We start from the raw sequence: 72,089 nt of genomic DNA, 5'->3' as shown, positions 1-72,089 counted from the left end.
TTCCTCTCCTGCCACTCAAGAGCTTTGTGGCCTTGGCCTACCTGCTTAACTCTTCTGAGCAAGTTCCCTCACCTGCGGAGTGGGACAATATCACCTGGCTCCCAGTGTCAGAAGAATGACTTGAGATAATCAATGAAAAGTGTGGGGCACAGAGTAAGAATTCAATAAGGGATTACTATTTTTGTTATGAAATTATTGTGCCCAGCACCAAAACAGAAAGCTGATTACACACACACACACACACACACACACACAGGGAAACAGGGATGACAAAAATCAAAGCTTTAGAGGAAATTTTTTGCCACATCCATGACTTAAAAAGTGATCTTTCCGATTGAATGTGAATGTCTCACTCTTACTGATAATATATCTAAGTTAAATTATTGGGAATCACACTTTGTTACCTCCTTCCACATACATTTCAAGTAGAATGGTAGACAAGATTTTAGGGGTGACCAGCTCATTTGAAAGTACACACTGAAGCCTGGCCCATGGTTGAGACCTCGGTCTGGTGTGTGGCCTTCTCTTACTCCTGGTTTTCTTGTCTGTAAACTGGAACCAGCCTCACCTACTTGCTCAGCGTGGGGTGACCAGATGGAGGCAGGTGGGGTTGCAGTATTAGGGAGGGGGCAGGGTCAGCATTGCATCCGTGTAGCTTTGGGATGGTGACTGTAGGCACTCACTCTGCCCCCAGTGTAAATGCCCTAAATCTCAGAGGAAGCCAGGGCCTAGTTATCCTGACAGAGCCAGTCAAAAGGAGGAGTAATGCATGAAATTAAGGTAGATGAAGCTTTAAAGAGAGGGGAAACTTCTGTTCAGCAGGATCTTTTAGATAATGAAGTGGTCTCTAAGGAAGCCTGAAGAAGCCCTACACGGGAAGAAACACCGAAAAGGCAGTAGCCCTGCCTACTGAAACGTGCGCGAGTTGGAGCATCACCCCCCTCTTAGTCTTCGCAGCTTTTCCCCAGCACGATTCCTGATCTGAACTGCTCCTCTTTTGAGGCTCCGATCCATTCCTGGTGTCGTTTAAATGGGCCCGTGTTTGTACTATCTGGCGATGGAATAGTGGTCCCCCTCCTAGGCCGCCCTCACTGCCTTCCTGCCACCCCATTCCCAGTTCATGGTAGGCCCTCGCAGCAGCCCGGCTGACTCTTCTGCCTCGGTGTCAGCCGCCTCATTAGGCAGGCTCCGTAGCCGGCGGGTGTCAGAGCTGGCCGACGCATCAGAATGCAGGGCACGCCTGGGGCTCCTGGGAAGCTGCACATTCCGCATGAAATATGAAGGCAACAGCCAGCCCAGGGGAGACCCAGGGTGAATTCAGTGGAATAGTAGCAAAGGTGGCTATTGGGGGAGGGGGCCCTGCAGGGTCAGGGAGAAGACGCGGGCTCCCCCAACGTACTGTAAAGGCACCGTTTGGTGGTGGAGAGGGGAGGCGTGCAGGGTGGGGACACCTGGTTTATGTATCGTCTTGGCTATTCCTGACACACGCTCCCCCACTCATTCCTTCTGCATATGCTCACCGCGTACCCGTGATTATGGTGATGTGCCCTTTTGAGATAGGCAGCCGGCTCCCTCTCCCGCCGTGCTCATCACCGATTCTTGAGTTTCTCTTTTGGGACAACCTGAAATCGTAAGAGCAGTCCATGTGGATTTCAGAGGACCTGACAGTAGGAAGCATAATAAAAGTAATGATTGTCCACAGGCCCTGGGGAGCCTTGTCGCACAGCACCTGGGGCCTGCAGAGGTTAAGCGTGCTTAGTGAGCGGTGGCCTCAGATGGCTCCGAGGCCTGACACAGAAGCCCGCCTTCACCTTTCTCCCATACCTCCTGGTTTCCAGTCAAGCCTCCTTGCTGGGGCTTCAGGCAGCCATTCTGAGGTGAGGGGAAAACCATTTGTTTCCACCATAAGCCCTAACACCCACCGTGAGTCTCGGACACACGAGAGAGCGTCATTCGTTTGCTGCTTCCGCTAGACACATTCCCACCGTAGTGTGGTCCTTGTGCTTGTCACTCTATCATGAAGCAGAGATGCTGGATTCTACCTACCAAGGGATCGGCACATAGTAGCTACTCAATAAATACTGAATAACTTATATGAGGGGAGTCCTCCCTCCCACCCTATCACACATCCAAGCCACTAAGGAACACAAATCTACTGGTCTCTCCACATACAAACATTCTGAGAAGCCATTTTTTCTCCCCTAACCTAAACCCACAGTGCCCATTACAGAACAGTCCACCAGGGCACAGGGTTGAGTCCATTTCTGCTGCTGCTGATACAGCATGCCACCTTCTTCTGACCAGAGATCAAATAATCATATATATGCATACATATATGTGTGTATATATAGTCCCCCTTTATATATATATATATACTGCCTTCCCCCTTAAAAAGAATAGCTGGTTTTTAAGGTCTTCATGCGCTCCTCAGGAGAAACTGACAATTCAGCAGAAGCTGCATGACTCTTATCTCTGGAAACCTCCTGCAGCTGGATAAGCAGGGCAGATGCCACGAGCGGCAGGGTCGTCCTGCTTGCCCCCACCAACGATGGAAACCGTCTGCATTCCTTGTCCGAATTTTCTGCAAGAAACCCCAAAGCCGTGACGTCTGCTCAGAACCTAAGCCGTTCTGGCTGGCGGTGCTGGCTGCCACTCCCCTCTACCCTTCACACTGAGGCTGCTCTGCTGGTTGGAGTGTGGAGAGGCCACAGCACACGTGCCTTATGTGTGGGAACCTTTAGCACACAGAATGGTACTTGGTGACTTTCTGTTAGTTTTGCCAAGGAATTGGCTTCTTTGGTGAAGAGAAAGGACCCTCTTTCTGTGCCGTTCCTGACAGAGCATAGCAGGAGGCATCAGGGTTCCACGAAAACGCTGGCCTCACAAGACTGTAAGCTCCCTGGGGGCAGGGAGCTCTCGTGCTCACTGGTGGGTTCCCAGCGGCTAGAACAGTGCTTAGCACAGAGCTGGTGCTCCGCCAACATTTTGGTTGACTTTGGCAAAATATAGTACCTTATCCTCTAGCCAGTGATAAGTTCGGGGCTGGGTCAATTAGTCTTGCCTGGCTTTGACAGACAGAGGTTGAGAGACAGAATTTCTCTCTCTGCCGAACTGCTAAGGTGAGAGTAGGAAGTTAATTACAGAGAGGAGAGGATGAGGCTATCAGACAAAATGAAGAGATGGTGAGTGAGAGAGGGGGAGAGAGAGGGAGAGAGAGGGGGAGAGAGGGGGAGAGAGGGGGAGGGAGGGAGAGAGGGAGAGAGAGAATGAGCGAATGAGTTAGTCCTAACAACATAATATGACTGCTTATTTAGCCCCAGCTGAAGATCTAACCAGAATGTCTCAGTTATATGAATGCCTTAAGTTAGTTATTTGCGTAACGTCATATTAGAAGAGGGTTTCTGTCACTTAAAACCCAAAGTGGTCTGACTGATACACTTGTTTCGTATTATATCTCCTTTCAAAGCTATTCATTTACTCCGTGCTAACAGCTGACTCTCTCTTTACGTCTTATGCATGTGGCTCTTCTAAATGTCCACTTTCACAGAGCGGTCATCTTGCCCATCTCTTTTGCTTTGCCTGAAGCAGAACAGTGTTTCAGCCACGCCTCTCAGGGCAGATGGATCTTTCCCACAGACAGAGGGAATTCTTCAAATTCCCTGGATAACAGATGTAACAGTTCCCACCGGTGACAGACCCTCAAGTCCCTAGTGCACACAGCACCCCCTCGGCAGCACCCACTAACTGTGTTGTGGACCTCGGCAAGGACGCGCTGCTCTGTGCTCACCTCTGCTGGGACAGCACTCAATTATTTGTAGCTTATTCCACAGGAATGGGGTTTGTCTCCTCAGCTAGACTAGAGACGGGCGGTTTTCAAAGAACAAAGGAGCGAACCAGATCGACGGTTCCTTGGACATTTACAACGTGATGAACCCCGTCCCCGGCACTGCACATCCCTGTGAGATAACTTTCCTCGTCCACAGTCGCGGACACAGGCTCAGAGTGGCTCAGCTGCCACTTGCCCGTGGACTGAGGTGCTAAGTGATCTGAGCATCCATGCTTTCTCTCCCTCCACTAAGTTGCCTCTGGGGCCATGTTTTGATAGGTTTTGCAAAATCCAGACCACTCAGTACCATGCCGGACACGTTGTAAGGCCAACGACGACAGCACTGTGTTTATTGCCATCTCATACTAACCTAAGGAGGAGGGAATGTTACAGACCACCCCCTCCATGGTGTGAGAGAATTGCTTGACATGGAGATGCACAGAAACAAGAAGATGTTTGGAGTCCAATTTCCTTCCTCTGTGGCCCACCCAGCCTCTGGGGTTGAGAGTGCGGCCTGGGGAAAGCGTTCTGTTCCCAAACAGGCAGGGATGCCTCTGGCTGGGTGTCAGCCGCGGACCCACCTTATTTTTGTTCTGCAGGTGTTGGAAAGAGGACGCAGCCATCCCCAGCCAACAGGGAAGGGTGGGAAGAGTGCGTACATGTGTGTATGTGTGGTCCCTGGAGCGAGGGCCGGGTAGGGGCCTGTCTGCAAAACAACATTAAGAAACCGAAACATTTTCCACCGAGAAACAGAATTACTGCCCATGGAATTCTTACCCAGCCTGAGAAGCAAGCAGCCCCTCCTTTTCATTAGTTAAACAAAGAGGGTTATTTTCCAAATGAAAACTTTCAGTGTGGAAAACAGTCTAATTCCCGAGGCTTTTTGAGAAGCGAGATTCTCAGTGCTCAAATAAACACGTCTATGTGGATGAGCAGCTACAGAGTGCGGTGCAGTTGCCCCGATCCAGCGAAGGGGCCGGCCTGGCCGGTGGGGGACCCAGGCCTCTGCTTCAGGCCTCTCGAAATAACCCCAGGTAGGAAGGCCAGCAGAAGGCACGAACCATGACTTGGGAAGATTAGACTGTTCTGCTAGGGGAAAAATTAGGTGAAAATAAAAAGTATTTTCTATGTCCATTAAATGATCCTCTTTTTTCCACCAGCTTAATGAACTCCCTCTGGTTAGAAAATACTCTGCAGACTCAAGCCCTGCTTAGTTCAACGGGGCATGCCCAACTTTTTTGAACTTCCAATTTCTCTCAAACACAGCTTCTATTCACAGACCCAAGTGGTGGCATCATGGCTTTCTCCTGCAGTGTTCTCTTCGTGAAAGCTCCTGGATACTGGCATTTGTTTGCACTGGTACCTGCAGACAGGTACCAATATGGAGGCAGATGCCAAGGTTCAAATTCCAGCTCCGTCACTTAAGAGTAGCATGTACGCACTCCTGCAGGGCTTTAGCCTGCGTATCTGCGAAGGGGCACAGCAACGGTACCCACGTCACAGAATTATCAAGAAGGCTAAATGATGTTTGTAACGTGCCTTAGCACAGTTTCTGGACAAAAGAAGACCTCCCTACAATTGTGGCAAAGCTTATAAAATTGGACGTGGCGTATGGTCATAGGCCCAAGCTTTTTAAAGTAATAAATATTGTTCTTTGAGGTTCCTACTTTTCTCATCTCACTTGTGGAAAGTGTGTTGCTCAAAAAAATAAAAGCGAGCACAAAACAGCCTCTCTTCACATCAGAGCTTCCTTCTCCACTCAGTCCATGAACGTTTTGGGGAGAGCTCTATTTAACTTGGCCGGCCCCTGGTTTTGCAGTGAGTAATATATTGGGCTTAATTTCAAACTCCACACAGCCAAGATCACTGGATACCTGAGCTTCCCCAAGCTGAGTTGATACAGCTGCTCTGCCCCTGGTCACTGGTGAGTTGTCCCCGTGGGCTCCAAAGGGTCTTGACACTGACAGGTCGAGGTGCATGGGCCAGCGCCATACTCAGAGACAAGGGCTTCCACAGAGAGGTTCCTGAGGGAGACAAGACCCAAAAGCCTAGAGGACGAGTGACACAAGGCTGAGACAGGAAGAGGATGGCCGGAGATGGCAGAGAGAGGCGGCTCGATGCAGGCGGTGGGGAGGGCAGGGCTCCTTGGAGCATCCTTGCTCCTGTGAAGGGAGCACGAGAGGTGTGAAGAAAACATTCTGAGTATGAAGTTACCATGGTGATAAAAGAAGGGTGTGACCCCCTTCCAAATCAGTATTTCTGAGACCAATTAGTGCAAATGATGGACACTTGCTTTAAAAAGGGTTGAGTGGAGCTTTCTTTTAAACACAGATTTCATTTCAAACTAAATTTCCTTTAGACATTTTTTTCCCTGGGACCTCAGCTCTGGCCTGCTCGTGTGCAGCTACTACAGAACGCGTTCTGTGAGACAACGATGCCCATGGACAGAGCGGAGTGTTAATCTGGAGGCCAGTCTAACCTCAATGACAGGCAGGCTGGTAAACAGACTGAAGAAGCTAATGACTATTTAGTGCTCTCTTTCGAGGTTAGCAAACGCTTCTTTGGCTTCTAAGGTGGCAACACCCTTACATTAAAAGGTTTGGACTGATGGACCTGATAAAAGCCCCTTCCCAAGTCTGTTGGGAAACACAAGCGTTTCAAAAGTGAAAGATAATGTAGATGTTCTAAGTGCAATGTGATTAGGAGTATACATTATAAATGATAATTACAATGAATCATATTCGCTTTCGTAGTCTCCCAACATTATAACTTCACACTGATAGATTGATATACCTCATGTGTTTTTGAAGAAAAATTAGTCTCAAACTATAAAATTTCCCCATTGATCTCTATCTCTTGACGATAGGCATAGGATGGGGAGTTGTGACGTTCTGTAAGTTCTAGACCTTCATAATCTACACGGCCCCTGAATGAGGTTCTCAAGGTCACTTCCATACTGTCACAATCCATTTACGCCCCTGCATGCCATCCATGGTAAACATTCCCTGACCCCTCCCTGCTTTCTAAATCAAGCTCCTTTCATTCTCTCCCATAATCCTTTCTTCTTTTGCCCCGACCACTCATCATGGTTTTTTAAATCATTTCTTTATATTTGTGGGACGTTTAGCTCCTCTTACAGATGTGAGCTCAGTAGGGGAAGAATCATGTCTCTCTCGTTCACCACCATACAATGAGTACCTGGCATGGGGCCTGACAATTGGAAGGAGCCAGTGAAGAATTGCTGAATGTAAGGAAGAGGGAGTTGCACAGGTAGGAAGAGCAGGCCCATTCAAATGAAGCTCTCTCTTCTCTTCCCATTGACACCAAACATTGGCAATCTCCTTAAATACCACGAAGGTCAGCAGTGATTCCCCACACGCCAAGCCCAGTAGCTTCCTCATTCCTCATCACTCAGCCCCTCTGTGGAGGCTGATACAATGAACTCTCCCCAACTGGAAGCCCTGCTCTCTTGGCTTCCAGGGCTCATACTCCCCTTTCTCTCCCAAGCTCCCTGACTCCATTCTCTTTTTACTTCTTAAAGGGAGCTAGAAAAAATAGATAGCTAGTGGGAAGCAGCCGCATGGCACAGGGAGATCAGCTCGGTGCTTTGTGACCACCTAGAGGGGTGTGATAGGGAGGGTGGGAGGGAGGGAGACGCAAGAGGGAAGAGATATGGGAACGTATGTATATGTATAGCGGATTCACTTTGTTCTAAAGCAGAAACTAACACACCATTGTAAAGCAATTGTACTCCAATAAAGATGTTAAAAAACAAAAAACAAGGGAGCTAGTCAGTGACTCTGGACTCAGCCTGATCGTCTCCTTGAGCTACTCCCTCCCTTGATAACTCATTCAGTCTTGCCTCCAGGCTTCTGCTTTATGCTGGTACCCATGAATCTACATTTTTTTTTTTTTTTAGAAATGTCACCAGGCTGGAAAAAAGACGTGGAGTCTTTTCTCAACATCATTCCTCATGTTTACAAATAGTCAAGATAACAAAATATCGAAAATATTGTTTTCTCATTGTCTATGACTCAAGTCTCTTGATAGTCTGGACCTTCCCATCTTTCAGACTTCCCGCTTTCCCCAGTTCTCTGTTACACTTTATCCAAATGACTACTTCCAAGTTTCCCTTTTGCCAACGATGCCCAAATGCTTCTATTTACACTGTCGAAATCCTACCTTTCCTTCAAGGATTATCTCAAATACTTCCCACTTTATAAGTCTCTCTTGAGCTTTCCAGGCCATTATAATTTCTTCTGCTTTAAACTACCAACTCACTATATACATTTCAGTTGGTGTTCTCTTAATTCTTTATTGTATAATGGGTTTCTGTGTATTTGTCTGTATCCTTTAGAGGAAGACTAATAAATAAATCTCTGGAAAGACTGAACTAGATAAAAAGAGAGTTGGCATAAATTACCAAGACACACTGTACAGACATTAAAAAATATTAAGTGGATATGAGAACTAATTTTATATTTGAAAATATAGATAAAATATGGATCATAGACTTTAGTGTAAAAAGTTAAACAATAAAGCTTCTAGAATGTAATGCATGAGGATATCTCCATCATTTTGGTGAAGGTAAATTTGAACAAGACATGAAATTCACTAGCCCTAAAACAAAAGATTACCAAATTGGTCTTATAAAATTGAATGAAAGAAGAAGAAATAAAAAATAAATAAATATTGTAAGCCTCTATGTGACTTTCACAAACAAGCAGGCTAATCTATGATGGATATCTGATGAGAGGTCACACTTGGAGAGCAGGAGTACAGACAGTAGTTTTAGGGGTAACGGTGATGCTCCACGGCCACATCCGAAAGGGGGTGCTCACTCTGAAAATCTTCAAACTGTACACTAATGATAGGTATATCAGTTACACTTCACTTTACCGAAGTTTATCAGAACAACAACAGCAAAAACCCTGGACCAGAGGAACTGTGTAAATGCATTACGTCCTAGTGCGCCTCTTTTGCAGGCTGCTTTATGTCTTTGTAGCTCTGACACTGTCTCCGTTCATGGTTTCCATTGCTTCTGTCTGTTGACATGGTTCTAGCACTTTCCTCTATTCTGCCCTTTGCTTTCAACCGGCATTTGATATACTGGCCCTGGGTCCCCTCTAGGTGTTTTGCCCTTGGAGCTGATTTCTCATTCTCAACTTCTGTTTCAATATTTCACTAATAATTCCCCATTTCAGGTTAGCTCTACTTCTTTTATACATTGTTGTTAAGGCCTTGTTTAAATCTTTACTCCTTTATTTAATGTTTTCCTGTTTCTGCTAACGATTTTTTATGTTCTTGCTATCTATAATTTCCTAATTACTATTAGATTATTTGCTTGGCCATCATTTTCCTCCTCAAATCCACAACTGTGAAAAAAAAGCCTTCATCTCTATTTTTTTTGTCCAATGGGGTGAAGTGGGGAGGGAGGTTTGAATAGGAGAAGCTCTTTCTCATTCTTTACCCTCCAGCTCCAGCACTGAGGAACCAGGCGATCTGACATGTAATAGGAAAAGAGAGGGAGAAAAAAAAAGAAGATTCAAAAATGATAACTAAAACAAGTGCTTCCCAGCCGCCCAAAATGGTGAAACAGATTACTTTCCTTACAGATTTAGCTAAGAAGCTGTCTGACCAGAGTCCATTTATGGAACTATTTGACCTCGCTTTTATTTTTTCTTTTTCAGAATAAATCCTTTAGTCCTCAACTGGAGACACTGCAGAAACAAGGGAGTGTGTATTTTTTTAATCCATATGAAGGTTTGGGTCGGGAATTTTTCAAACACTGGAATAAATTTTTAATTTGGACTTTGATATCCAGACAAGCCCAGCTCATGTTCTCTTGGGTCTCCTTCCCAGAGACCAGACTTCAAACAGACACTGCTCGCCCGCCTTACCAGAGGCAGCAGAAAAGCACCATGCCAGCCACGGCGGCAGCAGTCAGCAGAAGCCCTGCACATTTGGCCTGTCTGGGCTGAACCCTGGTTTGCTACCTCGCCTGGAAACCAGCACAAACTATTCCATGGACCCAAAGCACAGTTCCTCAGAGGAGAATGAATGAGCCTGGCATCCATCAGGGCAGGGGATGCTGGGATGTCAGGCTGCCACCTGGGGACCCTGTCTGGAGCATTCTCAATAACACAGGATTCACCTCTTGAAGGGAAATGGGCAAATAAACGTTATTTCGTTTGGCTTGACTATTTGCTTCTTATTCTTTCGGTTTCCTACTTTGCCTTTTAGAGTTTGGACTGTGAGAGAAATAGATGTGTTTCTTACAGATGAGGCCCCAGAGAACGTTTAATTTAACTCTTAGTTTAACTTCCTGAAAATTGACAAAACAGAGAATGGGAAGGAGAAAAAAAGAAACTGATTTTCTCTGACAACTATAGAAGTAGCTCATTTCCTTTTGGAGACCTAGATCAGAGACTATAAGTAATTGAAACTTAATACGCAGCCTCCCTTGGAAAAGTGACCACCCTGGGGGTGGTTATCATCATTTCCTGTTAATTGTCACCTGAAATAACCAGTTGTGGAAATGGCATGGGGGCCCCAAGCAAAGGAATGTCGTTTGGGGAACGGCTAGCCCATTCATGTCCCATAACGAAATACAAATGATTTAACAGCAATACCGACAGGGTTCTCAGAATAAATCATTTCCATTCCCACCACTGCAAATCACTTACTGTGATGGCCTTGAGAGAGATTTGGGGAGTTGGCTATTGGTCACCCAGGCTCTGGGACAATTCCCCCTAGTTACCTATGGAGATAAATTGCAATTCTGACCTAATTTACTGCTCCTCCCCATGGCTAAGGGGCAAGTATTCTCTGTACTTCAGGAAGTCTAGAAGCTAAAGGTGACCAGAATAACTGTGAAGTCTCTCCAAGAATCCCCCGCCCCCAGGCAGCGGTGTTGATTCCTGAAAGCCTGAGCCCGTGCTTGTGGTACCGTGGCTGCGCCAGCCTGGTTCTTCTACCAAACCAGGCGCCTGGTCTGACCCAACCATGTGCTTCTGTGTATTAACCCCACTTTCTCCCAAGCTTTCTCTCATGCCATTGTAAGGAATCAGGTTTGGAACCTCTCTTTTCCTTTTTTGCAGAGGCCAAGTTCCTGTGTGCACTTGACCAGTCCAGAGGTATGAGCTTCCGTGAGCTGTACCTCTCATTTGAGTTAGTGACATTGTCCCCTTGGCCTCCTCAGCACCTTAGCCATGTCTGTGTATCAGCTGGCCTGTCTGCTGTAGTCTGAGAACAGCAGGCAAGAGGGACCTGGTGCCTTACATCTTTGTGTGCCCACTACCTGCCGGAGCATGCATGGGATGGGTATCTGAGGAAGCAGGAACAAGGGAAGGACGATGGGAAAAAGTCTCGGCTTAGTGATCCGGTTCTCTGGATCTGGTTGCAAAGTGACAACATGAACAGAAATAGAACTTCCAGGAAAGCTGCCTGAAAAGTCTCTCTTCCAACTCAGAAACTCTGATATGAATGCCACCCCAACATGGGAAGGGTCGGGACGGCTGGGCAGCCTCCCCGGAGATCTGCCAATATTGTGTAATTTCCTTGTCTTGACCCCCAGAGCCTTAGCTCTGGCCCTTGTTACTCCACACCAGGGTGGCTGCCCCAGACAGATCACTTGTCCTGACTCCCTGTGGCTCATTCATCACCATTCCATTGTGGCCAAGGAATCATTCCCAAAGGACAGATCCTGCCACTCTCCTACTCATAGAATCCAATGCTCACTCCTGGGCTGCATCTGGCATTCAAGGCTCTCCGACATTGCTAGTGGCCCCATCCAACTCTCCAGACTCCCTGAGGCCCCTCAGGCCAATCCTCTTATCACATCTTGCTTGGTCCCACTTGAGTCTTCTCTGCCAGTGGGTGTTTATCTGTTACTTCATAACCCAGTTAAAGTATTCTTTCAAGAAACCTTCGCAAGGGACCATAATCCAGCTGGACCTCCCTGATACTTTGCATCCCCTCCTTCCTTGCGGCCCCATCGGCACCATATCCTCACCATCTGCCTCTTCCTCATTCATTCCTTCTGTCAGTGCATATTTAGTGAGCCCCAATGGATGCTGGGTCCACACATTTTAAGTGGCAGAACTGAGATTCAAATCTAGGTCTAAACAACTGGAGAGCCCAGCTCTCATTGCAACACCACTTTGCCTTGCCTGAGACAATGGGCCCTGTTCCCCTTGCTCCGGTAGTTACTTCCTGTCTCAGTGAAAAGAGAGGTAGCATTGGCCATAAAGGTAGGAGTCTTACAGTCCCCAGGGCCCCTCTCTTCAATAGTTACCGTGCACCACTTTTGAAATGAAATCGCTATGCAGGCCCAGGGGATGCCCTTCTTGGAGTGCAAGACAGCAGCCCAGCTCTAAAAAGAGATCTAGATGGGGACAGAAAAATAGAAGCATTCATCCCTTCTCACCTAGTGATTTCTCCCTTACACACTAAGTGGAGAAACTCAGACTGGGGTGTCTATCCCATCCTTGGGCAAGGAAAGAAAGGAAACAAGTAAGGAAGTTGAAGGCAGTGGTGATGAGATGAGGCCACGGGCCAAGGCACAGTGGCTGGACCAAGAAAAGAATCTGGATTTGGACACAGAGGCTGTGCCCTCCTTGCCTTCTATAGTGGTGTCAGCCTGATCCATAGTTGGCTGGGCTTGTGGAGAAGGAATCTTTGGACATGGGCCTAAGGTTTTGAGTTCACTCATAGTGGGTGACAAAAACGAGATGGTTATTTGTTTTATGGTAATGATCTCCATGAGGCTCCAAACTCCGGGGCTGCCGTCGGCACGCCACACGGCAGGTCTTCCTCTGGGTGCGAGAGGATTTCCTTGGTTTGGTGGGATTCATTTGTTTTTTAAACGAGGCTGTTTATTTTCTCTTCTTTTAATGTTATGATTTTTTTTTTCAGACTCACAAGGAGGATACATAACATACAGCCGACTCTGCAATCTCCTATTTTGTCAGCTGCTTATGTTGATTAAAACTTCAATAAAGATCCTGTGATAAAACAGAGCTATGTTCAAAGGATCTTGTTATGTTTTTAAAAGGCTGAGCTTGGCAGAAAAGATGTAGAGTATAGGTTTGCTACCTCGCTGTTTTCCCCCTTTTCCAGGTTAGAAAGGGAGCAGACTGGGGAGAAACTCACGGTGGGTTCTCGTACCTGCAGGATAGCTCGAGAGCATGTGTTTAACTGAATCCCAAACCATAAGCAAAGTCCAATTTAAGTGATACGGAAATTGTTTATCAAACTAGTGTTAAAAGTGTGACCCGGTTGCCCTCTCCCCACCCATGGGTCCGACACACATCCTCTCTCTGCAGGAGGCCTCAGCCTTGCGCTGGAGTTGAGGACGTGAGCCACGGGCCAAGTGAGGTCACCGAACTCCAGGAATTCCAGACCTAGCGATTCAGCCACCTCACGCGTGATGACCAGTTCCAGCGAGGTTCCGCAGAACTGCCAGAACCCATCGCTTTAAAGACCTGGGATCACTCAAGAGTCCCAAGGGGTGACTGTCGGCTGTGCCCACCTGCTTCCCACCCCGCCCACCCGCTCCGCTCCAGACAGCCCATTCCTGGCAGCAGCAGAAGTCTCTCAATTCTTCTTCTGAAAGAGGCCAAGAAGTGGCTGTGCGTGAAAATCAGGCTAGCCAAAGTCGCTGACTTTATGCAAAGCAGGCAAGCGCAGTCAAAACACTTAGAGCAATCAATTCAAATTGTTGGGTAAAGTTTTTTCCATGTCCCATACATTATTGAACAGTTAATTTCGTCTTTGTGCCTGTAAGACATTCCAGCTCTCAGATGACAGCTTTATCCATTAAGGAGCACGCGGTGACAGGCATACAGCGAGAGCTTTGCCAGCCCTGCCTGCCGGGAGGCGAGACGGCATCACCGCCGAGAAATCCTGGGACACTTCAACATCTTAATCAATATGCGAGAGTCAATTACCGGGGAAGCGAGGGCTTAAGCAGGAGATGATGATGAGGTTCACGTGCAAATGGGCTGGATCAATATGCAGTTGAATCTCACACGTGGATTCACACGAGTCCTCCGCCCCCAGCACCCGGTTCCCACACTGGCAGGCCGACCACGCCCTCTCCCAGCATCATCTCCAACCTGCCAATTATCTGCTTTACTGGCCTTGCTTTGATTCGTTTCCTTGACGGATGCATTGGGAATGGAGAAAGCAGGGGTGAGGGGAACAACCAAAGCCAGATTTGGTCTTTGGATACACAAGCTGGGCTCTTAGGATTGACTATTCAGGGGCGAGAATTCTTCCACAGGCACATCCAAGGGGACAATTAAATCCAGCATGTCTAGCTGAGAAGGGGGCCCTGCTAGGACCCCTCATTCAGGCCTTGATCCTCTCACCTGGATGGCTACAGTCACTTCTCAGCTGGTCTCTGAGCTCCTCTTCTACTCCTCCTCCAATCTATCCTACACTGGCTGTCCGCTTCTGTTGGATTATGTCACCTGTGTCGTCAAATATCTTCAATGTCTGTCTGGGTAATAACACCCCAGGTCCAGGGAGTGTTTTCAAGACACCCCTGGTGGAGGCCTCCCTTCTCGATATGAGTCTCATGATAGTACTCAACTGTGCCCCAACACCAGCATGCTCCTTTGCACCCCCCATGTGTAAAGCCTTAAGCATCTCCACCTACATCATTTCTTAAGGCTCCTGAAGCCTTCTCTGACTTCCCTGGTCAGAAGTTAATGGCCCTGCCATGATTGGTTTGAGGTCATTGTGTGTGGATTCAAGCTGGGTGTCTGCTTATTTGTTTTCTCCATTAGATCACCTGCTCCATGAGAACAGGCATCGTAAAGTTTTTCATGACTGCCAGGAAGGTAGGTAGTTCTCAGAGCGTGTTGAATTTCTTAATGAGCAGGCTGTAAGGAAACCGCCATGGCTCTGACTCCTGTCCTCATTATTGTAGCTGTGGACACCTTGGAAGCCAGGTATCCTCCAGCTCCTGCCTCTGCTTAAGCTCTACTGTTGTCCTGCACCAACCCTGTGCAGAATTCAGCTCCTATGGGAGTTCCCAAGAAAGAATCCACTGGCACAGTGCTTTGGTGAGCAGTACAGATCTTACTGAAAATTTGGTAAGGGTCCACAGGGACTCTACGACAGACAGTGAAAATCTCCATCCATATTTCTGGTCTCTGTTGTCCCTCCTCAGTGCCACCTCTGGTGTTCCTCTCCCCCCCTGCCCCCGTGCAGCCTCCGCCCACTGAAGACATTCTTCAGCTTCTTGCTCCTGTTCTCAAGCTGTAGCCCTACTGCTTCCACAACATCACACCCCTCCTCCAGAGGCACTGCCATGCACACTTCTAAGAGAACCGAATGTTGTCACCTTACAGTTAGTGTCTGTACCCTCCGAAAGCTCTTCCCAGCTGCTTCTTCAGGACCTTGAGAGTCCCAAGGACGTACAGTAAGAAATGTGGAGGGGCCACTGAAGAAACCAGAAATAAGAGACTGGGGAAGGAAGACAACACTTCTCTCCTCTCCCTTCTCAGTGGGTGAGAAGAACTTGCGCAGGCTCACTGGGCACAGAGAAACAAGAGTGTGGATTCAGAAAGCCTGGAGAACAGGCACCAGCGGGGCTGTTTCCAGTAGGGTTTTCTGGATCTTTAGAGAGGCGCACTGTTGGCTCTGAGAGTCAGAAAGGAGCCTGGTGGCGGGCAGAGAGAACAGGCCGTGCTGGTCCCTTCTGACTGCAGGCTCTAGGAGCTGAGACCACCATGCAGACTTAACAGGAGAAGACAGGAAGTCAGGACTTGGGGGAGGAGGGGTCTGCTTTTGGCCCCTATGCTGATGGTCCAGAAAGCTAAGCAAGTGCTCATAAGAAGAGTCCTTTTACCTCTCATGGGATTCAGAAACTCCATAAGGACGTTTGGATAGTGCGTGGCAATTTTGTACAGGGCGAGAGTGAAATCCCAGCCCCAGGAGGAGGACTGGGGCCTCTCTGCAGGACTGCTTCCTGCCCATAGGGGAAGGGGGTGGTGCGGGGGGGAGAAGGAGTGTTAAGAAGGGCAGGCAGCTAACCGCTATTATGCACCTACTCTGCAGAAGGCCTGTTCATGAATGCTATCTTCTTTAAGTGGATCTTCACCACCTCCCAATGAGATGTGCACTGTTAGCGCCATTTTATAACCACGGAAACAGAAACCAGAAAGGAGAACAGGTAAAGTGGCTTTACTAGGATCACTTGGCTTTGCAACTGCTTTGCAACTGGGGAGGTAGAATTCCAACTGGGGTCTAAAAGGTGCATGGCGAATGGAGTCAGGTCAGTTCTTTTCCATGGTAGACAGTGAACACGACCCTAGAAGGGTCCAAATAAAGTTCAGGTTGGTGGGTTGGTCACCCTTGAGCACGAGGCGAGTGAGGGCCCATCTGATGATGCGTGTGAGTAGGTGTTCCGTGTCTCCCCTCTAGACTGCCAGTCCTTTGAGGCTGGAGACAAGCCACCCACCGCAACTGCAACAGCAACAGTGACATCTACCATTTAATGGATTACTCTGTGCCAGGCTCTATGCCAAGGATTTTACACGCATTATTGTATTAATCCTCCCAGTCACCCTGGAAGGTCAGGATTATAATTCTCATCTTACAGATAAGGAAACTGGAACAGAGAGGTTAAATAAGTCTCCCAAGTTCACACAGCTAATAAATGGAGGAAGATTCAAACCTAGGTCTACGTGACTTCCATCCTTGATCCCTTGAAACTCTTAACCTGGAGTAAAGAACCTAAAGGAAATAAGGTTTTGATGGAATTTACCTTTCAGGAGATGCAAAACTGTAGGCATGATGAAACTTTTAATAAATATTGTAAATGGCATGATCTCTACATTAATTTCATCCAAAAGCATTTCGTTGTTCATTCATGTGTTCTTTGAACAAATGTTTATTGAGAGGCTACTCTGTTCCAGGTACTGTCCAGCCCTGGGATACAGGTGGACAAGGCAGGCCTGGTCATCTTGAAGCTGACCGCCAGCTACACTTAGCACATTGTCAGGCTTTGAGAAGACCTGGAATAAAGAAATGTATTTAGTTTCCTTTAGCCCTATGTACACCTATAAACACCCTATGGATCTTCCTAAAAGGAGCCTGCCTCCCTGACCAGCAGACCTGATGAGATTAGTTCACTTTTCAGGGGTTCCCATAAGCATTCTGTGCTTTTCCTCAAAACATTCATCACCTCTGTAACTTTTATTTAATGTCTACCTTTTTTATTAGACTGACAGCTGTCTTGCCCCCATCCTGGACCAGAGCAGACTCTTGCCCCTCCAACGAGGAGGTATATGTGGAATGTCCCAGAGCACATTCTGGGTAAGGCTGCTCTCATGGAGAACCACTAGAGGTTGGTTCTTGCTCAAAATAGTAAACACATATCTTCATGAGGTGAGCACTGTGTAACGTTTCTGATGGGAAAAGCCTGAATCCAGGGGAATCATGGTTTTGGGAAATCAGTCTAGGAGAAAGTGGGTGAGAAGCTAGGTAGACTGGGACTAGACCAGGACTGATGACTTCAAGAGGCATTTCTTAGGAATTCTGGTCAGACTCTACCTGACCGCCATATAATATAGAGTGTTACGTGTGGGCTCTGGAGAAAGACAGACCAAGATCTGAATGGAAACCCACTACTTGTAGTTTCACTCAGTAGTGTAACCTTGGGCCAATCACGTCCCACCTCTGAGTTTAGTCCTCATTCATAAAGTGAAAACAACAATAATATCTACTTCACAGAATTGTGATAAAGACTCAATGAGACTATGAAGCCAAAAAAGGCAAAGCACATGGCTACTGTTTATACTAAAAAAGACTAAAGACTGGAGAGTCAGAATGGTCTAGTATTTCAGATATGGGTAACTGGGAAAATGGGGACATTGGCTAAAGCAGGGAACACTGGGAGAGAAAGAGTTCATCTGGGGCCATGCTGAGTTTGAGATGCGGCCACCAGGTTTAAATGTCCCACAGGCAGCTGGGCACACAGGACGGATGCCCTAAGGAGAAGTCAGCACGGGGCATAGAGATTAGGAAAGAAATCATAACTGAATTTAGAGTTGATGAGCAACTCCAAAGGGAGAACAGAAAGAAAGGGCGGAGAGCAGGGGGCTGCCGTGGGCAGCTGCTTTACTTTGGGAGCAGGAGAATGAAAAGAAAAAGTCGACCTCATTGCCATTACCAGTTGATGCTGTGGTTCTCAGTTGCCTTAGACAGTTGAGTAGCATCTCACCAGCCCGGGCCAAGGCAAGCCTGCCGTGTGGGCTAAAGCTTAAGTGGTACCCACGGCACATGTGGAAAGTTCCTGTGGCAACTGCTTGCTGAAAATCCTCGCCCCAGTTATTTTCCATTCCTGCAGAGACATCCCTGTGTCCCTCAGGTTAGGATATAAATATTTTACAAAGTACAGAGACTTGAGATATCTTAACACTTTGACTAAAAACTTGTTTTTCTGAAAGTTAAAGGACGTATTTTTCACTTGCAAAAATATGAACCTCTAGATTAGACAAAGTAACGGAAATGGCACATTGCAATATTTTATGCAGTGCTTCTCAGGGTTTCAGGGTACTTAAAGTATTAATACCTTTCCTTTATTCATGAGGTTTATAAGATTTGTCATACAAGTTTAAAATTGAGTAAGGACTAAATGCCTCAAACATAGTAGGTGTTCAATAGAAACATGTCCTCTTCCCTTCTTACATGATGAAGGTTAAAATGTAGTCTACAGACTTGGGGAGGTGAGTCATTTGAGATATTTCCAGCTATTTCTAGACTAAACTTTCATTAGCTGGAGTTAGGGGAGAGGAGAGAGAAGAAACTTGATTAGTACCAGTAGAGTAGAAAACAAATTCTAAAAGGTAACTAGAAGACTCTGTGATGGGGTCAAATTGCAGGAGTCCAGGATAGGAAAGATGACCCCTAGTTCATGAATGGAGTGGAGTAGACATTGATACTAAAAAAGGATCCTTTTGCTAATTGTGCAGAGAGAGTTGCACATCTTTTGCCAAGCCAAATTTCTGGCAAAAACATCTGAGGGACCACAGAGTTCCAACTCTCCCTGTGGATCACAGTCACACTATAAAGAAAAAGGACAAGTGAAGTGACCAGGGAGTAAATGCCACCAGGCTACATCCAACCTGCTCCCCTTCACCATCTCCATGGAGTCCCACCTGTCTTATTCCTTAATTCGATCTGTGGCTTAGGAAATTAGGCAGCTTTGGGGAAACATGGTTTCTGATACTAAAAGAGCATCTCACAACTCAAAGTCTGTGTCCTGGCCTTGGTCTGCCTTCATTTTTATCAGAAAAGGGTGGGTAACATATGTGAAAAAAAAATTGGCCCTGTAAAGAGATCCCGAAAGAATGACATATTTGTCTGTTAAGTATAAATATGAACAGCCATGGAGATATGGTCCTGTGGTGCTAGGTTTTCACTTCAGTAACATTCATCTAGTGCCAGGAAACACTAGATTTAGTACCTGAGGGACTGGAGTTTCAAATACCTTATACTTTTTTTTTTAATACTCTGCCAAGAATTTAAATTGGTAAAAGCTGGGGACTGACAAAACTTGATCCCCAAGAGCTTTTCTGGCACTGGTTTATCAGAGAATATGGTGCCATTATTTTTATTGTAATTATTATTTTTTTTCTTTGGTGGTGTGAGAGCTCATTTATAACCCAGTGACTTCTACTCCCAGATGTATTTTTCTTTAAAAAAAAAAAAAATCCCAATGCTTAAATAAACAGAGGCTTTGCCTTTTGTGGTGGCGGTAGAAGCTGTCATTGGACTTACATGCAAGGGAATTGCAAGCCTTTTCATGTTTTTAGATCGGATCAGAGAGAGTCGAAAGGAGAAAAGCTAATTTTAGGATCTGTGTTGTCACTAGCTTCCTGTGTACACGTCCCCTTCCCAAACTCCCCACTGTGCCCTGACACCCAAATCACTTAGTGGGCTTTGCAAAGAAGGCGTGCTGCCCCAAAACAGGGACATGGCAAAGTCTAGAAATGAGTTAGAAAGTCCAAGTTTGAGCTCCAGCACCATCACTTTTTAGCGATGTAACTTTGCACAACTTTGTCTTTCTTGGCTTTTTTCATCAGTAAAATGATAATTGGGTTTTCCAACGAGGGGTGTCAGGAGGATTACATTAAACAAGTAAATTATGTGAAAAGGCCTGGCACGGTGAGTTTTCTAAACAACAGTCTACAAAAGATGAGAGCCAGAGCCGGGAAGGGGGAAAGAAGGAGAGAACATCGTGGGGCAGCATGTGGATTCTGCTCCAAGGTTAGACTGTTGACATAGACATTCGAGCTGAGAAAACAACTGCCACCATGGAGACACATAAAACAAGAAGATGCTGTTTACCGTCCACCATCTTTACACTCCCTCATTGCTCCCTGCTGCCATATTCCCGACTCCCTTCAGTCCCCCGTCGGATTTTACCCACAAGCAATTTCCAGGGTCAGCTCACCACTCTCCTGCCCCCGGCTGCAAGAGCAGCAGCCGTAGGTTTCTTGAACAGACCCGGCAGGTCCGATCCCGCTTGAAATGATTCGAGTTTTATTACACAATTAGATCAACTCTCTTAGGTGTAGTAGCCCTCCTCATACTTAGAAGAATAGATTAGCCATTAGGACTTTGTATATTTTTCCCAGTAATTGACACCACATCCCATTTTCCTCACCAAAGGGAAAAAGAACCACATAAAACAATCATGATTTGGGGGGTAGGAGGCAGGGGCCGGGGGCACTCAAAATGCAACAATGTCTGGGTCTTCTCCTCCACCTACTTCCCTCCCCAGCTCTGAAAGGCTCCGGAAGGCAGGCAGAGCGAGCCTCGTTCTGTTTTGGTTTTTTTTTTGCGGTACGCGGGCCTCTCCCCGTTGTGGCCTCTCCAGCTGCGGAGCACAGGCTCCGGACGCGCAGGCTCAGCGGCCATGGCTCACGGGCCCAGCCGCTCCGCGACATGTGGGATCTTCCCGGACCGGGGCACGAACCCGTGTCCCTGCATCGGCAGGCAGACTCTCAACCACTGCGCCACCAGGGAGGCCCCCTCATTCTGTTTTGTTTGGTGGTTGCTCTTCCATTCCTGAGCCCCCGGGCTCACGCTCCCCGAGCACTTTACTAAGAATAAACCAGGCATCATTCTGCCACCGGTCCACGGCAGCCACCACTGGCTGGCAGCCTGGGCGTTCTTAAAAAGTCCATGGAAGCATGACCAGGATGGCACCGCTCCTTCTCTTTTTTTCCTTTTTCTTTTTTTTCAGTGCTTCCTCCCAGGACAGCTCCTTTACACACCCTCTCCCTCAGCATCACCTTTCCTGTCCTGGCCAGGGAAGAAGCGGGGTTTGTGGGGCAGCCCAAGCAGCAGTGACTTGAAGCCCATTAGCATCCCTAGTTGGGAAAAGGAGAGAAAAAAGGCATTCCAAGCCCAGAGAACAGCTGGTGCCCAAGACACCCAGGTCCGTTTGTGTCTTCTCCCTTCAAACACCGAATGTTTACATTTGGAATAAATCAGGAAGAAACTTATCTTATTGAGGGATTTAAACAGGGGAAAATGCAGTCACCTGTGTTGACTTTGCCCATACTTGGCACTGCTCATGTTCGCAAACGGGTGTCCATTTTGCATCTCGGCCAGAAGCAGACACCTCAGGCCAAGCAGGCTGCATCCGCACAAGCAAAACCAAACAGATGTTCTCAGCTGTCTGGTCAAATATTTGTTTCCTTTGGTCATGTCCTAGCAGCCCGAGTGCCGATCCCAACTACAAGGCCTGGTGGCACCAGCAGACACTTCGCACGTTCTACCCTCCTGCAGAACATCTGTGAGCCGAAGGCCCTTCCCGACTGCAAGGATCTTTGTGCCGAGGCTCAGTGGGTCCCTGAACTGCCCCGAGGCCTGCTGTGAGGCGCCGGTGCTAGAGCAGTCTGCAGAGAGAGGCGATGCCAGCCTCCTCCCCAACACCCACCCCAGGTTTCCTCCCGCGTAGCACATCAGACGATTCAGCCAGTAGCACCAGCACCAGAATACATGAAATGTTTTAAGCACATTTTTCAGTTTGGGTCGATGTGTCCAAAGGGACTCTTTGCTGACACGTCCCGGCTGATTCCCTGGAAAGAAGCTGAAGTGCCCATTTTCCAGTAAGATCAATAAACCCACTCATCCCTGATTATAGAACTTTCTTCAAAGTACATCTTCAGGTACCTTCTGACCGAGTCAGGCTGTGCTGAACTCTTACAACGCTAAGGTGACCCAATGTGTCACCCAAGACTTATACTTCACCCAGGGTGTGCTTTCCTGAAGAAAAAAGTCCTAAAGCCTTCCATTTGGTCCCCAAGGACCGTGGAAAATCATAAGATGGAAAGTGACTTTTCTTTGGACACAACTGGTGATGACTTGTGAACATGTCTCTTTTGCCCAACTTGGCTTTAGCTAAAACCTACTGTTTTGAATAAAACTTGGGCCACTCTCCACCCCTTTAATATGCTACCTCTAGGCACCCCCTGCCAAGTCCTAACTCCCATCCCCACACACACTTCTTGTAACTAGGAATCCAAAGTGAAACTGTAGTCATACCCTCTCTTGCTGGTTCTGACAACAGGCCGATTTAACTCCTTTTCTTTTTTTTAAACTTCTCAACATACACATGTCCCTTCATTATTTTCTTAAGTTTCCCTTACGCTTCCCCCAGCCCCTGCTTTCACTGCCATACACCCGGGGCCGCCGAGCCGAGCGCACCTCTGCACCCAGCGAGCACCTGAGGGTGACAGGCTGCCGTGTGCCTTCCCCCTGGGCCCATCTCCCATTGCCAGAAAAAACCCCAGCTGGATGCCTCAACCGACACAGGTCTCTAATTTAAGTTTAACAGTACAGCATTTTTACTGCTTTCGGCCAGGGCGTTCTGAGAAAGGTTAAAATATGCGAAAAATAAACGCTAAAAAAAAAAAAAATCTGTTTAGAAAACAACTCCAGTGTAAGTGCTGCATGCTCCCAGCTTCTGGCCCCCTTTCCAGGAAAGGAACTCCAGCAACCACACAATTTAGCTCCATTTGGGGGGTGGGGGGGTTTCCATTTCCTTCCTATGGGATTTTTTTATTAGCTTTTTTTTTTTAACCGTTTTTCTTTCCCTATGCTGGTTTACTGCCTTGTATCTATCTACCCCCAAGGCGTTTAAAAACCTCAAGTCAGTATTATTGGATTTTTCTTAGTGTATTTTCTGATTCTCCTGGTGTCACAGCATGTGGCCCAGATCTGTGCATTCGTGCGCTGGTGAGGATGGAGGGCTGGGTGCCAAAGAGATGATGTCCATAAAGGCCTGGGGAAGTGTTAGCTGAGCCTTCGAAGTGTGCACCGAACAATGAATTGCCTTGTTCTTTTCACTGTTGTGCAAACCTACTGGTTAAAGATCAATGCACACAGTAGGCACTGAACAAGTATCCATTGTCTGGATAAGGGAATAACTGAATACTAGGTACTGTTGCTTGAACTTTTACTCTGCTTATCATAATTGACGCTTTACATAGCTTATCTCATCCAACCCTTGCGATAGCACCATAAGGATGGTGATCTCAACTCTGTGGAGGAGTAAACTTCAAAGGTCACTTCCTATGGGAGGGGGATGCAAGGGAGGGGATAGGGGAATATGTGTATACGTATAGCTGATTCACTTTGTTATACAGCAGAAACTAACACACCATTGTGAAGCAACTATACTCCAGTAAAGATGTTAAAAAAAAAAAATAAAAGGTCACGTCTTCTAATCACATGTGGAATAGGGCAGGACTCGATTCCAGTCCTGTCTGTCCACTGGAAATAACTTAACTGGGAGAAATTATGCAAATATCATGACCCCCGTCCCTTCCCCAAAGACGAAAGATATTGATGAGCAAATGTCTGGACCTGTTAGAAAAAAGCTGCTCGTGGTAGAATCACGGACTTAAAATATTTGAATGGTTCAGTTAATTTCTCTGGGCTTCATCTTCCTTTGGGAAAGGAGCAGGTTGGCTTGATCAAAGAGACCTCATAAGTCACTCTTAGTTTCCCCCAAGCCTGCCTGGTGCCCCAAGGCAGGCATCACTAATAGATAACACATGAGGCTTCAGAATCCTTCTCAACACAAAATTCGAGGCAGCTAGTAACAATCTCCCTGCTTTCCTGCTCTGTGAGGCCGTGTGGCTGACAGCAGTGTTCGCCAACCTCCAGTCATTAGGTTGGCCTCCTTTGTGATGTTTGCCATGTCTGCACTCTCCACCATCTCAATATAGTTTACTTAATTGCTTTACATTGCTTCCCTTTCTTTTTAATCAAAAAATAGCCCTTCTCTAAGAATAATATTCATGAAATAGGGGATTTAATGTGCTAGCAGTATAATTTTTAATATTGGTTAAAAAGAAGCATGTAAGGGCTTCCCTGGTGGCGCAGTGGTTGAGAGTCCGCCTGCCGATGCAGGGGACAAGGGTTCGTGCCCTGGTCTGGGAGGACCCCACATGCCACGGAGCGGCTGGGCCTGGGCTGCTGGGCCTGCGCGTCCGGAGCCTGTGCAACCTTGGGCAAATATTTAACTTGTTGAGTCTCAATTTCCTTTTTCATAAAATGGGAATAATGACTTTCTTTGCCACACTGTCCAGAGGATTAGAATGAATTTAACGCAATAACGCACAGAAAGCAAGTCTTTGGTACATAGTGAGATGTTCAATAAATGGCAGCCACTGGGACTCTCACAGCCTAACGTGCTGTGATGCCAGCATCACCACGCCCAGTACTGTTTGAATATCCCCTCCCTTCCCTGACTACAGGCTAGACCACCTCTGCCTGGAGGCCTGGAAGTCCTGGAGTACAGCACCACTGATAGCACTTCAGTGGCAAATATTTACCCAAAGAAGGAAGAGCTCTGAAGAACCTTGCTCTCGCTGTCCTCTCAGAGGAGTATGGCATCCCTGTCACGGAAACATGGCTTCAGTGATCAGACTCCCTCGTAATTAGGGAACCATTTTATTTTTGTGGCCACCATCAGCCCCGGGGCTCGGCACACCTGATCACATAAGTAGGTCTTCTCTCCTGCCTTGTCTCTGTTATTACTTCTAATGTTTTTTCTTCTTCAGAGGGACGGGAAAAAGGAAGCACATCATGAACAAGGCGTCGAAGGCTCAGGACCAGAACAGAAATGACTAAACAATCCTCGCCTGTCCCTGGGACCAGAGGCCTGTGAGGCTCCACCTTTATTCTCCAAACCCAGCTGAACACACCGGTTTTCTCAGTTGACTTCCTGTGGATCCAAAGCAGCAAGTGACGTTGAAAAAGCCGTATTTAGAGGCCCCTGTCATCCCGATTTGGACCCTCCCCCATGCTTCAGTGTGAAAGAAAGACGGCTGCGTTTATTTACTTAGAGAAAGGGAGGGGAAGCAAAGGCGGGCATGTCACACGCCCTGTGAAGGTTGTCAAACTTTTCCTGAGCTGCGCTTCTGTGAACTGTAAAGGTTGGGCTGAGACTCAGAGACACGAGACGGGAAGGTGTGTTTCCTAAGGAAAGGGTGAGTCTGTTTTCAGGTTGCCGTGGGCTCTCTCTCCTTCTGATGGCCCTGGGACCAGATAGAGGTCCGAGGGGGATCATTTCTGCCAGGCAGAGGGGAGGGAAATTCCTGATAAAAACAATATGACTCAAAGTGAAAGGCAAGAACCAAAATCACGCCCGGAATGTAGGGAATTCACGGGGATGGGAAAGAAGATGTATGAAAAGAAAATGTATGAAAAGGATGCTGGTGGACCAGCAAGCAAGACGTCTCTGACTCTGAAAACCAGACAGCAGTAGACCCTTGGGCAGCACTCTCCACCTTGTTTTCTGACCGTGAACTCACACCCTCGCTTTGTGTGAGTATGTGTGCTTGTGTAGACAGAGCAATTAAAAAGGAAGCCCAAAGACCGAACAAATCAATGTTTACAGATTCATAATAAGTTCCTTTCCATATATTTATTTATTTTCTCTTCAGCCGCTGAAGAAACAACAGCAAACTTGCAGGGAGCAGTTGTTGCCAGAGGGTGAATCATGGCTATATTGATTTGATTATGTAAAAGCTCAGAGGAACCTAAAGCCAGATACAGAAATATCTCATAGCCCTGAACCCTATGGGATACACACTAGTAAAAAAGCAATCTTTATATTGTTCCTGATAAAAGCATCATTAGCTTCCTCATAGTGAAACCATTTCTCTGCTGATACAGTATATGGTTTTCTTTTTCTCTAGAATCCACTCAGACATAATTAACACTCAGTTACTAGACCTGAGGTTCCCTGGGGTGAACTGCTCAACTTGGGGAGGGGGCGGGGGCGGGGGCTGGAGGTGGGAAGAAAGAAAGACTGAGAGAGGAGAGGGAAGGAGGAAACACAGGAGAGGGCAGCGAGAAGAGAAGAGACGGGAGGGGGAGGGAGACAGAGGAGAGGGTACGGTATTGAACCGATCCATCTTTGGCCTTCCCGAGCATCCCCCTCGCCATTCGCCTGTACCGCGCAGTGAGATGAGAGTCAGCGCGGTGGCGCCCTCTGCTGGTCATGCTTATCATCCCAGCTGCCTAGAGATCTGGTCGCCCCTTCCTGGGGAAGATCTCCCTTCCAGGGAGAGAAGCCTGGACTGACACTTCTGCAGACAGACAAATGCCCACAGTGTGTGCTAAAAGGCAGCAGCAACAGCGTTCTCTGTTTCCTTTCCCCTGTCTGCTTGTCTGCTTGTAGGCAGCAGCAACTTGAAAAGCCTCGTACCCATAGTGTTTCTGGGGACAGCAGGGCTGGTCTGGAACGGGATCTTCACGTTTTAAGGGTTTGGGGAAATAGGACCTGGAGGGCTCTCTGAAGTTCCTAGTTCCTGGCCAGATGGTTGGTCCCCATGAGCCAAAGGGGTAAAGTCCTGGCTGCCCACAGGATGGGCTGTGGGTTTGAGGGGCCAGCACGGACTCTGTGGTCCTCTGCAACTGGGCCTCAGCTTCTTTAAAGAGGTGCAAAAATAGCCAACTGTACTGCTCATGCTATGGACTTCTGAGCAAACAATGGCCCTTTCAGGAAAAAAAAAAGTTTTAATTTAAAAATTCTCCCTTTACTTCTCCTCTCAGCTTCACTTTCCTTTGGCTCAAGGAGAAGGGTGATCAGAGTCATGACAGGGAGAACCAGGCACTCCTGAGGCAGAATGAACCCAGATGTGGATACGAACTAAGCAGGCAGAAACCAAGTCCCTTTAGGAGTTTATTCTAGCACCTTCCGTGTGCATTAGCAAGCCCACGGGTGCATACACACGTACACATGCACACAGTGGGCATAAAAACATGAATGCGTAAACACTTTCACACACAACCAGAACCCTGTATGCAGACTTCCAAACACATATATACACATGTCTTCATGTAATCCCATATGGACTGCGTCTTAACATCCTCAGCCTCGCCCTCACCCACATTCCTCCCTCTGATCCCAAAAAAACCTGACGTTTCTGTGGGAAAAAATCTCATCTGGGTGTCTTACGTTGCTCTATTGTTCTATCCTGCGGACCCTTCAGGGACCCCTTCCCAGCCAGTGAAGGCTCTATGCTCTCACCAGCACCATATCACCCCGTTTTCATTACTTTAGGTGGATCACAGGGGATTACAGTAAAGGCTCCTGGAAAAACTAGGGGCAGAGCTCTGTAGTCAGGCTGATTTAGTGGTTACCAGCACAGAGTCTGAGCCAGACTGTCTGGGTGCACCCCAGCTCTGTCATGTTGCTAAGCTGCGTGTCTCAGTTTCCTCAGTTGCAAAATGGAGATACCAATAGTACCTGCCCCAGGGGGCTGCTACCATCATGAAATGGGTTCATACTCAGAATCTGCCTGGAACAGTGCCTTTCATGTAGTAACTGCTATATAAATGTTTGTCAGACAAAGGTGCATAATCCAGGCTGGTTGTGTTATTCTCAAGAGTAATCCTGGGTGATCACAAGTAATCATGAGTAATTCCTCTTCCCTATTTATTACCAGGTAAAACAAGAGAAAGAACACAAACAAAGGTGATGACCAGATGGACACATCCTTCAGACTCTTTCTATCTTGGGGATCCTTTTCCTGGATCTCATTGATTATCTCTTAATTATTGGGTTGGCCAAAAATTTCATTCGGGTTTTTCTATAACATCTTTTTGGCCAACCCGACATATGTTGTAATGGCATTGTAACCTGCGGCAAGTCACTTTGGACAGCAGTCTCCTCATCTGCGAAGGCTCTTAGATCATTTTTAAGATCCTTTTTAGTACAGATTTATTTTAAAACCAGATACAGGCATTTTCAAAGCTCATTTTAAACACCAGTTGCAACCTCTTCTGTTCATTTTCCCCCTTCTTAAAAAAGTTAGAGCTTTTAAAAAGTAGAATACTTGACTGCTTTTGATCCCTTTTCTTCTTTTTTTAAATCATTCCCACTTTCTGATGAAAGCATAATCAACAGTGAAACAGCAGAAAGTGGGGTGACTGGGGTCACGGGATAAGTAACCCAGTGAGCTTTAAACAATCAATGCACTAGGAGCGAAGCCAGACAGAGACATGACAACCTTACTGGGAAGCCTCATAATTCAGTGTTCCTCCAAAATAATTTCTTTAAATATCTGTTCAATATTAGGTGGAGGGGCGGGAGGAGAGGCAGAGGATAACTGACAGCAGCCTTAGGCACCTCCTGTGTTCTCGGAGCAATTCTGTTCGGTCCCAAATTTTCAGACCCCACTCAGATAAAGAAAAGCTCGGCAGCAAACCAGACCTGCCCTCTTTTGAAGACATTATCATGCGACTATTATGAAACCTCAACCCCTTCAAACAATATTTCTTTCAAATATTTCAACTGCACAAATACTTCTGATAAATATAACTTTCTCCATCTTGTTATATTTCCAGCAAGATCTAGCACCCCAGCAATGCTCTAGTGCTCTTAGGAAGCAACACCTCTAGAAACTGCACTCTCACCCACCTTCAAAGCTGGCTTTGATTAGCACGGAAGTTTTCAACAGTTTTCTAATTATGGGTCAGGAAGCTCCAAGACTCTATCTGCGGTGGCATCTTTCCTCTAGCGTGGCCCTGCGTTCCTCTTTGAAGGTCTGCTCATTCCAGGAACAGCCTGGAAGATGCATGATTTCCTAAGTTGACCTCCACACTCAAAGGCCAGAGCAAGCTTGGTGGCTTCCACAGGAAAATATTCTTTGCCCTCTTTTTCCTTTCCAACATCATCTACCTAACCTTACCCTCATAATGTGGACTTTAAGAACCCACAACATCTGTAGTGCCTTTGAGTCTTCATAGAAATATTAAATCATGCACAGACTTATTTTAGAAAAAAGTGGTACCTTACTGGATTCTAATTCTTTGAAAATTGGTAAGGTATGGATGATTTCTGTAGTAATCCTTTGTTAACCAAAATATTCAACTAACCACCACAACCGTACTTAGTTGGGCCAGACAGTAGTTTGCTGTGGCAATAATGTGCTTCACCATGAGCTTCCTTCACGCAGAAGGATGGTTCCTGTCATTAAGATGTGTGTTAAGATGTGCTCCGCATTCACCCCTAATAAAGTGCATGAGGTTTAACCCCTGAGTGTGACCAGCCAGTCATACCAGTGGGATGGCTGGTCAAGTCAGAGCTGGCCGTGGTCACTGTCTGTGGCATGGATCAAAGAAGAGCAAACTAGACCACGTAGGAAATGAACTTAAGAGGGCAACCTCATTCCCTGCCTGCTCTGAGCAACATGCTAACTAGACACAGGTAAGACGTAGACATTTTTCTCTTTCTTACACACCCACAACTGTCCCCTTAAAGATCTATTTGGTACAGGAGTTTCTGTTTGGGGATGGACCAAAACCAGACCGTGGGCGCGAGCTGTGTAAAACTCAGATGTGAATTCTACAAAAAGTTTGCTCACAGCCACCAGAACATATGAGAGGACTGTGGGAAAATTCCAGCAGCTCTCTACACCCTAGACTCAGCATTCACAATTCACTATCCAGACTGTATTCTTATATCTCTTTTACCTTGTCTTCTTAAAGAGCTCCTACTCTTTACAGCCCAACTCAAATATTTCCTCTTTCAGGATGACTTTTACGACTCTTACCACCCACCACCCAGGCAAAAGGAGGCTCCTCCTCTCTGGGATCCCTGGGCTCATGTACCTGTCATCTCAGCTCCACCAGTTACTAATTGAGCTCATAAGTCAATGGGGGTCAAATCAGTACCTACCTCAGGGGGCTGTTGCGAGCGTTAGGTGACTTAATATACATAGAGCCCTTCTGATAATGGTGGGGTTACAGTAAGTGCTCAGCAAATCTTAGTCATGGTTGTTAGCACACTGGATGCAATGTATTGTAATTATCTGCCTGCTGTATTTGTGACTGTGTGCTTATTAGAAGAATGACCGCATCTTTTTCAGCACTCCGTCAGAATAATCCTATAACCCACCCCTGACTAGGTGCATTGCTAAAAGAAATCCTCATCCTTCTGCTTGCATTACCTGAGTGTTGTTAAGACTCAGGCATTTCTTGAATGCCATTAAGATTCCTCGGTACTCTAGTGGGCCTGTGCGGTGGGTGTAAAATACAACCACAGATACCTTGATACTCCCTCCTTAGGGCAGTAGACCCTGATTCCCTCCCTTAAATGTGAGCTGTACTCAGCAACTCAGGCGTAACAAATGGAGCATGACAGAAGTGATGGTGTGACTTCCAAGACTAGGACATGAAGGGCCTTGGGGCTATCTCCTTGTGCTTTCTCCTGGGTCCCCTGCTCTGGAGGGAGCCAGTGGCCATGTTGTGAGGATGCTCAAGCAGCCCCATGGAGGGTGCAGGTGGTGAGGCAGTGGGGCCTCCTGCCAACAGCTGTGTGAATGAACCATCTCAGAAGTGAATCCTCTAGCCCCAGGCAAAGCTCAGATGCTGAAGCCTCTAAGAAACCCTGAGCCAGAAGAACCAAGATGAGCTGCTCTAAACTTCTGATCCACAGAAAGGAAGATAATCAATGTTTACTGCTTTAAACTGCTAAGTTTTGGATTTAATTTATTATGCACTAATAGGTAACAAATACAGATGGTGACTAAATCAGTAATACACTTTGGGTGAGATTTCTGTTTCAAAGTGACATACCTTCGAGTAGAAAATGAGAAGGAAGAGAAGAGGGTAATTTCCTGTAAAGGCAGAGAAGAGTGGTAATTTCCTGTAAAGCTTTCTGTCTTGGGGACAGAGACAGCTCACGTTACCCACTAGGGGTGGCCAAGCTGCCACTCACCTGGGGGCACCATGGGCTCCTGGAGGCCATCCTCAGGGAGTGGAGCTGGCCTGTCCATGGGGATGGGAGGGCCCACTGCCTGCTACTGCCCTGAACCCTCCTGGCTGCTGGTCACTGGCTAAAAAGCTGACCTAGAACAGTTTGTATCTTCAGTTCCTTGGAGAGTCTGCCTAGAGTAGAAAAAATAAAAGCACTCAACCCAAGGACGTGAGTCATACCTAGACTCCGCTTCTTATATACAGACTTCAAAAAAGTCATAGAATCTCCCAAAGCCTCAATGTTCTCATCTGAGAATTGGGAATAATAAGAACATCTATCTTATCTATCTTTTGAGTTGTTGGGGAGATGAAATGAGATGATATATGAAGCATTTAGCCAACCACAGATTTAAGGTACTACAGAAATATTAGAGTTGTGTTTTGTTTTTCTCCACAGCTCACACAGATGCCCAGTAAACTCAAATTCACCAGTAACTCTCCACTTCTCTAGAGAAAAAGTTATTTGATATGTTTATATAAAGATCAAAAGAGGATGCTTGGAGATGTGTAACCCAAAGAAATGACTTTCAATCTACAAAATTTTAGGCCACAGTGGATGAGAGAGTCAAAAGAAGGGCAAATACCTGGTAACCTGGTAACCCATTACATAGATACCATGTAAGATCAACTCTTCTTAGCTTAAGTGGCTTTTGGTGACTTGAGATGGATGAGGAAAAATGAGTGGAGATATATATATATGTATATATTCACTGCAAATTTGAAACAAAAGGCACATCTACCTCGGTTTCGAGGCAGCCCTGCCAGCAAACAGAGACTGTAGCCTCTGACCCCTTGAAATTCTTCCTGTTTCATGGTTTTGTCTTCACTACATCCTTTCCTTTCCTCCCCTCCCCACGTCTATCTCCATGCATTTCTACTTTGTCAGACAAAACCCAGAAATATTGAAATGTGGTTTGAGTATCAAAGCAGCCAGGAAGTTGAGAGAACAAGTTAAAACTATTTTCTTAACTCACGGCTTCTTTCCAGGAAATATAGCACTTACAATAGATAGATAAATAGCCTGGGCCATTTAGATAATTTCACTTGTCCTTTCCCACTTGTCAAAGCATTTGGCTACAAGCATGACGGGCCCTATTTAAGTGAACAGATACCTCCCTCAGCTACAAACAGTGGCTGGTCTCCAGGGTTTTGTTCATAGAATTAGGTCACAGGCAATTCAGAAGATGATTCCCAACCAAGCAAACTTTGAGTTTCTCCTTAAAGACCTGAAAACCCAAAGACTGCTTTTCTGAATTAGACTCTTCATTTAAGGTCATGGGATGTACCCCTTCTCAGGACAGTTTGTTCTTAGTAATAACAGTTTTCAGACCACAGCCAAGGTCACGCCAAGTGAGGCCAACTTCAATTTCCAGGCTTCTGAGACACATTGCAGAGAGAGACTTTCAAGGTCTCTGCCTCTGAATATGTCCTCATAGGGTGAAACATCTGGCATCCCAGACCCTACCAGGGCTGAGATTCTAGGGTTTGGCAGCTTCTAGGGCAAGAGTGGGTCAGAGAGCCTTGGACAGTAGAGGAAAGGACACGAAGACAGGTCCCGGAGTTTGTGTTTACCCGGATTCATCATCACGATGCATCTAGACTTACCAGCCTCCCCTCCTCATTTGTCTGTCGTGTGATTCAGACCCCTTGGATTGCAGGGAGGAGACCAACTCTTGGGAAAATGAGGGTTTAATGTGAAGATACACAGGATCATATACAGGAATTGGAAAACTGTTAGCCTTAGACAGTTTTAGGGACTAGCCTTTCTCTCTCCCTCCCTCCCTCCCTCCTTCTCTATTTCTCCCCAGGCATCTTTCTCTTCTCTCCTTTCAATGACCAGTTTTCACCCTGGACACCATACCTTTTCTCTGCCTCACAGCTCCTGCTTCCTTGTCAGAATTTGTTTCCCCAGCATCTTGTCTAGGCCTACTCTACTGCATAATATCCTTTCTGCTTTGCCTCCATCAATGACACTTCATTCTCTCCTCTCAGCTGAAACAGAGATCTTGGTTGACTCAGCTCATCTTTTGGGGGGCTGGCTATGTCTTGCGTCTTTGGCAAGCTTTAGCTTGGCTTCCTTGGGTCAGTGCCTACCCTTGTTCCACTCTGCTGTTCCTGGGATAAGTCACATGATATAAAATACGGCTGCCCAGGGCTGTCTTCCATCAGGAGCTACAGGCACAGAAGCACTGCTAAGAAGAGGGATGGGGGCGTGGAGGTGGTCTTAGTGCTGTACCAAGGTACTCATGGTGAGGCAGGTGACTAAGGCAGAGGGACTGGCCTTAAGCCAGAGCCATTCAAGTTTCCTTCATTATCCCAGTGTTAGAAAGTAAAGGCCTTTAAGCTATATCCCAAACTTGGCTTTTCATCAGGTACCACTTGCGGGTTTAGAGTGTTCTAGTTAAAAGTATATTGGGGACTGCACACGGGAGAATAGGATTCTGGGCTGGTTAACCCCAGGCCTTAGGAGTGCTGAGTCTATTCACCATTCACAACTGGGCACCTGAGTACCTTGGCACTCACAGAAGATCCACAAGCTCCCTGAGAATGCAGCTATAGATCTGAGGCTCTGTGAGGCCTGATTTACTTATTTGCTAAACCCGATTATCATATATGTGGGATCAGGTTCCCTGTGTGTCATATAATGAACCCATGGTTTAATTTGGAAAATCCTTGAAGCGTAAGCGTATACCAATGATGTCCCAAAGAAAAACAATTTTGTAACCGTCAGGCACATGATGGAATGGTCACAGGGACATGAAATCAGCTATGCAAATTGTGAGACGTAAGTCACACTTCTATTTGTACCATGACAGTGTGAAAATTGGAATTATTTTTTGTCAATATAGAAAAAACGTTGGAGACTATATGCACTGTCTTATGAAGAAAACGACTCTACGATGTCCAAATTATCTGTGACATACCCCACAACACATTTGATTTTTTTTCTCACTTAACCTATGGCTCAAGGACCATCAGCATTGTGTTTAATTTGATATTTTAAGAATCTAATACAACGAAAGTATGCATGTGACTATTTAATAAACACCCCACTGGTTGATAATGAAGAAATAAGCCATGCCATTCTGTTGATAACTGATTAGTTTAATTTTGCCAATTCAATTTCAAAGAAGTAGAAAGTAATTTTTAAAAAGGTGTAAAATGTTCAAATATGTCACCATCAACAGGTACACTGGTTAAAAGACACAGAGCACTGTGTTAAAATATAAGTTTGATAGGTAGGAGTGGCATTAAATTGCCTTTTGGAAGAGGGCAAAGTTTTGCATTAAGAATTGGGCTCAGCAGATGAAAATCTTCTGCCAATTATGTAACTCTTCTAACTCCTGCTTTCCCTATGTGTGAATTGCTCCGGAATTCTTGCAAGGACTTAATGAAATTTTATTTTAAAAATTCACATGAGTGTTGAATTCCACTTTATAATGTATTTGTTTCAGTTTTAAAACAAAATAATATTTATTTTCTGTCTTTGCATAATCCCAACACATTAACCAAATGTCAGTGTATCAGTGAACTGTGCTTTCAATTACAAATAACAGAATATTCAAATAAAGTGGACTAAGCCATAAGTACCTATATGATTACTTCACATGCCTAGAGATGCACTTCTATTATCAAGGACCTGATTCATTCCAACACAGGTTAATCCACCCTCTTAAATGTGCTGGCTTCTTATGACTGCCCTGTTTTTGTTTTTATTTTCTTATCACAAAATGACTGCCAAGCTCCAGGCACCACTTCTCGCACTATCATCCCAAGAATGAAAGGGAGGAAAAGGAGTCCTCTAAAACACATATCTTAAAGTGTCTTTGGCCAGAACTCATCATGACCCCTCCTTAGCTACAAGGAAGGCAGGAGAGCAAGTTCTGGCAAAGGGGAATGGAGTTTCCATGACTGGCTCAGTCTAATACTAACTCCTCCTCCCAGTATGGCTAACTGGGAATAAGGAGGTGGCAATGTCCACTGAATAGGCAAATAATAGCATCTGCCACATTCAGTTTAAAAAACACAGAGGTAGGAAGTTTTGCTTTTCCTGCCTCCTCTGAGTCCTCTCTCTTCAGGTATCCAAGAAGAAAGAAATTGCCTAGCTTTGCCTTATAAATCTATACATCTCAATCTATCTCTCTCTCTGATTCAGAAAGAGATGATGTCTTCCTTTTTCTTTAAAAAGAAAAAAGAAAAACATTTTCCTTCCCAGTAGGATTTTCTAGCACTAATGGTGTCTTAGGAGTTCATTTCAAATACAATTCCAGGAGAAGACTCTCTGCTTTAGGATGCATCCTTCAGCTTAAGGGAGGTCTATTGCTGAGCCTGGAGGGAATCTGCAGGGTTTGGTTGGGAAGTGAAGGGTTCTTGAGAAGAGGGGCAGTTGAGGGGCTAAGAGGGGTGAGCCATGTTTTCAGCCCTAGGGGGTTGGTGGGAAAGGGAACTGCAGGTGTGAGCTGCCTCTGAAGGGCTCTGGGGCAAAGACTACCTCTCCCAGGGCTACCTGAGTTGGGCCAGGCACCTGAGCCATGGATGCACTTAGCACAGACAATGGAACCGCATCATCTGCTGGGTGTACAGCCCTGGGAAGGCCTCTCATCCCACTTACCTTGGCTGCCTTCAAGGGCAGCACCAATCCTGGAATGAACAGCTTTCCTTCTATAGCTTGGGGACAGCACATCCTTGTCACTAATGGAGACTCATAAGATCCTAGAGGGCTGCCCCCATAGCCCAGGCAACAGAACTCAGTTCGCTATTCTGTTGGTAACTGGTGGGGAAAATATTTTGCTTCTCCTTTGGTTACCTGCCAATCTTCCACCATACGTGTATGGCCAGGAGACACTGGTAGCCTTACCTACAAAGGGGCCAAAATAACTCACATATGCTAACGTAAGTAAGCAAAGAAAGATTGCAAATGAAATCAGTAGCCTCCAAAATAGAGGACACCAAGGTGAAACCAGAGAGGTGGCACATATTAAGGATGATTTAATGATAGAAACAAGATACAATGTGATACAAAAACAAAGTAGAAAACTAAAATGAAAACTCTTAAAGGGATATAAAATGATGTTGCAATAAAACAACCCAAGAGCATAAAAGTTTCTGAAAAAAATAATAACCTCTAAATGTTAAAACAGAGCAAGGAAATTGAACAATAGACTGGACTATGATGAATATTCAACTAGTAATTTAGAAGATTAAATGGACAAACTGTCTCACAACACGGAGCAAAAACACAAAGAAACAGTAATAATGAGTGAAAAGATAGTGATACAGAGGACATATCCAGGAAACCTAATGTGAAATAATAGGAGTCCAGAAAGAGAGAAAGGAACAGGTTGAAGAGAATAATCAAATACATTACAGAAGAAAATTTTCCTGATCTAAAAAATGACTTGCATTTTCATATGAAAAACAGGGCTTACTAAAAGCCAGGCAGAATTAAAAAGAGAAAAACAGACCAAAAAGTCTAGCTATATGTAGGTAAAGTTTCTGAAATCAGAGGATAAAGAGAGAACCATCTACTTACACAGAGAACAGAATGAGACTGGCATTGATTTTCCTGTCTGGTAAGTAAAGGACGATAATTTCAAAACTATCCACCTGACCAAGACATTGGGAAGCCAAAAAAGGCATTTCCACACATGCAAAGACTTTTGTACTTTTTCTAAAGGAATTACTTAATGAAATGTGCAAGTCAAATAAAATTAGAATACAGACCTCAAGGTAGCAGATAATGGAGTACAAGAATTGGGGGAGACCCAATGCCATAATGCAGTAATTTCCAGTTCAATCTAATTGAATGAAAATAATATTGTCTTACAGTTTTTGCCTGCTTACTGTGTCTCAGGTATTTTTCTAAGTATATTTTATGTATTACTTACTATTACTTTCCTCACATTATAGGAAAAAAACATCACATTTTACTATTACTTTTTTGGGGGGCTGGGGGTTAACTTACCCAAGGTCATGGAGTCAGGATTTATACGCAGACAGATTGATTCTAGAGACGGCACACTTAACCCTCTACACTGTAAGACCTCCATAAATAGCCTCACAATAGTGCAGGCATAAATTATAATGCCAGTGTTAATAAAGAGTATTTGAAAAGAATGAGATAACTGGAAAAAAAATTTAATAATTGGTTGGAAATAAAATGTCATATTAATTAAACAATACCCAGAAGTGGGGTAGAGACATAGGAGTAAAGAGTGGGGAAGTAAAAACCTGCTAAAAATCTTGTGCTTTTGGGGCGGGGGCAGGAGTAGAATTATGTTTAAATATGACTGCTAGAAATATGAAGTTACTTAGGAACAAAGTAAGATACATAACTAACTTCATATTAAAGAACAGAAAAAGGATGTAAAAAATATGAAACCAGAAAAAAAAGAAACAATAAGAAATAAATAAGTAAATAAAAGAAAATCTAAAATAAGATAGATGATGGCATCTGAGCAAAAATGTCAGATATCACAATTAATGCAAATGGCTTTACTTTTCTTATTGGCAGACAAAGACTCGCAGATTAGGTTAAAAAAAAAAAAAAAACCAAACCAACCAGCAAAAAAACAAAATTGAGCTAGGTTTGTAAGGTATGTACCTTAAATAAAATGAAAAACAAAGTTTAGAAATAAAGAATAACTGCAGCTATATTATACAAATACAAACCAAATGAAAGAAAGAATGGCAAATTAATGTCAGATAAAGTGAAACTTAAGGCCAAAACATGAAATTAGGTAAAGAGGAAAAGTCTGAATTGTTGAAATCAGTAAAATGTATTATACAAAAACTTTTAACCATATAAGAATAATTTGATAAAACCATAATCATAGTGAGGGACTTTGGCTTTCTCAGATTCTAATGGATAAGTTTTGGGGTAAGAAAAAGGATATAAATGTTTAGAATAACAATCAATAGAGTCTATCCAGTACATGTGTGTCTTGTGTCTATCTAGTATATGTGTGCATAAGTGTTTTTGTGCATGTGTGTTCACATGTACATATATATGCACAGATATAATACATGTTACAAAGAATTACTTTTTCCTCTTATGTCTAATACACACTCAAAAAAATTGACAGTGTTCTTGGCCAGAAATAAAACTGTAAAATTCCAAAATGTTGGTCATATTCTCTTATCATGATGAAAGAAAGCTAGAAACCAGAATTAACAACACTGAATCTCACTCATTGCTAATTAAAAGAACTCTAAACAATTTCTGAATCAAAGAAGAAATCAAATTGAATGATAAATTACCCAGAAATTAGCAGAAAAATGACACTCTATACAAAAAATTTATGAGCTGTGGCTAAATTTGTATTCAAAAGAAAACATATAGCTTTATTAATCAAGAAGATAAGTAAACTAAACATGCAACTTAATGGAATAGGAAAAAAACAGCAAGAAATAAACTAAAAGGATGCTGGAAGAGGAACTGTAGGGGAAAAAAAGCTGGAATTGATTAATTTTAGAAGTTTAAATACAAAATATAAATGACTAGTAAAATCAAAGTGGATTCTTTGAAAAGACAAATAAAATTTACCAACGCCTAGCAAGCCTAAGAAAGATAGGAAACAAAAATATACAACATGAGGAATGAGAACGAAAAGGCACAATTACAGACACCAAAAGGACTAAATTCATTTCAAGAGACAAAAGCAATCATATCTCTGAGCTGCTGAGGTTGCCTTGGAAAATTTCAACTTAATAACTGCCTTGGATAAAGACTTCTTTGTCTCCAGCTCCTCAGAAGCGGTCTATAAATGGATTTGTATTTCTACCAGAACGAACCATTTAAAAACTGCACTAAAACAAACCATAACTAGAGTTTAAATAGAGTGTTGTGGGGATTTTATTGCATATGCTCATACAACTCTGTTCTAAGTGACATCTGTCTTCTCTGGAGTTCCAAGTGTAATCAAATGCCCTAGGCCTTGCTTTAGAAAGAATATCAACCTGTTATTTTTATACTCAAATTCCATCTAGTTAATTGCCAGAAACAGAGCCCCCTTGAAGTGTTTCTCAGTTATCTCTTGGTGTCCCTAAAGGGATGCCTTGCATGTCCCAACCTGTGACAGCAGCAGGGCCTGGTGTTGGCCCTGCTCTGTCTCTCTGTTACCTGCTTCTTAGAGAACACCATGCTTTCTGCTGGTCCTGCCATCTGGTTTTTCAACCATCTTTTTTTCCTCTGGGGAACCACCTGATCCTCCTCCCTCAATTCATGTACTTGGGTGGATTTTGTTTCTCCTGGTTCCAAGGGTGGGCCTATGACTCAGGCCTGACCAATCAGAGCATTCATTCCCTAGACTTGGCGATGGGTTCAAGAATGGTCAGGTGGCCCAACCAGAGGCAACGAGATACAATGGCGGGGCTCCCCTGGTGACACAGTGGTTGAGAATCCACCTGCCAGCGCAGGGGTGCCGGGTTCCAGCCCTGGTCTGGGAAGATCCCACATGCCGCGGAGCAACTAAGCCCGTGTGCCACAACTACTGAGCCTGCGCTCTAGAGCCCGCGAACCACAACTACTGAGCCCACATGCCACAAGTACTGAAGCCCGCGCACCTAGAGCCCGTGCTCCGCAACAAGAGAAGCCACTGCAATGAGAAGCCCACGCACCGCAACAAAGAGTAGCCCCTGCTCACCGCAACTAGAGAAAGTCCACACAGAGCAACAAAGACCCAACACAGCTAAAAATAAATAAATAAATAAATAAGTTTATTAAAAAAAAAAAAGAATACTTAAAAAAAAATAGATACAATGGCATTTTTGCTGGGCATCCTGGGAGATGGGCTAACATTCTTTCCACTGGACTCCAATTGCTGGCAGCCATGTTGCCACGTCATGGAGTCTCATCATGAAACTACCTGGGAAAGAACAGAGCCAAGAGAAGGAGGATGGTGACATCATTTGGGCTCCTATAGCTGAAACCAGACTATTCCTGAACTTTTCAGTCACATGAACAAATATGTTCTTTTTCTCTATTCCATAAAGCCAGTTGAGTGAGTTGAGTTGAGTTGTCATTGGAGCCAAGAATCCTAACCGAATAATTTGTCTGGCAGAGTAATACTAAGTATTATCTATGGCCCAAAGCGGCTATGCTTGGGTCTAGCAATTCGCCAAGTCTCTTTTGAGCTGTTCTGATGATTCTGATTTTTCACCTGTCTTTCCAGAGAAACTTACAACCAGCCCAAGGAAATGGCTGCAATTCTATCCCCTCTCTTCATATAGCCCCTTGGTTTGCACTTCCAACCAAAATGCTTCCCTTTTCTTCCCATGTACACTAGCTCCTATCAGAGAATCCATATAGATGTGGGGAGCAGGGGAGGAGCAGAGTTGGGGGGTTGTTTACAAAGGTAGCATCTAGGCTCTCTCAAAGCCAGCCAAGGTGTCCTAATTCACCACATTCTCAACCTGCATGACAAGAAATCTGTCTCTTAAGCAAAAAAAGCAAGGGCATAGAAAATGACCTTAAAAAGAAGAATGAAATAGAGACGAGGATATCTCTCCAAGTTAACATCAAATATTTTGGTTTAAGCTTCATATATACGTCTTTAAGATCTTTTAAAAGTCTTCCTAACATTTAAACATTTTCAACTCACTGACTCAGATTTTTAAAGATTAACAAACCTTCACAAATCTCTTCTTGTCAACCATTTTAATAGATTTGTCCTGCAGTGGTCTTATCCCCACCCCCTCAAAATAAAACAAACCAAACAATAAATCAAGACCACTGAAATGAAATCCAGTCTCACATCACAGAGCAACGGGTTTTATGGTTGAAACGTGTGCTTGCTAATTTCAAGAACAAATTATTGTGCTTTATTTAGTGCAGTTCAATTTATACACTTTTAGCTACAGGAAATTAAAAAATAAAGCCCACAGGCTAGTTATAATTCGGTCAGTTTTTTCTTTCACAAGCATCCCATGGTAGAAGAAACTGGCTGACATCAAATTGGAAAACCCCTCTCTGCTCTCTTGCCTGAGAGTATAAGCTTAGCCACTCAGACTGAGAAGTTGTCTCACTTGGAGTATCAGTGATGCTTGGTAGACTTGCATTATTAACAGAATAACGTTTCTGCCTGGAAGAACTGGAGTCAATATTTAATAGATTTAGGTCCTATTTAGCCACTGGATTTTGGGGCAACCTGACAAAATGAAACTCAGTATGAAAGCTAATAGATTCAAAGATACAGAATGAGCATTTCCATAAGTATGCATTCCTCATAAATAATTGAGGCAATGAATGGATGGCGATCCAATATCCTTTAATCATTTCCTAATGAATATTCTGTAGATAGGGCAATCCTCAGTAAATATTAGGCCTCCTTTAAAGAGTTCTGTTAAAAAACAAAATATCCAACCAAATGTTTTGGGAGTTTATTCATTGTTGTTAAGGAGGTATTAGCAAGATTTTTCTACATAAAACAACTTGTTTAGCTTCAGTGAGAAGAAATTCCTTCCTATAATCGAATCACCGTTAAAGAAAAATGGAAGGAGCATTTGTTCTAATGGCCAAGAGAGGTGACTCTCCAATTTGTAGGCTCGGATCAGCCGCCAGAAGGACCTTCAGGTATCGCCGGGCTGAGAGCTACACTCCGCAGAGCCTCAGAGCTAAGCGGTCTAGACCTACCAAAAAAGAACAGGTTCCAGACTCCACTCTGCCCCAGTCAAATATCCTTGGACATCTCTTAAATTCTGAGAGTCAGTTTTCTTGTTTGCAAAATGGGAACGATCATTCTTATCCTGCTTCCTTCCTGAAGCTATATTAAGGAATGAGTGAAATAGCTTTGCAAACTCTCTAAGGTCTCCAAACAAAAGTCGTGCTGCCTGGGCCCCAAGTCCAGCCATACTAATTGACCTGCTGAGTAACTATAGATGAGTCATTTAAACACCTTGGGCCTCAGTTTCCTCAACTGTGAAATGGGGATAATAATAATAATATCTGCATGGCAGGGTTCTTGAGAGATTTGACCCACACAAAACACTTAGGGGGTAATAATCCCGGACACATAAGAAGAACAGCATAAATGTTAGCACTTCTTCTTATGATTAGTATTGCTGTTATTGTTGTCTAACACGAGGAAACTCAGTTCCAGGGGACTTCAGAGGCTTAGTCAATGTCACAATTCCAGAGAGAAAGTATGATGAGCTGTTGCATTAAAGCCCCTTTCTGAAACGTGATGGGGTGCTTCATCCTGGCACATTCTGGCAGGGCATCACCCAAGGTGGCATTGACGGTGCCCTCAAGGGAGAAAGACCTGACTGGAAACTGTAATTGGTTGAACTAAAACCAGCCACAAGAGCCCCCAGGATGGGTCGCCGCCTTCACAGCGAGGACTGGACATCAATAATCAGCAGCTAAGAGTAGACAGGAAAAATCCTCCATGAGGCGTGGTGGGAAAGAGTGCAGCGGGGTCACTGAACATTCTCAGAATGAGGGAAAACAAGAGAAGCCCAACTGCCCTCTGGCTGCCCTTGGGCTGGGAAGACAGCCATAAAAAATGTCATTCTGATGGATGAAGAGGTGATAAGGTGTGGAGTGATGGACCCACTTCATTTCAGGGTTGGTGTGTGTTCTTAGGCACTTCCTTCCTAAGGGCCGGGCTTGTAAATCTCAGGCAGAGTTGGTCATTATAAATATGGGGCTGGTCTGGAGCATGACAGCTGCTTTATCTTCTAATGTGAGTACTCCATGTGCAGGGACCCTCTGCAGGGGCCGGAGAACTTTCTGAAGAGAGCATAGGAGTGTCCAGGCCTCCTTCCCAGCCCACCCACTTGGCCACAGTCTTCGACCTCTCACCTTTCCAAGCTCCATATACTGCTCTGCTCAGCCCCCTACAAGCAGACTCCCACCGGCTCTCCTTTCATAACAACTGGGGGTCTATCGCTTTTGCTTCCTGAGGGAGAACAGTCAGGCATCACCCAGAGATGCCGAGGAGATGCAGAGGGAAACGTCAGCATTTCTTTGCCTGTGGGCTGAGGGCTTTCACAGTGGTTCATGGGAACCATTCCTGGTGGCCAGGACAAAGCACTGGGCTATTGGGGAGGCAGGTGTTGTGAGGACTAAGATACTGGTGTGGGAGCTTCCTTGTTATTCTCGTCACTCTCTTCTCTCTCTCTCATCACCCCGTCCTCTTCTTCTTCTCTCCCAATCCTCTCTCTGACTTTTCCTCCCTTTCCTTCATGTATCATTTTCTCCAAAATGTGAGTATTCCAGAAAGGAGTTTCACAGAGATCAAGTTATTTTACTTTGTTTTCTACTGTCACTCAAATTACATTGTATAATTATGTACATCATTACATAAGCAAACATGAAAATTCTTTTAAGTAGCTTGATATACAGCCCATGTTTTTAGGCTGCTCTGTAAGCTGAAACTCCTCCTTGTCAATAAAGAGGGGGACTCATGAATAGCTGAAAGGTACATTTCTACCTCGACATGTCTTTTCTGTCTGAGAAATACACACATTTTATCCAATTTGATATAAATAAAACACTCAAAAATGCAAATAAAATAAAATAAAATAAAAAAATAAAGAGGGGGACTGACGATATGATTTCTCAAGTTCCTTCCAGCACTGATTTCCCAGGAAATTTTCAGAATCCACTCACGCCTCTTCCTTAATGTGGGTCTCTCTGGACATGAGACCCACATGAGTCACTTTCCAAAAGGAAATGTACCCCAAACAATGTGGAAGCAAGGAAAGGCACCAAGAAATACAGAAAGGGATGGCAAGTCCTTTGGGGACAAACCCTTTTCGTGTTTATCAGGGCCTGCTTCTTAGGAAGGTGCGTCAGAAAAATACTGCACAGGGTATCGAACAGAAGCTGTGCCGCACGGCAGCAAGACACCCCCTCCCTGACCCTTAAACTCTCTCACGCTGACCCCAAGACCTTTTCAACCCTTCAGTGACAAGGGTGTGTTTCCACAGTTCAGTTGGGCTTTATTTGAGGCCAAGGTAATGGCTCAGAGATCCCACAACCAGAATCGATTGAGTTTATCTACTAAGTCACCTGCCTTTGAATCAACAACCTATGGGAAATAGCATGTTCCCCGGCTGGTGTCCCATGTGTTCAATGTAGGCCAAACCCACACCAGTCATCCCTTGATGTCCTAGGAAGTAGGCAGAAATGCCAATCTTCTTATTATGATGCTGAAAAACATACCAATGACTTTGCGTCCGTTGGAATGAATACACACACAGCAGGTACTATTATTGCTATTAATAATACACTAAGTGGATCCAGAAGTGCCTGCATACAGAAACAACAATCACAACCCCAAATCAGTGAGAATTAACTTTGAAGTAGAGTATATCAAACTCACACAACCAATTAAAAAGGCATGTCATCTTGTTTGGAAAGTATCTATTGATTTCCCAGTTCAATCAGATCAGGTTGATGTTCTTTCAATGGCCTCGATGATATCATCAATATTTTTCTATTTAGAATAATGACTTATTTTCTATGCCAACAGCTATAAAAAACAACCCACCTATATATATTTCTACCGACACCAGCTTAAGAGCCATCTGGTTTTCTCTCCTTAACATACGATATTGGTAATCTGGGGCAAAAGAAATGTTTTGGCCTTGTCATAAGACTCATTTAGAGACCACAGTAAACTTGTTTAGTTTAAAAACCAACCACTAAATCATATTTTCTCTATTAGAGGCCGATGCTCTCCACTGCATTTGGTGTCCAAATTACATTCATTTTAGAGTGAATTACATTCATTTCAGAAGCAGCCCCCAACTCCCTTCTCCCTCCTGTCCAAGAAGGCAATATACTGACCAGCTGTGTGATCTTTGGCAAGTGACTTAATCTCTCGGAAACTCATTCTTCTCATTTATTAAATGGGAAAAAAAGTGCTAGGGTTCTCAGGCATCTTACCTCTTTTAACCCTCACGGTTGCCCCAAGAGATTGACACTGTTATCAGCCCCATTTTACAGGTGGGAAACCGAGGCACAGAAAGGCTAGGTAACTTGCCCTAAAACAACACAGCTGGTATGTGATGAAGCCAGAATATCTGACCGCAATGTTCATAACCAATTGCACCTGCCTCAAAGGACTGTGTGGGGATTCAATAACACAGTCAAAACACCACACCACCAATTTGGGCACTTGGTGGGTGTTAAGGAGGTATTATGACAGGGGGTAGGGAGTCATACCACCAGAGTTCAAATCCCAACCTTACTGTTCAGTGCCTATATGACCTTGGGCCAACCACTAACCCCTATGGGCTTTAGTTGCCTCATAAAATGGCAGGGATAGCAATGACGCCTGCCTTCTATGGTGTTGTTTAGGATAAAATAGCCTGTGGCATACAGAGTGCCTGACACAGAGTTAGTGCTCAATAATGGTAGTTATCATTACTATTCGTTGGCACTCCATAAATGCTAGGCTTCCCTCCCCTTACATCCTTAGCGTTGCCCAACTGTTCTCAACATACAGTCAATCTCAACCTATGACTTGTGGTTGAAACATTAAGTGCCATCATGACTTTGCAGGAACCTCCCTGCTGGAAGAATTTATCTTTCTCTGTTTGGCTAATCTCTCCACCCCGTTTTTGTCTTCCCTTTTCCAAGTCCAAGCCTCAAGGATTCAGCATTTGCCTCTATAAAAATGAGCCCAGCAGCCCTTTCTCTTCGATTAAGCAATGGAGGAGAAGGAGGCTGAGGGCATGAGGTCTTGGGAAAGACTCCCTGGGGGAAGAAACTGAAAGCAGAAGGCTGGGGGTCTCAGTCTTAAATCTGTCTCTAATCATCCAGTTCACCCTGGGCCAGTCCCCTCACCTTTCAGGGCCTCAGTTCCCTCCTCTCTAAAGATGGGAGATTGGAGAAGTAACATGGTCTTCACGCTGTGTCCCGTGGAGCCTGGTGTCCCGTGGCAGTGCCCTCGGAGCTGCCGTAGGGGCCTGAGGCAGAAGTCAAAATCAAGGAGCTCATGGTCAGCTTACAGATGAGTTTTTCTTGACCTGTACAGTGGTTTTGTTTTCCTTACCTATTGAGTTAGTGGCTTTCAAAATCAGGAGTTTTTAAATTAATAGACATTTTTAGGTTTACAGAAAAATTGATCCAGAAATCAGAGTTCCTAGATACTAACTCTCCCCTCTCACCTCTCTCTGGCCCCCAGTTTCCTTTATTATTAGCATCTTGCATTAGCACAATATACTTATTGCAATTGATGAATCAGAATCGATACATGATTATTAACTAAAGTCCATGGTTTACATTAGGGTTCACTCTGTGTTGTACATTTTATGGATTTTGCAAATGCACCATGCCATGTATCCAGCATTACAGTATCACACTGAATAGTTTCTCTGCCCTAAAAGTCCCCTGTGCTCTGCCTGTTCATCCCTCCACCCTCCCAACCCTTGGCAACCACTGATCTTTTTACTGTCTCTATAGTTTTGCCTTTTCCAGAATGTTATATGGTTGGAATCAGACAGTATGTAGTGTTTTCAGACTGGCTTCTTTCACCGAGCAGTATGCACTTACGACTCCTCCACGTCTTTTCATGGCTTGATAACTCATTTCTTTTTAGCACTATGGATATATCAGTTTATTTACCCATTCACCTACTGAAGGACATCTTGGTTGCTTGTAAGTTTGGGCAATTATGAATAAAGCTGCTGTAAACATTCACGTGCAGGGTTTTGTGTGGACACAAAGGATTTCAAATCATTTGGGTAAATAACAAGGAACATCACTGCTGGAGCATACGGTAAGACTATGTGTCGTTTTGGAAGAAACTGCCAGACTGTCTTCCAAAGCGGCTGTACCATTTTGCATTCCCACCAGCCATGAATGAGAACTCCTGTTGCTCCACATCTTTATCAGCATTTGGTGTTATCAGTGTTTGGGATTTTGGCCATTCTAAGAGGTGTGTAATGGCATCTCACTGTTTTTACTGGCAATTCCCACGGGTCATAGTATATGATGTCAAGCATATTTTTATTTGCTTATTTGTCATCTGTATATCTTCTTGAGTGATGTGTCTGTTCAGATCTTTTTTTTTTTTTTTTTTTGTGGTACGCGGGCCTCCCACCGCTGTGGCCTCTCCCGTTGTGGAGCACAGGCTCCGGACGCGCAGGCTCAGTGGCCATGGCTCATGGGCCCAGCCGCTCCGCGGCATGTGGGATCTTCCCGGACCCGGGCACGAACCCGTGTCCCCTGCATTGGCAGGCGGACTCTCAACCACTGCGCCAGCAGGGAAGCCCCTGTTCAGATCTTTTGCCCATTTAAATTGGGTTGTTTGTTTTCTTACTGTCGACTTCTTTGTATATTTTGGATAAAGTCCTTTATTGGATATGTGTTTTACAAATATTTTCTCCCAGTCTATGGCTTGTCTTTTCATTCTTTTAACAGTGTCTTTCACAGAGCAGAAGTTTTAGAAATCAGGAGTTCTCACATATTCTAGCCTCCTGGCTTCCCTTGGAAGTAGAAGATCTGGTAACGCTGGGACCCATTCCTGCAGGACTGAAGCCACCTAGTGGCTGCCTCTTTAGACCAGGGACGTTCTCTCCAGTTCAACAGAGATGCACCCAGCCCAATTCTCTCGGCTACATGACCTACCTTGAGATATTTGACTGGTGTGACTCTGGCCTAAGGAAGTTCCACCTTTATCTGATTTCTACATTGGGTTCCACATAGGTTTGCTACGTATAAAAGAGATGTTTAAAAAGAAAATTAAACTTAGATGATCTTCCCACTCTTTCACACAAGAACTACCCACTCATTGTTGCATTTGACTTGCATGAGAAAAGAAATGATTTCATAAACACTCTCTGCATGGCATCTTCTAATTGGCCTGTTGAGCCTGTTCTAATCCACGCCATGGAGCACAGCACTTACGTGGGGGTCAGCCCACATGCCACTGTGCCCACTGGAAGTGCCCCATGCCAGCATTTTTGTGGGGTCACCGCCTATGTAGGGATGGGTGTTAGAGTCATCTTATAAGGCAAGGTAATTTAAACCTCAAATACTGAAAACTAGGCATCTTTCTACAGAGGAATCACCCAGGCCTGGGAAGGTGCTGTCACGTGAAGGCAGGCCAGATTCGAGAGCAGGTGGAAACAGCAGGTTGGAGCAGCAACTCCTGCCTCTTAGCTCCTACTCATTCTGAAGCATAAACCTATTGAGTGGGATGGTGGGCAAACTTGCCAGCGTCGTTTAAACTGCTCTCTTTCTCTTTCTCCCCTGCACTGGTGTAGTCAAGTTTTTTTAAGGTACATGTGTATGCCATGAATCTCTTGGACTAGGGCCATTGGTGCAGCTGGGAAAATGATTCTCAGATTCTAAAAAGCATCAGTAAAGACAAATTCTTGGGGGCTTAGCACAGGACTTCACAACAAATTAGAGGGGAGGAAATAGTTTTTGCATAAATACCTTGTCCTCAGGCTAAGCCTGGTATCCTGTTGTGTATACCTGTTGAAGTGATGTATGTGGAGGCCTGTAAAAGTTTGCTAGGGCTGCTGTAACAAAGTACTACAAACTGGGTGGCTTAAATAACAGAAATTTATTGTCTCTTAATTCTGGAGGCTAGAAGTCTTAAATCAAGGTGTTGGCATACAACTCAACAACAAAAAACAGCCCAATCGAAAAATGGGCAGAAGACCTAAATAGACATATCTCCAAAGAAGACATACAGATGGCCAACAGGCACATGAAAAGATGCTCAACATCACTAATTATTAGAGAAATGCAAATCAAAACTACAATGAGGTACGACCTAAAGCCAGTCAGAGTGGCCATCATTAAAAAGTCTACAAATAACAAATGCTGGAGACGGTATGGAGAAAAGGGAACCCTCCTACACTGCTGGTGGGAATGTAAGTTGGTGCAGCCACTATTGAAAACTGTATGGAGATTCCTCAGAAAAGTAAAAATAGAATTACCACATAATTCAGCAATCCCACTCCTGGGCATATATCCAGACAAAACTATAATTCAAAAAGATACATTCACCCCAATGTTCACAGCAGCACTATTTATAACAGCCAAGACATGGAAACAACCTAAATCTCCACTGACAGAAGAATGGATAAAGATGTGGTACATATATACAATGGAATACTACTTGACCAAAGAAAAGAATGAAATAATGCCATTTGTAGCAACATGGATGCCACTAGAGATTATCATACTAAGTAAACAACAAGGTCCTACTGCATAACACAGGGAACTATATTCAATGTCCTGGGATAAACCATAATGGAAAAGAATTTTAAAAAAAGAATATATATATATATATATATATGTATAACTGAGTCACTTTGCTATACAGCAGAAATTAACACAACATTGTAATCAACGAGATTTCAATTAAAAAAAAAAGGTGTTGGCAGGGTTGCTTCCTTCTGAGGGATGTGAGAGAAGGATCTGTTCTAAGCCTCTCTCTGTGGCTTATGGACGACTGTCTTCTCCTTCTGTCTTACATCATCTTCCCTCTATGCATGTCTCTGTGTCCAAATTTCCCCTTTCAATAAGGACATTAGTGCTATTGGATTAGGGTCCACTTTAATGACCTCATCTTAATCTAACTAATTACAAGTACGATGACCCGATTTCCAAATAAGGTCACATTCTGAGGTACTGGGAGTTAGGTCTTCAACACTGAAACTGGCAGGGGTGGGGAAGGGGGACACAGTTCAACCTATAATGAGGCCTCTGGTGTAGGAGGACAAAAAAAATCCCTTGTCACCATGAGCCAGCTGAAAGCAGTTCATTGGGAAAGTGAATTAATGAAGAAAGACCACAGAAGCAAAGCTTAATGATGGCACTCGCAACTTTCTCCATTGTTCTAGCGTCTTGCTCGTCTTTTTCAGCTAATATAGACAAGGTGGAAACAAAGAGATGCTAAAAATTAAAGGAAATTTATTGTAAGTCCCCAAATCCTGTTCCAGTGTTTCCCCAACCCCCATGATATCTTTATAAAAGCTGTTCTTAACAGCTGCACGATGAACGGCCCCTTCCAGCAGTGGCCCTGACCAGGTAAACAGGACTCTGGAATAAAGGACAGTCCCACCCCTTGCACAGCATTCAAAGTCCCAGAAGATGGTCATCTGACTTCCTGAGCTCTGCATTATTCCTCATTCTATTGTCCTGACAAGGTCCACCACCTACCCCAGCCACCACCTCACCCTGCTATTCTATCTATGCCTTGTGCCTCTAGAGACTCACGATGCCCTATCCCAGGCAATCACATTCCACCAGCTTCTCATTTCAGTTCTGTTTTCGTCTCAAGCCATTTTATTTACTTGTGGGGGCTTCTGGCCTTTAGGACATCCCTTTCTGTGCAGTCTCTCTCCTCTACTGGGACATATTTTGTTTCCTTTCTCTAGTGAAATAGTGAAGGCACAAATTAAACAGGGTGGGGGTGGGCAGAAAAGGGGGAGGATCGATTCACAATGGGTCTGAAAAGACAGATCAGCAGTTCCTAGGAGATGGAGTATTGGATCACTAGTGTTGCCTAGTGGGGAAAGCATAGGTTTTGTCATAAACAGACTCGTGTTTGGGGATGTTAACGACACCAGTAACTGGAATAAGGTCACTATATCTCTGAGTGTGGCCTTAAACATCATCTAAACACTGACAACTCCTCAATTTGTGTCTCCATCCTTAATCTTCCTCCCAAATTGGAGGTCAAAATTCCAACTTCCTTCTAGACATTTCTATTTGGTGTCTGATAGTCATCTCAAGCTCAATATGTCTAAAACCAAACTCTTAATTTCACACCAAAACCTACCCGTTACCCAGTCTTTCCTGTCTTGGTAAATGGTAAGTCCCTCCTTTTAGTGCTTACATCAAAATTTTTCAGAGTCATCTTTGACTCCTCTTTCTTTCTCTGACACCTTGCATTTTTATCCACCAAGAAATCTTTCTAGGGGGGGTACAAACTACTATGTATAAAATAAGCTACAAGATTACATTGTACAACACTGGGAACATAGCCAATATTTTATAATAACTATAAATGGAGTGTAACCTTTAAAAATTGTGAATCACTATGCTGTACACCTGTAACTTATATACTATTACTATATATCAACTATACTTCAATAAAATATTTTTAATTAAAAAATAAATCTTTTTAGCTTTACTTTTAAATATACCCAGGATCTGTATGCTTTTCACCATCTTCATTTCTGTCACCCTAGCCTGTGCCATCATTATTCTTTACCTGGATTATTAAAGTCGCTTCCTGACTAGTCTCTTTACTTCCATCCCTGCCCCTCCAGATGATTTTTCAAGACAATGCTTAGAGCAGTCTTTTAAAAACATAAGTCAGATCATGTTACTTGTCCACTCAAAACCTTCTGTGACAGACTCCTAGCTGTCCCCCAACATCCATTCTCCCTTTCTTCCTTTGATAACAGACCCACCAAAATGTACCTGAATAATGACTGAAGACTCTATTTTCCACCTGCATTGCAGTTGGTGTGCCCTTGCGACTAGGTTGGAGTCATGTGACTAGGTTGGACCCTACGTGCCATGAGCAGATGCAGCAAGTACAACGTCCAGACGAAGCACTGAAAGAAGGGGATGCACCTCTGCTTCCTTCCCCCTTCCGGCTGGTGCACTGATGTCCACCCTCACACGGCCACCCTAACAACTCTGGGTTTCCTACCTCTGGATATCACACGAGAGAGAACTAGACTTCCGTCTCATCACATTATTACAGCAGCTGAACGTGTGCCCTAGCTACACACCCGCCAGTGCCTTGCTTTTGCAATTAGAATAAAATCTAAAACCTTCCCAAAACCCACAAAGCCCTGTGTAATCTTGCCCTTGACTAGCTCTCTACCTTCATTTCTTATCCCTCTCACCCTTGTTCTCTGTGCTCCAGCCACCAAGGATACTCGCCCTCAGGGCTCTGCTTACATGTCATCAGGGAGCCTTGGCACCTCACACCCTGCTTTACTGTTCTTTTGCTCTTATCACTACTGGACATGTAATTGTCATCACTCTCTGCCCTGCCCATGAGAATGAGACCTTTGTGGTTTTGTTTGCTGCTTTAACTATGCTATACTCTCCAAAATATTTATTGGCTAAATAAACGAACAATGTTTCCTCATCTGTAAAATGGGGACAGTAATTTCTGCCATATAGGCTTGTGGTGAGAATAAGGGGACATAATGCCAACGGCTTCAAGTGGTTTCTGACACTTGGTGCATCCTCAGGAGACATTAGCTACCCAATTTGAGAGACTAGCTCTGGTGCACAAATGGGTGTGTTCTCACAGGATGTTTTCCTATTTAAACTAGAAGTTTTATTTTCTGTCAGAGACGTCCCTTTCAATTAATATTTTCTGTGTTATAATATCTCTCTGTTCATCCATTACTGTCTCCCAATTTCTCTCACATTTGCCCCTGTTCCCTGGCAATATCCATTTGTTGGCTCTGTCATTGATCCAGACATCTCTGAAAATTGGGGATGCTGTTTCTTGTCATCACTGTGGTCATACCCAAGCCTGGAACTTTCAGAAACAAGAGACATCCCTGAGACGGCAACCTCAGGGGATGCTTCCTGCTGATCGTCTCATTCAAGCTGGCGGAGGGAAAGTGTATCACGTCTTGTATTTCTCCAATTTGAACAGAGTTATGCTGATTTAGCACAAATTTCCCATTAAAAAGCTGACCCCCAGGGAGCAGAGATAGAACTTGGAAAGTTTTATCCCAAAAGGAGAATCTGTCATAAAGTTATGAGTGGCTGAAATGTGAGGGGCTGGGGCTGCTGGAGTGGGGTTGCATGGCCGTGGTTTTACAGCTCCTGCGACTGCATTTCTTCCCATGTACACTTGACTATTCCCCCACGTGCCACACTTCCCCATGACCCTCGGCCAGAAGCATCATTTCCCTACTCACCTGCTGAAAACGATTAGGACTGTTACCAACAAAGCTACTTCCCATGGTAAAAAGAGGACCTTGGATCAAGTTTTCCCTCTATGGTCACTAATAGCAACAATTCATTTCTTCCCCACCAGCCAAACGCTGTCTCCTGATGCACACATGTGCATCCCACCGAAGTCAGAGGGCCCCAAACACGTTTGAAGTCTCCTCTTGGTGACAAGAAAGTGGAGCTGTAAAGACAATCTCTAGAACGGAGTGTGTGTGTGTGTGTGTATGTGTGTACGTGCATGCATGGGTGGAGGGTTCTTACCAAGGTCTGAAACCCATTTTTGAATCTTTATAGTTTACTTATTTATTTTTTTTGGCTGCACCAGCCTGTGGGATCCTAGTTCTCTGACCAGGGATTGAAACCGTGCCATCTGCATTGGAAGCACAAAGTGTTAACCGCTGGACAGCCAGGGAAGTCCCTGAATCTTTATAGTTTAAAAACAACCAAACTGATTGTCCTGGGAATCATCTAACATTTATGCTCCAGTGTAACAGCAAAGATGATGGAAAAGTTCTTTTGAGAGCAACTGCCAAATTTACAAAGCCATGAGATCTGCAGGTCAGGAAGCAGACACAGAGTAGCTGACAGCAACATACACAGATTTTGAGGCCACAGACCTGTGTTCAAGTCCCAGTCCCATCACCTACTACCTCTGTGGTCCTGGGCAGGTTCCTTAATTTTTTCTAAGCTCTAAGTCTCATGCATTCCTGCCTTTTGGTCTGTAAAATGGAGATATATATGTAAATGACTCACGTGTAATAAGTGCTCAAATGGAGGCCATTATCATTCCATAACGGGAGCTAGAAGACTTCATGAACACGGCCCCCTCCAACACCATCTCAAACACACACAAACATGCACACACACACACACACACACACACTTAATTGACGAACCAAGCCTCCCAAGTGTGCTACACTCTTGTAAGAGCTGATTTCTGGTCTCCAAGTCTTTCTCATTCACAAAACTGGTACCTCTTCCCTCTACCTCAATGGAGAAGTTTCTGGAGGGTGCCCTAGTAGCTTACGCAGTTCAGCCTCCGGCCATTCTCAGTGCCTACTCCCACTTGGAAGTACAACTGGATTCTGGTCTTGCTTCCACTCTTGCTAGCCATTGTAAACCCTGTCCGTTCTGGCTTTAACATGACACATGCCGATGGATACTTGTCTGCAATCTTCACAAAAGTGTAAAACTCAAGTAAAATAAGATGTAATGATACCGTCCTAATATTCTGTTCCTTTTATGCATAACACTATTTGTGGTTAAAATCATCTGTGCAGGGCTTCCCTGGTGGCACAGTGGTTAAGAATCCACCTGCCAATGCAGGGGACACGGGTTCGAGCCCTGGTCTGGGAAGATCCCACATGCCGTGGAGCAGCTAAGTCCGTGTGCCACAACTACTGAGCCCGCGTGCCATAACTACTGAGCCTGTGCACCACAACTACTGAAGCCCACGTACCTAGAGCCTGTGCTCCACAACAAGAGAAGCCACTGCAATGAGAAGCCCATGCACCGCAACGAAGAGTAGCCCCTGCTTGCCACAACTAGAGAAAGCCTGAGCGCAACAACGAAGACCCAACGCAGGCAAAAATAAAATAAATTGAAAAAATAAATCATCTGTGCAATGATTCATTTAAAATCTGCTTCCTCCACTAGACTGTAAGCACCCTGAGGCCTAGTTTGCTCCGTGTAGTACACTGTAGCAGAGCGATTAGAACAAAGCAGGCTTCAGTAAGTATTTGCTGAATAAACACAAGAACAAGAATGTTAAAGTACTTTGAAAACTGCAAAGCACATGCTAATGTCAGATACAATTACTATTGTGAGACATCATGCAAATACTGAGTGAGTGGTTACAGGGTTGCCCTGTTCAACCAAGTTATATATGTATTTTAAAAGCTTTCCACTGTACAGTTCTTAGGCATATCATTTCTACATAAATGAGTATGATGTTTTCAGTCATTTCTAAAGAAATTCAGCCAAGGGCCCTGATTCAGGAGTATAAAATCATGTATTTTAATCTGGTGTCTTTGGAAAAATAGATTTTCTTTTTGACTGGGCAGGTATATGTGGGCTACCCATATTTTATCTTTATTTACCCACTCATCAATTCATTCATAAACGGAAGAACTATTTATTAAATTTATGTTTTGTGCTGGGTATTGTATCAAATATTGAGGAGACAATGATAAATATGGCCAATGGCCCTTGTATTCAGCTCACTGTCTACTGGGGGAGCCCAATCTGTATACACGGTTATGACAATGTGGTATGAGCTACGCTGGAGAGGTACAAGGAGTGGTGGGTGCACAGGGGGATACTGTTGATTTTGGAATGGGGGAAGGATTGTAAGGACTCTTTCAGAGGAGACATCTGAACCCAGCCTTGAAGGATGAGTATGGGTTTCCCAGGTAAACTAGGTAAAGAAGCAGTATTTCAGGCAGTGGGTAGTGCATATGATTTGATGAATTAAAAAAAAGATGAATAAATGGAGGGATAGCTGAGGTCACAAGGGAAATAAGCCCAAATGATCTGCCACTTTGTATTCCAATTGCATGGCTCTTTGTGGATGGAGGTGGGTGTAATGAGCTCCTTTTTACTCCGTATGCTGTCCAAGTAGCCAAAAAGGGCACCTGGAGCCATAAAAATAGGGGGGATATCAAGGAAGGAGTTTTAGGCAGATACTAGCCACTTGCCCACTTCCAGGAGGAAGAAAAGAAATAATCCTCAATGTGGTTTCAACCAATCTGAAGATGTCAAAACGCTACAGAGGACTTAATCTTCAAATGTCACACAGATGCTCCAAAGAATGCATGGGGGGATGGCCATTTTCCTCCTCTCCAGGATTCACAAATGCACTTTGGTTCAAAGCAGGGGACATTGTTAGAGACGACATTATTCTTCCAGAAAGCCAAACCAAGTGCTTTTGGAAGCCTCCGACTCCATTCTGAACATAATCTATGCATTTAAAATCATTTTCTGAGCTGGGACAATGACACAAACATCCACACAACACAAGCTGCCTCGGATAAAGTTGGGCTGCCTGGTCTCATTGAGCTGAAAAGTGCTGTGCAGGGAGTTTTCATTTAAAAATTCTCCTTCTTATTTTTTAAAGGAATCTTGTTATAAATAAAAAAAATTATTATTATTCAAGTGCATGTTGAAACTGAATCACGCCATTCTTACATAATTTTTCATTGGATTGTTGCAACCCATAAAGAAATCCAATTAAATTTCCCTTGCAGGCACAGGCCTTCATTCAGAGGGCCTTGAAAAAGCTGGTTTGTTGTATTGTATGGCAGGTCGATGAATCAAGAAGCAGAGAGGGCCTGTCCCGTTTCTTGTCTTGTGTGACACGATGTGAAGAAAGTCTGCCAGCAGTGTTTCAAAGAGCTGCATTATCAGACAACATAAAGGCCCTCCGTCCAGCCTTTCTGCTCTGTACCACAGGATATGCACACGCCGGTGTCTCCGTTCGATGAGCAGTTCTGAGCACTGTATGGTTAATATACTGCTTTCTGGATCTTGGGAGCATCCTCATCCTTCTCCCAGACATCGGACCAAGGTTAAGTGGGGAGTGAGCCAGATAAGATAATGTTTTTGAAGATACTTTAAAGGGAATGTCCTGGAAACCAGACTACACAAACATGTGTTTTCATGACCTACGAAGAAGGCAGAAGCCAACGTGTCACCGAATTATATTATTTTATGTTATGTTAATCTGTTTCTCAGTTGCTATCAAGATGGTTTATGCGTTTTCCCTCATTGATTTGTATATTATGTGGGGTCTCAATTATTTCCAGACACACAGGATTTTTGTTTTTAAATACAAATTCTGCCTGAGTAGATGCACAGACACAGACACTTTTTTCCCCTTATCTTCCCTCTAGGATAGAAAAAAAGTTCTTCTAAACTTCTACCATGGAACTGAAACTTCCTGTAAGACATCAACCACAGTGAAGAATTCAGCCTTCTTGCCATCTATCACACTAGATGTGGAGAACTGAGGTCAGAGTCAAAACAGAGAGAGAAACATGGATGGGCACGAGGGAGAAAGATGCTGCCCTTCGTATTCCTTATCCAACTACTACCTGGCAACGATTTTACATTCCCTTCCCCTACTGGCTTTTTTTTTTTTTTTTGGTTTGGTTTTTGTGTTACTTTTCACGGTCTTTCAAAAAAGTAGCAATTGCCTAATTCTTGTCGACCATTATTTATCAGCACATATGAGAAGCTTAGTTCAGTAAGCTGGGGTTTACAGGGCATGGATGGATATTCAACTCTTTCTTTCACATTCTCTCTCTCTCTCTCCAGGCATATCTCACAATCAAATTTTCAAAATAACTCACCTATGCTTTTTCCTCATGTAAGGAATACATTTGTCTTGCTTTAACACCAACCAGTGATTTGACTGGTGACAAGACACACAGGCAGGTATAATCGTTTTCTGTAAAAAGAACCTTGGGAGCAAAGCAGGCATGAGTGTTGGTCTGTGCTCGATAATTGGGAAGCCACACCAATCCGGTGTTTGCAAATTATTTACGTGTCAGAAATGTTTCCTTAAAGTTGGAGTTCCGAAGTTAGCACTAGTGATTAGCACTCTTCCTCCCGGAGGGGTCTAGTTAGAGGAGGAAAACAGGGGCTGCCGTAGCCCATGGCGGGGTGCAGCACACTCTCTCCTTTGTTTCCAGTTTCTGAATTTCTTACCACAGAAAATGTCCCCTTTTATTTTTCAGTACAGTTCTTTAAGCCTGAAAATATCTAAGTGAAATGTAGTTGGAACAGCCCCTCACACGCAAATCTTATAAAACCCAGGTACAGTGTTTGTCTGTCTGTGTGTGTGCAGGCCTGTGTGGCTTCCCTTGAGAGGAACCCTAAATTGTTCTTCAGATCACAAGTAAACCCTCCTCGCCCATCAAGTCATAATTGGACACAGACTCTCTCCCACAAACTGACCCGGGGTCCCCCAGAAACCAATCCTGATGAACTATCAAATTTGCCCAGTCCTCAAGGGTCACAACCGCAAATCAGGCTTTTGCTGAATTTGGCCCATGCTTTGGGTTTTCAGTGAAACTTGAGCTCCGGGAAGAGCTCTTAACTTCAAATTCGGTTACAAACATTCCCTCCAAGATGCCTGGAGCTGTGCTCTTCTCACCAGAACCCCGCAACACACACATGCATACAGCACAAACATATCACACGTACACACAAACACACACAGCACAAGCACGTCACATGTACACACGTATCACATTTACATACATAGCACAAACACAGCATATATACATACATACACACGTCATACACATATACATGCAGCACAAACACATCACACATATACAATATCACACACACACCCTCCACAGCACAAACACATCGCAATACACACACACATCACACACACAGACACCTTATAAGCACAAACACATCACCCCCCCCCACACACACACACACCAGCTCCAGAGTTACAATTTCACTAAAAAGGATAACTTCAAAAGGAATTGGGTTTCAATGAAACTATCTTACCCTTGAGAAGAACCGTAACAGACTGTTAACTAAATTGTGTCCCTCAGAAAAACAAGTCACATTCTGAGAGCTTATTAGAAGTTTAAAAATTAGATAAAGGCTCAAATGTTGTTGCTCTTTGAAATGTGAGGTTTTCATTTTCATCAGATAGCATTTATAAAATGTCCACCAACTGGTAGGGGAAATGGAGCAGAACAGAGACTTAAAAAAATGGCTCCTCTCTTCTGCACACACAGTGGGATCGAAAAGAAACCCGGAGCTTTAGGGAATGCGGCCAAATGACTCATGCACTGGAAGATTAACTGCACGTCTAATCAAGTCACTCATTTGTTCTGAGGAATCTATCTGCATCTCATTTTGCCATTTGTAAACCAAATCTCCTCATCACTGTGCAAGAAAATTAAATTACCCCAAGTACCTGGAGCCACAGGAGCCAGGGAGCGACATTAGGTAAAGACAACATCTGACAGTGAGGACTCAGGCACAGTGAAAACCCCAGGACGCTGGGAAGTCACAAACCCTGAGGGGCAGGTATTGGGCAAGCAGGAAAATTAAGGGATTTTCATTATGCAAAAGCTGAGGCAGCTGGAAGGATGAAAAGATGAAAAGACGCGTGTGCACTGTGTGTTGAGGTAAATCACCAGCATCCCTCCAATGGGCAGAATGGTCACTGGGAAGGAAGTGGGGTTTCAGAAAACCTTTGATAAGTAAAAGCAGAAGCTGGGCACACGGTAAGGAATAAAACGGCATTTCCGTCACAGGACCAGAAAGAGAAAGTGGTGGTGCCCTTTTCGTAGGAGAAAAAGAAGGGGAAAGAGAATAGGGCTATGGAGTCCTTAAGGACTTTGAAGTTGATAACAGGGGACTTGGTCTCTCTCTAAGACTAAAGGAGGAAGAATTTAAGGGTTGAGTTTGGGGATGAAGTTGTGTTGAGAAGAACATGTTTCCAATGCCTGTAAGAAATTTGAAAGACAAAATCCTAAAGAAACAGAAAAATGTCTAGGGGTAACAGGCATTGAAGTAAAACATCAAATAAAGGAGGGAGTGATGGGCTCATCCTTGTTCAGCCATTTCTTAGGAAATTTCATGATGAACCAAAAATGCATTAGGAACACAGACACACACACAAAACTCAGGAGAAAAATCCTGAAGTCCTGATGGCAGCAAACATTTGGGGACTTCATTTTCTTTGCTGCCGGAGATCTAGGATGACTTTAGAAACCTGAGACTTCCCTGGGAGAGTGATATATTGGATTAAAGGGTCTATTCTGAAGGGATTCGCAAGGCAGCTTAGAGCTCGCAGCCATTCTCCTTCACCCCAAACGAGAGACTCTTCGGTTAGGAAGGAGCAGAAACTTTGACAGACTGACTGAGATTCACCTTCAAACCAGGCTTTGCCAGATGTTCTAGGGCCAGAAGACCTGATCTAGACAAGGGAGTGGGGCAAAGGGAAAGACAGGCATTCTGAGATGGGTGCCATTAGAAGATGCCATCAAGCCATTCAAGACACTATTCCGAGCCAGGCCGGTTCTCCGAATGAGCCCAATACCACCCAAGAGACAGCAGGCCTGCCAAGCGATGACCAAACATTATAAGCAAAATTAGCCAATTAATGGGCTCTCCTGTCTCGTGGCTGGATTGCTGTGTTTGCTGCTGCTGACCAGCCTGGCCTTGGAGCTGTAAACCTGCCCACCCCCCATCCCTGGGCAGGCGCTCCACCAGGTGAGCGATAGAAGGGTGGTGGGGAGTAGGGCGGCCAGATGGCTGAGCTGAGAGGAGCTGTGCTAAGCTTTTTCTCTGCTGCAAGTTACTCTTAACGCACGCACTCCATAACCTTCCAGAAGTGATTCTTGATCTGTCCATAAGTGGCCAAGTGTTACCTGAATGAGTGATTTTAACATGATGTCTCTCTTTTTTTCCCACACACAAAAACTAGTTTTTGAGAGATTTTCCAACAATGAACTGAAACCTCGACTAATGCTTTGGGTTGCTATGGCAACTTTTTTTTTTTTAGGAATTGAAAGTGTTTGAAGGATTTTCTTTTATTCATCTTTACAACGCAGCTGACAAATGACCATCAGGAAAATGAACACTGTCCCCAACTTCCAGATGGAGAAAACCCGGTGAAGAAGTGTTAAGGAACTAGTCTCTACAAGTCCAGAAAGCTAATAATGGACTCTTGATTTCAATTACAAACTGAACAAGGTATTCCAGCCACACTTTGGGCTCTGTTAAAGAATGCTTTTGAGCAAAAAGAGGCAAAAACACTTCACCCCTAAATTAAGACAAGTAGAGCTGTTTGTTTTCTATGTCACAGACAGAATAAAAAGCCTGCTTTTTTGGGCTTCCCTGGTGGCGCAGTGGTTGACAGTCTGCCTGCTAATGCAGGGGACATGGGTTCGAGCCCTGGTCTGGGAGGATCCCACATGGCGCGGAGCAACTGGGCCCGTGAGCCACTACTGAGCCTGCGTGTCTGGAGCCTGTGCTCCGCAACAAGAGAGGCTGCCATAGTAAGAGGCCCGTGCACCACGATGACGAGTGGGCCCTGCTTGCCACAACTAGAGAAAGCCCTCGCACAGAAACGAAGATGCAGCACAGCAAAAATAAATTAATTAATTAATAAACTCCTACCTGCAACATCTTCTTAAAACAAAAAAAAAATCCTGCTTTTTGTGACACCTGTAATGTGACTGATGTAGGAGCCTGAATCAATGCTGCTCCCAAATAGGAAGTCATTATCATAATAATATAATTTGTAATATTAATCAAAATAGTCCAATAAAAGGCAAGAAGTACATATCACGTGCTGACTTTTTGCCAGATATTGGACTAGGCTTTTTAGAGATTGTATTTTATCCTTAAGGGGAGGTATTATTCCCAGATTTTATACATGGGGAAGTTAAGAAAGTAAAGGCTTATGAAGGTGTAGTTGACAGAACACCTTACTTCCTGCTCCATTTCCCACCTCCCACCCGGTGCTAGTGAGGAAAAGACCTGGTCCAAGAACCTAGTTTGGCCATGACCAGCTTTGCATAGGAGACTCTGAAGAGAAGGGCATGACCTCCCATGAAAGAATCCAGGAGTTTAGAGGCATTTGTGAGTGTGGGCTCATTGCAGAGCAAAAAGCCACGGGGGCAGGAAGGAGAGCAGAGGTTGTTGGGAAGAGGGTGACACCACCCCTTATTCCTCTCCCTCCACCATCACCTCCAAAAAAAACCCACCATCACTCTCTGCAAATACATTTGAGGGAGACAATCCCCGAGGAGGAGGGGACAATGGACCCAAGTTCCTCAGGTGCAGCAACCATGGCTCATTTTCTCCATGGAGTTGTGTAGAGATACCTCAGTCAGTGGGAAAGGCATGGAATCCCACCTTTGGAAACTCCGGAGCAAACAGAAGCTCCAGGACTCCAAAGGACATGTAGGGCATGAATGATGGAAAACACACCACAATCCTGAAAGGGCAGGATCCATCCGCCATGGAAATATGAAAGCTACACAGGTAACTCAGTTCAGGGAATGAGCCACTCAACTAAGTCTGAACTTTCCTGAGGCTTTTTAAAGCCAGACAAACAAGGAGCCAGAAGCTTCTCATCCAAGTCTCGTGCATTGTTTCCTTTGAAAGAGTGCTTCCCTTAAACACAGGCCTCTTTCCTGACTAAATATGTCATTTCAGCCCCGCTCATTCTGCTTGTTACCACGATGGTGCTAATTCGAGCATGGTTCACTTCAAAGTTGACACTGATCCTCCTCATAAGCAATTGTTTTGCAGCCAGACTCATCAGTGGCTCCCGTCAGCCCCTTGCAAGCATGGCGCCAGCTTTTCAAAATGCTGACAAGAGTGCCCCTCTGTTGCCTAGGACAAGGCATGGTTTTCCTATTCAGAGCATGTAATTGTCTCCTGCAGAGAGCAGACCCCCCTACCCCACAGACGCAGCCACCTGTCTTTCCCATCGCAGCAACTGGGAGCTCAGACTCCAACAAACGCTGGGGAAAGTTGAAATCGTTTTAGAGGTTGAAGCCAGAATATAGTTATGAACCAGAAAACAGGACTAATTAGTGAAATCCATTGGAATCTTTAAACTGCTGCTCTGGAATATACCACCAATGGACTAGAGAGGTTTCCTTTTCTGTTTCTAGGGAGGACCAACGTGTGCCACTCCAATGGCAATTTGATTTCTTTTTTAAAGCAATGGTTTTCCAACTTTAATTTGCATCGGGGAACTTTTCAAAAACACAACTTTCTGGGCTCCAACCCCAGAAGTTGTGATTCACTGAGTCTGGGGAGAAGCCCAGGGAACCGCGTGTTTGATAAGCTCCCCTGTGATTCAGATGCAGGTGGCCTTGAACTACATACTGCAAAATATTGCTGTAGAGTCTTAAGCAAACAAAAGCCTTCTCCCTCCCTTCAGAACTCATTTGGGAATTTCAAAACCTTCAAAAAAGTCTTCCTTGTACCTATTCCCATGGGTGTTAGAACTCAGAATGACAGTCCTTGAAAATAAAATAAAGGCATTTCCTGAGCACCCCACAGGACCTGGAAGAGGCTACATGAGTCATTAATGTTATTCACCAATTGTTTCCAGTTTTCAGCCCTCAACCTACCCAATCAGCAGGATTGTACTTTCCCCTGTGTAGGTGCTGTGAAACTAGTTCTGGTCAGTGAGCTATAAGCAGAATGTCTGTGGGTCACTTCTGTGATAGAGCATTTCATTACCAATGCAAGACCCCCCAGAGCCCTCTTTTCTCTCCGGCAGGGGGACTGGCAACATTTGAGATGGTGAATGCTCCACCAGCCCTGGCCCCTGAATGACTATGACCAGCTAAGTCTCTTGCTGATGTGAAATAACACTAACAGTATGAGCAAGAAACAACCCTTCACGGTCTTAAGTCACTGAGCTTAGGGATTATTTGTTCCCACGACGTAACTCAGCTTGCCCTGGCTATGAAAGGTCTTTGTGGGTTTTCAGCTCTTGCTCATCCCTTTCCTGGGCACCTGAGTCCTTTCCTTTTATCCCCAACTATCAGCTGAGACATTTCCATGAATCAACAGATGGATTGACCAGAATAAGAGTGCAGCCCTGCTTGCCACTGGGGTCATGATTCTCTCTACCGTTCACTAACTCCGCTGCCTGACTCAGTATCACCTGTACCTTTATACCCTTGGGATACTGATGACTCTCCAACCAGGTACATTTCCCCCTTTCACACAGCACGCCGGTAGATGGACTCTTCTTTCTTTCCTCCTGTCCAGAGTTGCTGCTGATCAAAGCTTTCTTGGAGCCTGTTTTCACAATGACAAGGAAAGGAGCTAACATCATGCTTTCTAGAGATATCTTCATCACTAAAAGTTTTTGCCTAGAGTTGGGAAATTATTACAAGTAGATCCAAACTTGCTGCCTCTATTTTTCATGACAATGATAATATAACTGCTAGAAATAATTCATTCCCAGCAGTTGCCCTGTCTACCTTGTGTTCTAATTCCTAAGGACAGTTGGCAAGTGAACTTCCTCTGCTGCAGGCTTTGGCAGTTCACGTGACTCTCTGGTTTTGCAATGATGACAAATGAAATTACTGCAGGTCCTGGAGCCTCTGTCCCTGGAAACCATCAACAGGATGACAGCTCCTTCTATTTGGCTTGTAACAAGCTCTTCCAGGCAAACTAATCACCAGACAGGGCCTTCCATCCAGAATGCAGAGTTTCTTAATCTTATTTTGAAGAATTAATTGTGTGACCTCAGCACTGGGATTATTCCTCATAAAGAATTCTAAAATTGCAACTCAGTGTAAAAGAGTAATTATAATCCCAAAGACAGGATGATATAAAAAGGAAAAATATAAAGGAGTGACAAGCTTAAGAACCAAGTGAAATTTCAGAACAATTATTTGAGTGTAAACAAATTTCTCATGTAAATTTTGTGTCATAATTGCAATAAGTAAAACAGATTTAGTTGAGTCAATGGAAAGGGGTTTTGCTGGAGAGAGAAGACCATTTTTGTTCCTTTTTCTAGGACGTTCCTCTTATCCCTGCACCTGGTAGAGGACTTTGCCCTAAGACAGCGTTCAATTAATGCTTAATGAATTTGAAATGACCTCATGCCTAAGCGTTTTGTGCTCTGTGTATGTTTGATGTGTGGTGTGTGATGTACGTGTGTGTGCTTGTAAAAAAAATATAGAGAGTGATATAAAGATATGCAAACACTAAATACAAGGCATTCATTCCATTCTTCTACAAATATTTATTGAATACCTACTATGTGCTAGGCACAAGTCTAGGAATACAGAGAAAGTTACCAGCCTCGTGATATCTATATGTGTATGAAGGAGACTGGAAATAAATATCAAAAATATTAGTTTTATACAGAAAAGATGAGATAATGGAAAATGATGGATGGGGTATTACAGGGTGGTGGTCAAGGTTCTCTGAATAGAAATATATATGAATCATGAGTTAGATATATGGCGATTTGCCCAGAAAACATTCTAGGATGATAAAACAAGTTCAAAGGTCCTGAGGCAGGCCCTGTTTTGTGTATTAGAGAAACAAATGTGCCCATGTGGTTAGAACAGAGTGAAGGACAGAGAATGGTAGGAAGTGAAGCCATGGAGGTTGCAAGGGCCAGATCATGTAGGGCCTTTTATGCCATGTTGAGAACTTTGAATTTTATTCTGAAAATGAAGGGCAGCTACTGGAAGATTTTGAGCAAGAGAATGACATGATCGGATTTAAGTTTTGGAAAAAATTTCTGCTACTGCAGGGCCAAAAAGAGAATGCAGGTTACAAGAGCTGCTGAAATCTGGTTATACTGAGTTCCATTATTGTGATTAAGATTACAATTGGACTTCCATTTCAAGGCAGGATGATCACCAGAGTCCTGCTTGTTTGATTTTCAATGAATTCCTGCCTTTGTGTGACCACCCTTTTCTCTCAGAATCTCACTATGGGAACATTGCAATAAAATCATAGAACCAGGATACCAAAGATCATTCCATATGGATTTGAGAGCACAGGGGAAATTTCTGGACTCCCAGGAGAAGGGGGAGGGATAAAAGTAGAATCTATGTCACCCTTTTAGCCTATCTACCCTAAATGCTCTATCTAATAATTCTCAGCTCTGAAAAATGATGACACAGAATAACACCCACATTTAGAGCATCTCTGGTTTGGGGTATTAACCAAGGGTGAGTCTTCTCTGATGTCTGGCTCCTTACCAGTTTGAGTTGGCATCAAGACATTTTCAAAGGAAGGATAAAGTATGTCAGAGGCTCTCCAAGTTCAAGTTTTCTTCTGCCACTTAAGAACCTCACAAGAGGGCTTCCCTGGTGGCGCAGTGGTTGAGAGTCTGCCTGCCGATGCAGGGGACGCGGGTTTGTGCCCCAGTCTGGGAAGATTCCACATGCCGCGGAGCAGCTGGGCCCGTAAGCCATGGCCACTGAGCCTGCGTGTCTGGAGCCTGTCTCCTCAACGGGAGAGGCCACAACAGTGAGGTGCCCGCGTACAGCAAAAAAAAAAAAAAAAAAAAGAACCACACAAGATAGTTTCCCTAACGTAGGCATTCCTTGGAGACATTTGCAAAAGACAAAAGACCTCCAGATCCTTTGTTTTTAGAGAACGAGACTGGAGTCAGAGAGATGGAAAGGTGAAGAGAAAAGGTAGCAGCCCATGAAAGGAGATGATTTCATGGAGCTGGTAGTGGCCCCCGAAAGGTTTTCATGTTCCACGAGGAAAAAGAAGCCCTCTTCCTCAGTCTGAAGTTGCGACTGGCTCTATTTCTCCAAACTCAGAATTTAGGACTTGTCTCATCTGTGTGATAATTTTCAAGAATCTTAACTTCTCTGGCCTTGGTTTCCTCATTTGTTAGAAGAAAAGGGAATTGGACTAGATGGTTTACATGTGATGCATTTAGCTTTAAAATTCTGTTTCTCAGAAGCACACACAAAGATAATCCAAATCAACATATTCCAAGACCAGTGACCTACTCCTATAATACGATGATTCAAGCATAAATTCCAGACCTACTGTAAATGGTTTTGCTTACTCTTATTTATTTCATTGCATTGTTCTATTTTCTATTTGTTCTATTTTCTGCATTGTTCTATTGTTCTATTTCATTGCAATACTGTTCTATTTTCATCAAGGAAATGAAAGCGGAAGGAAGAAAGGAAGAAAGGGAGGGAGGGAGAGAGGGAGGGAGGGGAGAAGGGAGAGACCTAAAAAATATGCAATTGATATCCACTAGATAGAGAACAGCCTTCTTTTCCAAATATCAGTGGAAGTATGAGCTTCCTGCTATCCTCCAGTGTAACCCATGTGTTGCAGGGCTGGAAAATTTGGTAGCACTGGCTCATGTGTCAACCTTCCTGCTCACACCATTTTCTTTAGCAAATAGTTGTTTTGAAAGACATTTTCTTCTTCTTTTGCATTTTCCTCTGATCCAAGTGGAGAGAGTACATGTGACTACCTTCTGTGGTAGGTCTTCACAGGGCAAGATACTCTTTTGTGCTCTAACCAGCTCACTGCAATAAGAGACAGCTAGGGACTTCCCTGGTGGCCCAGTGATTAAGAATCCACCTGCCAGTGCAGGGGACACAGGTTCGATCCCTGGTCCAGGAAGATCCCACGTGCCACGGAGCAACTAAGCCCGTGTACCACAACTACTGAACCTGTGCTCTAGAGCCCGCGAGCCACAACTACTGAGCCTGCGTGCCACAACTACTGAAGCCTGCGCGCCTATAGCCCATGCTCTGCAACGAGAAGCCACTGCAATGAGAAGCCCATGCACCGCAACGAAGAGTAGCCCCCGCTCACCGCAACTAGAGAAAGCCGGCGCACAGCAATGAAGACCCAACACAGCCAAAAAAATAAAATAAATAAATCTTAAAAAAAAAAAGAGAGAGAGACAGCTGGCCACCAGGAGAACCCTCTAATGGTTCGATGTTTGTCTTGCCCTCAACTAGTGCTCTCAGAAGAGCAGATCTCATGATGAGAGGGATCCTCCTGGAGACAACATTATTGGGATAAAATGCTATCTAATAAGTTCTCTGATAAAGAAAATGGAAAGGAAACTCAGGTTTCTAGGCAGAAGATGAGACCCATCAATTGACTTATTCAGACCTAAGTAGCAACTTCGAGAGGCCCACACGCCACCACCTCAGATTTCACATCTCTGCCCATAATGAGGTTCTGTCTCCCGTCGTAACTTGACCATCTTGGCTCAAGGAGAGAAACACCTGTAGTATTAGAATCTCAGGCAGCCAGTGGCTCCTAAAACTCTGAAACCTGAGAAGCAACATCTGTCTGCCTTTCTCCTCTTCCATCAACCAGTCTGTGGCACTACCAGGGAGTAGATGCTGAATAAGGGCCAGTGGCTGGTACTGAACAGGAGAGACCCAACAAAGCGGTAAACACAGCACCGTCAGCATGTGGGGCTTCCTGTCCAAGCTGGCCGGCTTCTCTCTTTCCTTTCCCCCTCACACAATGGAAAGGAAATTTGTTAGGCAAATTCCTCCACAACAAAGAGAGTGTGGGAGTCTCAACAGGTGCTGCCTACTTGACTTTGGGTGAGCAACTTGTCAGGATCATGATTTGTAGCGGCTAGAGCCATTTGTCTTGTGCTTATGTATGGGCTGGGGCACATCGGCTGATAGGAGTTAGGGTGGTCATTTCGCTGACCCTCTTCGTCCAGCTCAACACAGAAGGTGGAGGCCGAGGGGGAAGAGGCCCAGAGACCAACGGGAGAAAGAGCCGCGTAAGGGGGTGGCTGGCAGACAGAGCACAGAGCGGACGAGTTCTTTCTTGCCTCATTTTCTTGGGTTCTGCATCCTTCTCTAGAGGGCCTGCAGCTGGAAAAGAAATTTTGCTTTCCAATTCAAACTCATCGTTTCTCAAGCTCTTCATGGGACTTTAAATTTCTTCTTTTCTCTCCTTACCTTGACTAAGAGTTAGAAGGAGGATGCCTAGTTTTCCAAGCACAGGCAGGAGAGTAATGGGGCCTTGACCCCCAGCAGGGAAGGCAGGAGGTAGATGGCCTGGGCCTCTGGATGTTGATGGGCACCCCAGTTTCCAACCCCTGGGAACCCAGCCACTCAGACAACCACTGTGATTGGTTTAGGAGAGTAGAAGCCCCCAATCTAACCGGAAGCCTTTTGGGAATCCATAAGTAAGTGAACTTCTGGGAAGGGTCTCAGAGAGGCAACGACCTGAGAATGAATGTGCTTATGGAGTGTAATATAAAAGAGAAGAGAAACCACAAAGGTGCAGGCATTGCCCCCAGCGCTGGGCGTCCCCATTAATGCCAGTCAGGTGTCGGTGCTCCTGATGGGAAAGGTTGAAAGCTGCTGACCCTGTGGGTAGAAGATGATCAACCAGACTGACTCACTAGCATGTCCGGCTCATCATAGATAATCCCAAATACTTGAAAGGTGGAATGAGCAAGAGAGTCACTGATCATTATTTAACAAGATACCCTCCCCAAGCACATGTGGTTTTAAACAGGGTCTCTGGGAATGAAAGCAGGGAGGCAGTGCGGTGCAATGGCTGAGGGTGGTCTCCAGAATCAAACGATCCCGATTAAGAGGCCTGGCTCTGTCACCTGCTAGTTGTGTTATTTCTGGCAACTTTTTCTCTTTTTTTAAAAAAAATTAATTAATTAATTTTATTTTTTGGCTGTGTTGGGTCTTCGTTTCTGTGCGAGGGCTTTCTCTAGTTGTGGCAAGCGGGGGCCACTCTTCATTGTGGTGCATGGGCCTCTCACTGTTGCGACCTCTCTTGTTGCGGAGCACAGGCTCCAGACGCGCAGGCTCAGTAGTTGTGGCTCACGGGCCTAGTTGCTCCGTGGCATGTGGGATCTTCCCAGACCAGGGCTCGAACCCATGTCCCCTGCATTGGCAGGCAGATTCTCAACCACTGCGCCACCAGGGAAGCCCTCTGGCAACTTCTTAACTTCCTTTAATATCATTTAGGCCTATAAATGAGGATTACACTAGTGGCTGCTTCCAGAGTTGTGAGGATAAAATAAGTAAAGTATGGGTGATGGTTCATTTTATGTGGCAACTTGGCTAGGCTATAACGCCCAGTGGCTTGGTCAAGCACCAATCTACCTGTTGCTCTGAAGATATTTTTTAGATGTGATTAACATTTAAATTAGTAGGTCTTGAGTCAAGCCGATTACCCTCCAGAATGTGATTGGGTCTCATCCAATCAGCTGAAGGCCTTATAAGAAAAGACTGAGGTCCCCGGAAGAGGGAAGAATTGTGCCTCCAGAGTGTCACTGGGCTAGAGACTGCAACACCAACTCTTCCTTGGGTCTCCAGCCTGCCAACCTGTCCTGCAGATTTCTGACTTGCAGACACTGCAATCACGTGAGCCCATTCCTTAAAATAAATCTCTCTCTCCCTTTATCTTTAGATGGATGGGTGGACGAGTGGATGGGCGGATGCATGGATGCATGCCTGGATAGATCTCCTATTGGTTCTGTTCCTCTGGAGAACCCTGATTAACACAGTATGTACAAAGTACTGAGCACAGTTCCTGGCACAGTATGTGCTCAATAAGAGTTTTCTCTTACTATGACTAATTCCCTAAGCGATAAAGCTTTCCACATCTAGACAGAATTCCAGGTGCCTGTAGGAGGGTTACTAAGGGGCTGGGGATTAGGGAGAACAGAAGATCTGCTCATCAGCCCTGAAGCATGTAATTTAGGTAGCACCCACTCTGGGAGAGGCATCAGCTGGACACCTGCTGTTCTGGGGGGCAAAAGGCTGGGCCCTTCAGCCCCCAGTCCGTCTAGGCCTGCCTCTCCTGCTCTCCTCACAGCTCCTCAGCCCTCACCAGGGAGATGATTTGTGATTCAGGCTCCTTGGCAGCTGCGCCCGTGGATGCCGGCCTCTCGCTGCCCATCCCCGAAGCCCAGCCTGCAGATGGTTTCTCGTGGCCTTTCTACTTTTAGACGCTGTTCCCTAACTGACCCAAACTCCCGGCGAGGCTTTTTGGTAAGCTGTGCTTTTGTTCCAGAGTCTCTCTGACTCTTTTATCATCACTAAATCATCTGAATCATCAGCTCAGTATGGAGCCACTGACACAGGACAGAGAACCCCAGCTCACCCTTCTCCGCCCTTCCTCCCCGGGGTGGCATTTATAGGAGGAGAGTAGGAGAGGGCAGACACTGCAGCACTAAAAAGCCTGTTGTTCTCTGTCCCCGAGCCCAGAAGAGCCACATTTCCCCCCCTGCCTGCCCTTCCTCAGTGGCCCCGCCTGTTTTGGGCTCTCCTTGCCTTTCTGAGAGGAGCCCTGCCCTGTAACTGCCCTCCAGCGTGGGCCCTCTCCATCTCAAATCTCCAACCTTCTTCCCTTGCTCTCTGGTTACCGCTCCAAGGACAGATCGCTCTGCTGGCTTGAAGCCACTCTGCTGGGCTCCCTCATTGCCTCTTTTCCATGAGCTGGAAGACAAGGTTCAAGCTTCAGATACTTGATAATTCAGCTGAAGCCTCAAAAGAGTCTGTGGCTTTCGGTGACTGTGGTTCCTGCACCAAAGGCCAAGGGTGTGATGGCTGTGGCACCTTCAAAGGCCACTTGCAGAGAACCATATTTTGATGAGCTCCAGTAGACCACCTAGGCCACACCCTCCTTTGACAGAGGCAGCAGCTAATGCCTGGAGAAAGTAGGAGTCCTACTTAAGGCCACACAGTTAACTGGAAACCAAACTGGAGCTCAAGAGTGGGTCTCCTCCTACTAGAGAATGGACTTGAGGATATGGGGAGGGGGAAGGGTAAGCTGTGACAAAGTGAGAGAATGGCATGGACATATATACACGACCAAACATAAAACAGATAGCTAGTGGGAAGCAGCCGCACAGCACAGGGAGATCAGCTATGTGGTTTGTGACCACCTAGAGGGGTGGGATAGGGAGGGTGGGAGGGAGGGAGACGCAAGAGGGAAGAGATATGGGAACATATGTGTATGTATAACTGATTCACTTTGTTATAAAGCAGAAACTAACACACTATTGTAAAGCAATTCTACTCCAATAAAGATGTTAAAAAAAAAAGAGTGGGTCTCCTGATTCCAGCAGAGCGCTCACTATAGACTGCCTGGAATAGGCCATGGAGATGGTGTTCACATTGGTAATGACCCTGGATGCTGTGTCTGAGGGTTGTTGATAGGTTGATCCAAATTTTGCTCATTCAAGAAGTAGGAGAGAGGACTTCTGTGTAGCTTGTGGAATTTGTATACAGAGATAAAGGAGAGGGAAGAGCAGAACAGCCCAGCACGGATCTCCCACCTCATCTGTTCATTGAGTCATTCATTGATTCATTAACACAGTCATGCTTTTATTCCACTATGGATCTATGGGGTGCCCTGGCTAGCTGCCACCAAACAATGCCACAGGTTCTCCCTTGGAGAATTCCTAGCCATACTCCAGGCATGGAAGGTTTGAGCTCTGGGCATATAATGGCCTTCGCACAGACACACACACAGACATGTAAGACACCGACACAGACACACACAGCTTTGGCCAAACTGAAG

This window comes from Neophocaena asiaeorientalis, unplaced genomic scaffold (genome assembly GCF_003031525.2).
Source record: "Neophocaena asiaeorientalis asiaeorientalis breed wild unplaced genomic scaffold, Neophocaena_asiaeorientalis_V1.1 scaffold174, whole genome shotgun sequence".
In the NCBI taxonomy this organism is placed as follows: Eukaryota; Metazoa; Chordata; class Mammalia; order Artiodactyla; family Phocoenidae; genus Neophocaena; species Neophocaena asiaeorientalis.
The sequence above is the reverse complement of the archived record's forward strand: the minus strand, read 5'-3'. Positions refer to the sequence as shown.